This window comes from Nelumbo nucifera, chromosome 1 (assembly GCF_055504915.1).
Source record: "Nelumbo nucifera cultivar China Antique chromosome 1, China Antique-T2T, whole genome shotgun sequence".
NCBI classification, from domain to species: domain Eukaryota; kingdom Viridiplantae; phylum Streptophyta; class Magnoliopsida; order Proteales; family Nelumbonaceae; genus Nelumbo; species Nelumbo nucifera.
The window spans coordinates 116,119,558-116,191,646 of NC_142649.1; the positions used below are offsets into that span (position 1 = coordinate 116,119,558).

Below are 72,089 nucleotides of genomic sequence, written 5' to 3' on the forward strand. Positions count from 1 at the left end.
TAGGTGTGGTGTGGATTGGTCCATATCCATGCTATTTTGTGGACGGTCCATTTTGTGGATGGGGACTGTCCACACATAGCAGAACGCCATATCTTACCAAGGACAACCAAAACAGCCCCGTCCATGATATATACACACTACTGAACACCACTTAATTCTCTTCCAATTTCTGTTTTATCTACTAAACTGCTTCCTAAATCATTTTGTGACTAGCTTACTAGGAAATTTTGGTGGGGCTATAAGGATGATAAACACCATTTGTATGTTAAAAGATGGACCTCCTTTTGTGAGCCTAAATTGCACGGTGGCCTAGGTTTCAAAGATTTCAGGATGTTTGATGTGGCTCTTCTTATGAAGTTATGTTGGTGTTTCTTAACTGATACCCATCAATTGCGGGTTAAAGTTTTGTGCTCAAAATATTTACATTGTAATCAGAACTTCTAGACGGTTCCAATCAGATATGGCTCTTCTCATACGTGGAATAGTATGCTTAAATGCCAACAAGCATTAAGACAGGGTTGCAAATGGCAGGTAGGCAATGGATGGGCTATTGATTGTGCTAATGATCCTTGGTTACCTATGGGTGAATTCCCAAAATTTCATAATTTAGCTCCAAGTTCTACTAATTCTTGTCTCCGAGTGGCTAACTTCATTCATTCAATTTCTCACTCTTGGCTACTAAGACTATGTTTGGTTCAACTCTCATTTTTGCCCAAAATGAAATTTTAAATTGGACAAAAAAGGGTAAAATGGGTAAAATGAGAAAATATTGCTATGAACCAAGTGCTTTTTTCTTGAAAAATGAATTTTTTTCAAACTAACAAGTGCCTTACAGTGCTCCTTTTCATTCTTAAAAAAAATTGTGTTAGCAATCATAAACCACCGGCCTAGGTCTCCAAAATCATTAGCATAGATGTTTACCGGTAGGGCTGTCAATTGGTTTAGATTTGGTCCAATCCAATATTGGTCCATTTACAAATAAACTGAACCAAATCCATAGAAATCAAGTCCAATCTAGTCCAAATAAAATGCAAAGTGGACCAAATTTGGTCCAATCTAATCCAAATTGAATCAAACACCAAAATAAAATGAAAATTCCAAAAAAATATATAAAAAAAACTACAAACACCTACTACAATCCAATCCAGTCTAATTAAAATGCAAATGGACCAAATTGGGTCCAATTCAGTGCAAAGTGAATGAATAAAAGCACTTTTGTAAAAGTACTTCGGTAAAAATGGTTTTATAAAAGTAGTTTTGTAAAAATGCTTTCATAAAAGAACTTTTGTAAAAGTGCTTTCATAAAAGTACTGACAAAATACTTTCACAAAAGTGCTTTCGTAAAAGTGCTTTTTTAAAAGTACTTTTGTAAAAATACTTTTGTATAAGTTCTTTCGAGAAAATGTTTTCATAAAAAATGTTTTTATGTTGGTGGTTTCTAACCACTGGCACAGAGTTTCTTTAAAGAATGAAAATGGGCAAGATGGGGCATGATTACTTTTCATGCTATAGGCTACCCCAATTTTTGTGCTATGGGCTAATTTTCATTTTGAAAAGAATGAGGTCATTCTGAAAAGAATGAGACCAATGGCAAGAATTTTGTAAACAAACACTCTAATGTTATTCATTCTTGCTCACCAAAATGAGCAAGAATTAAAAAAATAAGGCCCTGAGTAGCGAGCCAAACATGGCCTAAACTGCTTGCATGACTTCTTTACTGAACCAGTGGTTAATTTAATTCTTTCAATCCAATTCCCTATGAGCTCCGGGAAGCTTATGACCAATTCAAAGAATTGGAGTCGCCACCCATTTTTTAGAAGAAATGGGCCCTCATTTTTATATTTAAAAAACTCGATTTAGGTCTTTAATAGTGACTCCATCCTCCATGGGAAAGGCACACAACCAAGAGATTTCGGGTTCTAAGGATTGGGAAATGGAAGGTATTAGGCACCCCTATCTCCAAGCTACTTTAGCAGCCCAAACGGGAGTTGTTCAGGCTTAGTTTCTTTTGGTGAAAAACAGAAATGGTTGCAAGAAATTCTCAAATCCTGAGGAACATGCTTTCAACTCCTCTTAAGACCGATTTTGAGGTGATGTTATCGGGTCTTAGGTACAGATTTCCCTAAGACCCTTGCCTCTCTGCCTCTACCCTCAGTCAAGAAGAAATTGAAAATGATAGTTCTCCAACATTTCAGAACCTCAAGCAACCCAGAAAAATTAAAGAATACTTACCTTTCATATGTTCCTTGACGAGAGTTTTCCAACAACTAGGGATGCGACAGAACGAAGTTTAGATGGATTCTTGAGCTAGGGAGTGTTTCTGGTTGCAGCAACCTCTACTTGAAGGTGGAGGAGATGAGTTTCGAATCCGATTTTCAAAGCACCTCCGGATTTTGGGTGAACAAGAGGCAACATATGGTCTGAGAGAAAGCTCTCTTTTCTCTCTCTTTCTCTTTAGGAGCCCCTCTTGGTTTTCCTTCCTCTTTTTTTCTCCTTTTTTTTCCCTAGTCCCTTTGAGCTTTCCTCCCCTCTTTGAGCTCGAATTAGGTCAATATTTATAGAGAATTGAGGGAGATGGGTCTAAAACTTGTCCAACTACAGTGTCTGGGACTCAGCAGAGTTCTTTCATTGAAATAGGCAAAGATTCTTCAAAGAAATAGGTGCCCAGTCAAGCTTTCCTATTTGGTGAAGCTCTTTTTTCAATTTGGGGGTGGCTTTCACGGGTTTTGTGTGTCCAATGGGAGCTTGGGGCGTGCAAAACATTGCAGCCCCGTATTTTGGGCTGACAATGGCAAAAAATATAAATTTGATGAACTTTTTAAAGCTATTTTGTCTTTTCTTGGTCTTAAGTAGGGGTTTGTTTGGTATTTTGAGCTTTTTAAGCCTATTAGGGATTGTTTCATTGGTTCAGGTGTTTTAATGAGTCAAGAATGGGTCTAACATCAGCAATCACCCTTTTAAAGCTTCAGGTTAGGACAGATGATGTGGCAATTTAATCTAGTGTGTCGAAATAGTATCTTTTTAGTTTAACGGTCAAACGGATGAATTAGGATGTGAAATGTGGTGTGCTATGTTTTTTGGGTCATTGAACAAAGTGTTGATGCCTGATTGGTCAAATAGGGTCGGGATGATTGAGATCTATGGCTGACAAGTTCGAATCAATGAAATTTGCTAAAATAGAATATTTGTTTGATGAAGGGACAAATGGAGAAATTTTGGGATGAAATTTGGTGAGTTGGCATTCTAATCATCTTGAATCTAATGGAAGTTATGGATCTTTTATGAGGTGTACATTGATTGATTTAGTTCAGATCATGGTCTTAGCTTATAGTTTTCTAATCAATGAGAGGGTTCAAAATGGAATCTTACTTTTTCAATAGTCGAACGGAGGTGTTTGGTCGTGAGATTTGACATGCTAGGGTTTTTTGGGTCTCCGAACACAGTGGTAAGGTCTGATTTGTCATGTGAAGTTGAGATGATGGATGGTAGCCTCTAATTAATGAGATTTATTGGAATAGGATCTAGGCTTGATGGGGGGTTAAACGATGGCGTGTTGAGCTACAATTTGGTAGGTAGGCATGGATTAGGGTGAGGAGTCAAGTTGATGGTTCTGATCTGAGAAATATATGATCGATCTTGGTAATCATTCAAGGCCATCCGAATGGAATCTTAATGTTTTTGCAGTTGGTTGTTGAAGATTCATGGTGGAAGTTGCTAGTTGATTAATTCCTAGTAATCTTGGGGTGATGGATATGTTGGATTTGATTTTGGAGGAGTTGGAATTTGGATATCGCGTAGATTGGGGCTGTTAGAAAGGATGTTGGCGTGATAAACAATGGATCTTTAGAGTTTAGTAATAAAAATTGATGTATGACTAAGTTATAGTTTTTAAAGTCTGGGGATGATGTCTGATCAAGGTTCTTGTTTGTCCTATGGATTGTGTCAAATAAAGGTTTTTTCGAGTTTGGAAAGTCTCAAATTGATATAGTTGTGTTTCAAGTTTTTGGAGTGCAAAGGGGGAATGCAAAGGGGGAAGGTGAAAGGGCTGAGCAAAAATTGGGTGTTAACACTCCCATCGCTTGATCATAACTTGGAGGATACATTGGTTTGGATGTGTACACCCCATGGCCGTTTAACATTATCTTCTGCATATAGGTTGCTTTTGGCAGATAATGCTCACTCATCATCTTCCATTTATGCTTTTGGTGAAGTTACATGGAAACCTTTTTGGTTTATCCAAAAATCTACCTCCTAAAGTTCTTATTTTCATTTGGTGTTGCCTTGTTGGCACCTTACCGGTTGCATCCTCTCTTGCCAGACATTCTCATAAGATAAACCCACTACAAGAAAATCGGTCTAGGCCTTAAGACCGATGGCTTTGATCTAAGGCGGTGGTCTTCAATCCGCCCCCTAAACCTTTGTCGACTTAGGTCAAGACCACCGACTTAGGTGGTCAGTTCAAATTGCTTTGAAGCAGCGGTCACACCGAGCCGTCGGCTTAACATTAATCAGGCACCGGTTTAGACCACCGGCTTAAATACCAAAAGACTGCCGCCTTAGGTTTCTGTCAAACTCCCTCGTGTTTTTAGGTGGTGGCCCGAACCGCCGGCTTATATGCTAAATGACCGCAGCCTTATTTGTGGCTAAACTGGCGGTTTATTGACCGCCAGCTTAGTTTTTTTTTTCAGCATTTTTGTGGTACCTGAATTTTTTATTGATTTATAATTTTCATACTTGTTTAATACAGCAAAACCATTTGATAAAAATCAATTTAAAATGATATCAATTAATTCAAAGATTATATATTAAAATATCCAAAAGACATTGTTCAAATACAATATCCATTTGACATATAAATAGCACAAGAACTTAAAAAAAAATAATCAAAGTCTCTAATAATGTATCACATCTTCTTTGAACCTGCAAATCAAAACATATAATTCAAGTATTTTAACTATAAAGATAGGAATAGTAACTAAAATCTACATGGGCTGAATTCTAAGCAATTAATTGGAATATCAATAGTAGTTCAAAATATTCTATAGCATCCATATGGGCATACTAGCATTGCATCACTTATAATTGGAATTCGAGCAGGAACCGTAACACATGGTTTTAAATTTGAGTAGTTCAAAACATGGTTTGGTATAGGAATTGTAAAAGATTTTTTTAAAGAAAAAGAAAAAGACAGAATTCTAGTAAAACAGCATGAGAAGGTTATGATTTTACTTATTTTTGATATGCACACTTCTAGAACCCTTGAAGCTAATAAAGACATCAAATCATTCAATTGAATTGAAGGGCCTTCTTACAAAGCAACCTTGTTTACTTTGATTTACATCCACCCAACAATGACAAGAAATTGAATTGAAGGGCCTTCTTACAAAGCAACCTTCCTTCCTCTACAACTTGTAAAGAAAAGTAACACAAAAAAAGAAAAGAAAAATAAACTAAATTAATAAGTGCAATCTTTTAAACCTGATATTTTCTTGGCTATCTAACTAATGACATGAAGCTACACATGTCAAGTAAAACTTCACCATGAATGAGATTATTGTTCCAGTAGTAGTAGACACTCCCAGCAAGAAAGGGAATGAGGAGAGAAAGTTAGATAGGATGTATACAGCATTGCCATAGTGACCATTTAGCCTCTCACGATAAAAGACCTGTTTGAGTGAAAGTTAGATAGGATGTATACAGCATTGCCATAGTGACCATTTAGCCTCTCACGATAAAAGACATGTTTGAGTAAGAAAATGAGACATTGAACAAGCTTAATAGAACCAGCTTCATGTTTTTTTTTTCTCTTTTTCAACAATTTGATCTTGATGGAACTGAGATTCATAATTACTTGCCCTTATTTCTTCAAGGAAGGATGGGAAGCCTCCTATGGACATGAATGTCATGAAGCCTGTTAATAGTTTGACTTCCAATTCTATTAGCATTACAGGCTTAAACCGGCTTAGAAAGACATTCCTGTAGTTTTTCTCAAGTTGCTTTTAATTTCAAGATGGTTTGACTTTTGTCTCATTTTTATAAGGGTAATTTTCTGAAACCTCTCCTGAAGTTTATGTATTTGCAATCACCTCCTTTGAACTTTCTGAAGCAATTGCAACTTGCAAGTAGAACCCCTTTGTTAGAATTCTTTAACAAGAAGTACAAAAATGTCCAAAATCCATGCAATTACTATTGAGCTGGTTTCTATGGAAAAACAATACAAACTTTATGAACAACAACACACACATAGAGGAGAGGGGGAGAGAGAGAGAGAGAGTTTACAGTTGTAGCTTTACCTTTGAGTGACTGATATGAAGGACAAATTTGAAAAATAAATCAATTTCAGAAAAGAGATTGGAAGGGTTTGGCGTAACAATTGTCAATTGATATGAAGATACAATTTAGAAAATAAACATTTTGGTCAAAAGTAACTGCATGGGTATTTTGGACATTTTCATGCCTCTTGTTAGAAGATTTTAATAGAGGGTCTACTTGCAATTATATTAGGAAATTCAGGAGAGTGATTGCAATTACCAAACTTCTAAGGAGGTTTCAGCAATGGTCAGAAACTTCAGAGGCGGTTTCAGCAATTTACCCTTATAAAAATGAGACAAAAAAAACCTGTGTGTTTTTCAGCAATTTACCCTTGATAATAATACTTCTATATGTGTATGCTGATAGGGGGATCAAAAAAACCACAAGTTACCGATACCATGATCTTAGGCAAAAGCTAAGGTAAAAGAATATATACTGTAGAGCCTGTTTACATTGAATCTAAAATTTTAATAACCCTTGTTATACGCTTTGTGTGTGTGACATATCTTGCTAAGCCATCGGAGCAACCTCACGACTCTTTTAGACTTGAGTTCACTTTGGCTCATATACCTTTTTCCTCATACTGACTAATGAGATTATCCCAAATACCTCAAAGGGTGATCCATATTAGATTAAGAAGAAAACATAACCAAAACAAAGTCTCGTCAAAATCGGACTCCAATCTAATAACCAAGATATTGTCTCTAGATTGATGGAAATAGCCAACATAAGAAAAAAATCTAACATTAAGGGTGAAAGATGTATCTAACTTGATAGAAATAACCAACAAGGGTTGTCAATGTTGGTGGGCAAGCTTGTAGAAATACTGATATAAACATATGAACCAAGGTGAACTCCTGTGAAGTTTAGAGTTTGGTACTGAAGTCTCGTTCCAACAAAACTAGAAAGAAAATTAGAAGTTGGGTAGTAGAGAGTGAACTTACCTGCCAATGAGTCAAGCAGCGTTGATTTTCCTGATCCTGAAGGACCCATAATAGCCATGATTCGACCAGGTTCAGCAAAGCCACTGAGCCCTTTGAGCAACCTCCTTGTTGAGCCCTTCCCAAAGTTAGATAGCACCACAGATAGATCCTCCCATACCAAGCATGTCCCATTTCTGTTTTTTTTTTTTTTTTATCAATAACACTTTCATTAATTCATCAGTAGAAAATTTACAGGTGGAAGACAAACACACTTATCTTCCAAGAGTCACAAAGAACTTCAAGAAATGAAAAAAGAAAAAACAAAGATACAAATACACTAACGTTATAGCTTAGCCCAAAACAAAGAATCCCTTTCTGCCCCTTGTTTTGCTAAACCGTCAGCTAGGGAATTAGCTGATCTTCTAATCCAACATGTCTTAACTTCCATCTCCCACACCAGCCATTTGAATTTCCTCTTCTCATTATTATACTTCCATAAATCATTTTGATCTTTAGTCAGCCACCCTATCACCACCTCTGAATCCCCTTCAATTATAAGTTTCTTGATGTTCAATTCCTTGGCTTTTCAAGCTCCTTCCATAACTGCACAAATCTCAGCTCTAAGGGAGTCACCCACTCCAATTGGGCCTGAGAACATAGCAGAGATGACCCCGTTTTCATCTCTAAAAACACCCCCGATCCCCGATTGTCCTGGGTTTCCCCTACTGCATCCATCAAAGTTTAATTTCAAGAATCCACTAGGTGGGGGGGTCCAAGCCACACTCGTTACTGACTTGGTCTGCGTGCAATTTGCAATTTCACCCCACTTCCTCAACATGTCATCCACAGTGTAATCTGTGAATATTTCCAAAGATTTCAGCCACTGTACCGCCCTAAAATGTATGATAGCCCTCAGATCTGCTGTTGCTCTTTGAGTTTCTGAGAATATCCTGGAGTTTCTTTCTTCCCACAGTGTCCAACATACTGCAGCCCTTAGTCCTCTCCACATTGTCCTTCCCCTTTTTAACCGCCACCTGAAAAAGGAGGGTGAGAAAAGGCCCTGCATGTCTGATGGGGGATTCCAGCTACACCCAAATAAGGAGAAAGCCCAATCCCACAATGACCTCGCGAAGTGGCAAGACACCATTAGGTGAAAACCAGTCTCCCCATCTGCTTTACACAGAACACACCACTGAGGTGACAAGCAAGTATTGGGTCTCTTCTTTTGGAGTAGATCACCAGTGTTGATTCTTTCCAGATAGGCTTCCCAATAAAAACTACCAACCCTAGGAGGTATAGCTCTGCACCAAACCTCACCAACAGGGAAAGGGGACAAGGTAGGACTGGTGGACTGACTTAAGACTTTGAAGAACGAAGCACAAGAGAAAATGCCATTGGGGGTAGGTGTCCAAATTCTAGAATCCGCCCTAGTGGGGTCTAAGACAACGTTATCAAGAAGTGCAAGAAGGCTCGAAATACAGTCGAAGTCTGAGTCCCTCAAATCCCTTCTTAGACCCAAGTTCCACCCAATCCCAGAAGTGGAAGAGGACGGGGTGGTGAAAGACGAGATCGACTCATTTTTCAAATCAAAAAGAGCATACAAAGACGGAAATTGATCCTTTAGAGGGACGCTCCCCACCCAGGTTTGTTCCCAAAATTTTATGGAGTTACCGGAATTCAAGTCATACCTGATATTAGGAATGAAAACAGGTAGCAGGTCATGAATGGCTTTCCAAGGAGAATTGCTTGTGATCCTAGCTCTGATTCCAGCGTCCCATCCATTGTGCTCCAGCCCATGAATACTTGCCACTATTCTCGCCCATAGCTTCCCCTTCTCCATAGGAAACCTCCACAACCACTTCCCCAGCAGAGTCATATTCCTTCTCCTAATACTCCCAAGCCCCAAACCACCACACGACTTACTCCTACACACTATCTCTCAGCTAACTCTATGATCCCTCTTCTCTTCTCCCGGCTCCCACAGGAAATATCTCATTAACTTCTCTAATTGTTAGCAATATTCACTGGGATTTTAAACACCGACATGAAAAAGATGGGTAAGTTAGCAAGCGTGGCCTTAATTAATGTAATTCTCCCACTAAGAGAGAGGTAGTTCTTTTTCCAGGATACCAATCTTTTTTCAAACTTTTCCATCATCGGGTTCCAAAAACTCTCTCTCTTGGGATTATCACCTAATGGTAATCCTAAGTAGTTCAGAGGCCACCCCGAAACTTCACACCCCAGCACTTCAGCACTCTCCCTGATCTCTCCCTCCTCCAAATTCACCCCCACTACACAGCTTTTCCCAAGGTTAACCTTCAAATTGGACATTTGCTCAAACAGTTGTATCACCGACTTTAAGTTCCTGATAAACCTCACATTACCACCTTCACAAAGCATAATCGTGTCATCAGCAAACTGTAAGTGAGTGAGGGGGGTTTCCATCCTCCCAACCCTCCAACCTCTAATGAGCCTCCTAGAATCTGCTCTGTGAATCAGTTTCCCCAAAACCTCCGCAATTAAAATGAACAAGAAAGGAGAAAGGGGGTCTCCTTGTCTTATACCCCTACTGGCTGGAAAGAAATCTACCACTGTCCCATTCACTAGCACTGAATAATGACAATTCCAGACACAGCCCATGATCCACTTACACCATCTAGTTAAAACTTTCCTCAAGAACTCCCAAGTCCACCAAGTCATAAGCCTTTTCCAAGTCCAGCTTACAGACCACTCCCTTCTTCTTATCCCTCTTAAGGTTCTCCACACTCTCATTAGCAATTAAAATCTAGTCTGTAATTTGTCTTCCACTCACAAAAGCTCCTTGATAGTGTGCAATGATATCTGGCAGTACCCTCTTCAGCCTCAAAGACAACACTTTTGCAATGATCTTATACAAGCTATTAACCAAACTTATTGGTCTAAAATCCTTCGGGTGGGATGCATCTTTCTTTTTTGGAATTAAGGCTATAAATGTAGAGTTTACACCCGGATTGACAATTCCTCTCCTGAAAAACTCCTCAAACACCCGCAAGGGATCATCTTTCAAGATATCCCAACAATCCTGATAAAAAGCCATTGTAAACCCATCCGGCCCTGGAGCTTTTGTTCTATCCATAGAAAACACAACCTCCTTGATCTCTTCTATATTAAAGCTTCTTTACATCCTTCTCCTGTTCTCCACCCCTACATCTGGCCAATCCAAACCTTCTACCCACACCCTTCTACTCACAGGCCTTCTTAGAATAGATTTGAAGTGCTCCACACAGGCCCTGGCAATCTCCTCTTGCTGTACTAACTCAACTCCATCTACTACCAATTTGGAGATAAAGTTCTTCCTTCTCCTGCCATCTGCTAGAGAGTGGAAATACCTAGTGTTTCTATCTCCCTCTTGCAACCATTTACACCGAGATTTTTGCCTCCAGCTAATTTCCTCCTTGTGCAGGCAGTCCTCTAACTGTCTTCTTAGTTCTCTCCTGAGGTTATTGTCATCCTCTCCAAATTCTCCCCTTTCCTCTTTAAAGTCAAGGCTTTCAATCTTCTTCATCAAGTCTCCCTTTCTTTCTTCTGTCCTCCCAAATTCCATCAAATTCCACTCCTTGATTTTTGCTTTCAAGAATTGTAGTTTCTTATGGAATCTCATCCCCTCCCACTCCACCAACGGGTTACACTCATGCCACCACTCCTTCACTTTGTTAGTCCCATTTCTGTTTTTTCTACTGTGATGATCAGCCTCTAATGGATTATTTGCTTTATTCGTGGCATCTATCTCCATGTTTGATATTTCCCAACCACTGAGGATATATCAAGCTTGAGAACATGTACACATATATAGTATGAGCAGTTGATGGGTCCACGGATGACAGTCATTCTTACAATGCTTGAATTTCTAATATTTTAGTCAGAACATGTCATGTGGAGTGGCCAATGTTAATTATGATGAACAGAGGAGGAAGAGAACGAGTTGTACATGTTCGCTTCACCTTGAAACCAATAAATATATATAGAGATTAGGCCTGAGCCCACTCACCTACAAGTACACAATTAAGCTTCCCATCCCGGAGAAGAATGTTAAGGATCTAACATACAAACAGATTTCTGTGATATGACAAGACATGTTGTTTGTTCAATTTCAAAATAAGAGAAAACCAAATGGTACCCAATCCCCTCCTGGACTTATTTCTGTAAAGTTTCAAACACATATAAAAAGGAGGAAAACCACACCATCATAGTATCATCAATCAATCAACATTACTTGAATTTGTGAATAACCTTATCCTACAAAATGAAAACTTTTCAAAAACAAATAAATAAGCTGTAAACCATACCATAATGTACATCCTAAGCAAAAATGAACTTGCACTCTAATTTAAGAAAAACATAATCACAATACTGACATCAAGTTACTTGAGACAAAATAATTGAATGATTTGGAAACTTGTAGCAGAGCATATACCTCATTTGCGACCTTCTCAAGACGGAGAGGACTATTTAATCCCTCTTCTGGTATATCATCATAAGCAATAGTGATTGAAGAATCTTGTTTAATGTGGCAACAAGCTAACATCCAAGTGAGGAACAGGTACAGAGATAAATGGGAATAATTAAATTGTTCCAAGTAATGCAATTATTTATCAATTAATTTAAAAGTGGGAATACCTTTAGTTGATAGACCACACCCTGTCCAAGGGAAGGAGATCCTAAATCAGCTTTGTTTGGCTTTAAAATAACCACATCATGAGTCCCGAACTGAACCATAAAAATGTTAGACAGTTTTGTATGCCCTTAGCTTCAATCAGAAATATGTACTTTATGAATTTATTGTAAATGAATAAAAGTGCATATTTGATTCATGTTCCCTTGGTATGTTTCTGTGTAATACCCTTAAACTGGACACTTAATGAGACTCGTGTTAGTTTAGAATGTTCACAGCCAGTGGGTCGGTCTGGGGAGACCTATCCTGACAAGGCTGACACTGTGGTGCCACCAAGTCGGTTGGGGTGGCCTGTCTCAGCTGCCAGGGTGAGACCCTAGGCACATACAGTGTAGGATTAATTGAATCTATGAACTGTACCAGATTTCCAGTATTGCCCTGGACCTTGGAGATTGATGGGCAAAACTGGAAAGTTACACCCGACCCCTAGACTCGATTATGATACTGCACTAGGTGTTGGATTGGGTTGTCTTTGATGTACCAATCAGTGAGATCCTTAGCGGGGGTCAAAACTTGGGTATGTTGGGACTGTCCGAGAATTCATCTGAGTGGGTGATCATAGTGACAGGATCAGCCCCTTTGTTGGACAAAGGTAATTATCGGGTATGCACTCTCACTGATGGAAACCAAGACTGTCGGCAGCCGATTTCAACCGTTGAGATTTGTTTTGCAAAGTATATTTTATATGAGATATAAGAGTATATATATTATGGTTTCTCAAATGTTTGCAAAAAGGTTTTAATTCCCGGGATCCATATAAGTAGAGAGTGCAACACTGTTCCTTGCAACCGAGGGAAAGGTCCTCTCTTGTCGGGCAGTGTATGATCATTATGGGCTGAGAGGTTAAGTGTAAGACCATTGAGGATAATACCTGATGGGCTAATCTTGCATCTGCCCACAATCCCTGGGTGTTACAAGGTGGCTTGGCCCAGGGACCACTTAGGGTAAGTGTTGGGCCCATAGAGCCCATTCGATGGGTTTCAGGGGGTGCACTGTCTTTAACAGTGTATTCGGCTAGGCCTTGTAACAAAGGCTGAGCCGAACCCATGTGGCTGATGTGTAGATCAATGCTTGGGTCCCACGCCATACAAGGAATCCCAACTGGGCAGCAGTTAGGAAGGTTAAGTGAGTACATAAGCTTATTGGGCCTAAAGCCCATTTCGAACTGAGCTATTTATTTAGTTAATAATGGGGCGAATTCTGAGATGGATTAGCAGATTGGATAGGGTCAAGACCCTATCCACTCAGAGAGTCCAAATCTGAATCACATTCAGATCTAGAAACCTCCTAATGAGATTAGGAGAAAGCTAATCTAATCTGCAGATAAGATAAGGGTTTATCCCTATCACCTAGAGAGAAGTCTTATCCAAATATGATTTGGATAAGCTGCTCCTAATTGGATTAGGAGCTGATCTTTTAGGTTAACAAAAAAAGAAAGGGGCGGTAGCCTAAAAAATGACACACATCAGATTTCCTTTGGTGCTGAAATCAAGAAGAAAAAATTCTGCACCCTGCGAATACTCTCTTGCCGCCTCCCTGTTCTTGCCGCCCTGTTTGCCAGTTCGATCTCCAGTTGTGGGAGAAGTCAAGATTGGATCTTGATATCAGTTCTTTGAGAAAGGATTGAAAGGAAGCTATGCTCACGTACCATCCTGCTGATTCTTGCGAAGGACAGAGTTCTTGGAAAAGAACACTGTTGATTCTGCTCCATCCTGCACTGCGCCATCTTCAGTGGGAGCAGCCTTTGGATCCTTCCTTGGGCGTGAACACCTTCGTTGGGAGATACTATTTCTCCAGATCAAGTATAATCCTCTCCTACTCCTTTTGGTTCAGATCTGGTTCAGTTTATGGTTCAAGAATGATCCTTGAAAATATGATTTTCTAAAATAGGGAATGCGATTCCCAGTTGAAGGGAGAACAAAATTTTTGAAATTCGCCCCCTTATTCCGCAATCTTTGGGCGTCCATGGGATGGATCTCTCATCCCTTCAAAAAAGAGAAACCCTAATATTCAAAACATGTCTATAAGAAAAACATGAGAAAATGTGCTAATCAATTAATAAATTTGGAATGGGAACATCAACGGAATGTGGAACCACGCTAACTTTTTCATCTAAAGCTTTATTGAATATTAATTTCTCTAACATTATCTAGCTTCGTCAATGGAAACATTGGGAGGATTCAATTGAAAATGATAAATATCTAAATTCTTTCTTTACTTACTACATACAGCCTAGTGGGGGCACTACCCATTAGACCACTAAAAACCCACCAAATTCTGATATCCCTCCTCTTGAACACACCACCAATCCTTGCTGAACCGGGGTTACCCATGGCACTACCATCAAAATTTTCTTTGAACTCCAACGCTTCTGGAATAGGACAACTTCTGCTAATAAATAATTAGGGTTAAATTTCCCTCAACTCCATTTCTTGGGGATAGCATGAAAACAAAATTTCTTTTAGATAAGGAACTCAAGGGTATTTTCAGATAAGGAGAGAAGCAAAGAACCTATCATTGAGGTTGGCTTTTAACAGAGCAGTGCACTAGTTGAAGTCAATGGAACTTTTTAAAGATGTTCCAATGGAAGCTTTTTCAAGTTACTAGAAGTAAATTGCTTCCTCAGCTCCAATTAAGGAGGCCTTAACTCAAGCTACCAGTTCTTAGTTGAAATGGATAAAGAGTTAGTGATTAATAGATGCTAGTAGAAGAAAATGAAACTCAGATCTTAGTACAAATTGTATTGATTATGTACCATATACATTAAAGCTGTGAAACTTCCTAGGAACTTTCCCTCAACTTATTTGCTATCAAAGTATCAAACCAAACACAGCCTTAGTTAAAACTTGCTTTAGCTTTTTTTTTTAGCCAAAACAAATGGCAAACCATTAAATTCGCTCAGAGAACATATCAATAATGAATAACATATTCAAGGAATACAGGGCATGAGGATGGATGCCATCTACGCAGAATTTGGTCTGAAGCAAATTCAGGAATAAAAGCCTAGGGTTGATATGGAATGACTAGGGGAAATTTCACACCTATCAAGAGGTAAGTGCACCATTCTACTATTTGGGATAGACGACACAGTGGTACTTGAAAGAAATTTAAAAATCTTAGAATGATTACAAAAGACTTGCAAGCAACCTGCTGTGAAGTTCAAGTATAAGAGTTTTAATAAGGTGAAACTTGCAAATAAAATATTTATTAGATTGGATTGGACCTGGTCCATCCGAATATCAATAAAATCTATATATAATTATAAATATATATATATACACACACACACACATACATACATATTCTTATGATGAGATTCATACCTGAAACAAATATTAACCCAACTGAGTGTCTCTTTGGGAGGACTTTCAGGCAGCCCCTTGAAATAGGTCCACATAAAAATAAAATAAAAAAAAAAACATAAGTTATGTATGGAGATCACATCCCCCACATGCACATCTCACCGTGCATTAGGAACATCTTCCATATTATCATTGAAAGATGTTCCCACTACACAGTTGTGATGTGTAGCGTCGGCCGATGTGAACCTCTTATGTTTGGTGAAAATTTGGAAATCCCACATCAATGTTGTGAACACCCATTGAAAAAAATCCCACGAATCCTGCAAGCAAGCATAGATTAAAACATCCCCATGAAAAACAAAAACAAAATACAAATTTCTCAAACAAATAGCTGAAAACAAAGGCTCTTAAATGTTGGAGGATCATACCTGCAAATTCCACAGCCATCGGAATGATACTGTTCCTTTGATGTCTGCAATTGGCAACATAGATAAGATTATCACACATCCTGGTACCAGAGGAATAAGGAACTTTTAAGGTTTAACAACTTACATCATCATCATACAATTTAAAAGTCTCACAGAAATACTTCCCCATGCACACACCACAGTTTATACAAACTTGCCGAACCTGTCAATCAAAGTAAAAAAGTCCACAGAAATGTAAGATACTGACACATATATAAACTCCATTTCCTAAGATCCTGAACACAGATACAACTATAGGTACCCCATTTGTGTGCCAATATCATGCTTCTATATCTAATTTTAGAAGTGAAGTTTTATTTTTAGTTATTTTATCAATATCGAAGTTTTATTTCTCAATATGTATTTGTCACTGAAGTTAATTAGACTTCTAACATATATAAATTTTCTATGGTATAATTTGTTTAAACAAAGCATTTTACATGCTTTAGTGTTAATTCTATAAAGCATACTCAAAAGTGCCATGCACTATCTACTGTGTGTCACATTAGGTATGTCTCGTGTCTGATACCACTAGCTAGGCAATGCAAGGTTTCAGGGTAATAGTGGGTATATAACACTATAGAGAAGCTGCACAACAAAGCTAGGGAAAAAGGAGCCTTGGGCTGTGTTTGCATTGCATGGTACTAGTGGAAAAGCAGCATGGATTCCAAGCTACAATTGATAAAACAACAAACCCCCTGGGTCATTGATTCAATGAAAAATACAGATAAAAATCACCCCCTGCTCCCTCTTTCCTTTGACTCATTTTTTCAGAACTAAACGGTTGGAGCAGATATCATGAATTCTTTTCCACTACTCATTTCCACTTCCACCCTAATCTAAACACATCCTTAACAAAATATTGTTACACAAAGAAAGTAAATAAGGAAAAAAATCATAGATGTTTAGTTACTTAAATACCATAACACTTACCTCTTGCTCTGTGCCACATAGTGAGCATATCACCTGAAAAAGAGAGGTAAGTAATTAAATTCAGGAATTTCACAAAGGTTGAAAACTCAGACTGCTAGCAGGAGGGAAAGGGAACGTGATGTTACAGAATATACCTGTCGCACTTCATGGTGTGGAAGGTCATGCCTCAGCTTCCTAATTTCAACATCAATATTGTTCTGTGCAAAATACACATTGGCAACAGAACATCTGGTAGAAAATGTTAGTGGCTCTGGTGACACAGCAGAATAGTTGTTTTCAGCGTTTAGTCGACAAATTAAAGGGTTCCCAATAATTCTAAAGAAGGATATAAATAGATAACGCTAAAAATCAAACATAACTCCAAAAATGGAAAAATCAAGAGAATGAGAAAAAGAAAATCATACTTGAAAGTTCTAGCGGATATTTTTGGCGAGGAACCACTTAGATTGTTATAGGAAAGGTCCCTACAGTCAGAGTTCACTTAAACCAATGAATTTACAGGTTTATGAATAAATATAAAAACAATTAATTGTTACTTAGAGAAAACAAGAACAAGTGAGACGAAACCCTACAAAAAACAGCATGTTGTCCCGCTAGATGCTGAAGCTTGTTCTGCACGAATCCAATAAACCCTAATAGGGTGAGCCAGAGGAAACCTAAACTTCAAATATAGAAGCCACACGGAAGCTCTAAACCCTAAAATAAAAGGGAAGGGTATTCAGATTCAGGGTGAAGAGAGTGTGAGGAGAGGAAGAAGTGAGAGAGAGAGAGAGAGAGAGCGGTTTCACACTCAAAAATACAGTTATGCCTAAACAACGCTTGAATGGAGCTCTAAACCAATGACGAAAATACAGTTATGCCACTTGATGAAGGGTGATTTGACCCGACCTAGGTAAAAAGGGGACGCGTGGATACAACCTGATTAAACACGCTTAATTCGCAACAGTTCAGCTCGGATATTCAACCACCTCGGCACAAGGTCACCCTGGCCTCAAGGCACTTTGGCATTCAATCTAGTTCGGAAATTAAAAAGTATCAACTCGGGGATAGCGACCCGGACCACTACGTGACGATCCCGGAAATCTCTCCAACATACCCCAAACGTAGGATCACGCCGCATAACGATAAGCCTTATCTCCTTCCTGCCTGGTTCGGGCGGAATTGATAAGCTTTATTAGTTGATAGCATTATCCCCCAATTAAAGCGGAAACAGATCCCATCGTGACGAAAATCACAGAACCGATCTACAAGACCTGCGAAAACTCAACTATATAAAGGCTCCAACCCCGAGGGCACAAGGTACGCGTGATTTTTCTGCTCTCTAGCTCTCTAGCTCTCTAAGCTCTCAAAGATATTCAGCTCGCATCAGATTACTAACTTAAGCATCGGAGTGACCTCGCCAGGTTAGCCACCCCGGGTTCTCTGATCTTGTCTTGCAGATTCACCTAGCTCGTCGTCCGACTGGAAGCCAGATCATCCTCCAGCAGAGAGTAGTCAAATCGCGTTACATCAATTGGCGCCGCCTATGGGAAATTCGACCAAAAAGCCTTCTTCACGATCAACAGCTTCCCACTGAAATCAATGGTCTCTTCCAGTCACGTCGGACAGAGCAGTGAGGTGATTGTCTCTAGGGGGCAACCTCAGCTTCCTTCGGTGTGGGGTCCCAACCTCACCTTCACGATCAACAGCTTACTGTGGCTGGGGTCCCAACACTGACTATGCCACAAAATACTACACAGGTGAACGCCCCACTCCCTCCAATGGTAGGCATAACCTTCACTGAGCCGTCTGTGATTTCCCCCGGAGTCGGACAATCCCAGTTCGACGACCTGGTGCACTGTGTGCGGGCCATCCAGGTCCAAATGCAGTAGATCCAGCAGTTCCAGCAGTACCAGCAGTATATGTTCTACCAGCACTACCAGCAACAATTCCCTCCACTGTCACAAAGCCAACAACTAGTTCCACCTGGCACCCAACAACTCATCAGAACCGACCTCGCGTGCAGGCATCACTCGATCTCCCCACCGAAGTGAGGAGACTTCCCAAGTCCCAGTTCCTCTCAGGAGCCAAGTCTCACCTCGCGAGAGGAAAGATGGACAGATCACTCCGCCTGCTTCACAAGGCAACCTCGGAAACAGGTCCGATGACACTCAGCCTAATAGAGTCGTTCTTCCTTGGTGTTCGCATCAAGAAGGTGGATCGCTCGTAGGTAACCGGTTCAAGGTTCTGGCCGTGAACTCAAGGTAAGGTCCTTCCATCCACGACAGCCAGCCCCAAAATCCCACAAGGAACCAGGAGAACTACCTTGCGGCAGAACAGTACCAGAGCATACCGAGGTTAGCAGCACCAATGCAGAGCCCATAAAGAAGCAACAGCGAAGGCATCGCAAGGCACACCGAACTTTAGTTCAGAACAGCCAACTCGCGAGACCGAACCAACAGGAACAGGTGAAAGGTAAAGAGGAGGCGGGTTCGGTAGGTACAAAGACCGCTCCTCTGCTCTCCGGGTCATCCCCTCTGTCTCCCGAGCTCTTGGCGACCCCGATGCCCAAGGACTTCAAGATGCCTCCCCTAGATAAGTATAACGGATCTTTTGATCCTAACGATCACATGGACTCCTTCCAGTCCCAGATGCACCTAGTTGGGGCTGACGAGTCCTGCATGTGCATAGCTTTCTCCACCACATTCAAAGGAGTAGCTCGCACATGGTATCAGAACCTCACGCCAGGATCAATCAAGAGTTGGGCGCAGTTCGTGGAGTTATTCACCTCGCACTTTATCACCACCAAGAAGTGCCCGAGGTCGCAAGAGAGCCTGCTTAATGTAGTACAAAGAGAAGGGGAGTCCATCAGAAGCTACATCAAGCGCTTCAACGACACCTGCCTGCAGATCCCCAACTTAGACCCAGTGGTGAGACTCATGGCAGCGAAAAAGGGCATAACTCACCGAGAATTTAAATGGCATGTAGTGGCCAATAAACCGAAAGACAACACAAAATTCCTCAAACTCGCTGACCAGTTTATCGGAACTGAGGAAGAGATGAATCAGAAGACCGACAATCCAGTAGAGAAAAGAAAAAGAGATGGTGACAACATAGGTAATGACGGGAATAAAAGAAGAAATAGTAAGTCCCCAACCAGGGGAGAAAACAAGTCTGGGAGCTGATCTCCTTCGCGATCTCGCAAGTCAGGTCAGCGTTCCAAGACCCCACCTGTTGAAAGGATGAACTACACACCCCTCAACGCTAAGCGAGGAGAAATCCTGATGGCTATCAAAGACTCCTCCTTTGTCAAGTGGCCTCCTAGGTTGAGGGGAGATTCCGCCACCAGAAACAGGAATGTCTACTGTCACTTCTACAGAGACCACGAGCATAGTACGGAGAACTGTAGGAACCTCCGCAACAAGATCGAGGAGCTCATCCGTCGCGGGTATCTGAAAAATTTCATACCGAGAGAAGAAAGAAGCCAAGTAAATCGGCAAACAGACCGGCAGGAGACCCAAAGAAGGAATGCTCCTAAGTCCAATAGCAGGCAGAAAGAGAAGCCACCACGGCGGCTGCCCGAGGAGAGACCGATTCGTGGGGTAATCAATATGATTACTGGTGGATCCATCATCACGGGATGTACTTCGGTAGCGGGACGAACTTCAGTCCGCGAACTAGAAAGAGAGGAGCAGAACCCGCCGAAAAGACCTCGACTTGAAGACCCTATTTACTTCACGGAGGATGATGCGTGCGAGATCCAATATCCTCACGATGACGCCCTGGTGATAAATCTGAGGTTAAACTACTTCGAAGTCAAACGCATCCTGGTGGACTCGGGCAGCTCAGCGGACATACTATTCAAAGACATGTTCGAAAAGTTGTAGCTTCAAGAAGGCAACCTAAATCCGATAGATACCCCCTGGTAGGCTTCAGCGACAAGGAGGTCAGACCTCTAGGGCGAGTCTCAGTACCCGTAGAGGTCGGCACGTGGCTGAATATTGTAAGGTTCGAGCACGTGTTCCTGGTGGTCGCAACTCCCTCTCCTTACAATGCCATAGTAGGTCGGCCTATTACGCATGCCCTACGTGTAGTAGTATCCACCTATTACCTGGCAATGAAGTTCCCTACGGACTACGGAGTAGGGGTTGTGCGAGGCGACCAACTCAAATCTCGTAAGTGCTACGTCGCCGCCCTCAAGGGAAAAGCCAAACTAGCGGCTGACATTGAGCTCGAGCGATCTACGGAGTATGCCGAAGAGCAAGCTACACCAACAGAGGAGACGGTTCACATTGCTTGGTTCGCGGCAGAAATGCTCGGAATAGACTCTAAAATTTTGACTCACAAGTTAAATACCGATCCCTTAGTCATGCCGGTTAGACAGAAAAAGCGCAACCTCGCCCCGGAACGCTGGAGGACAGTCGACGAAGAGGTCGGGAAGCTCTTAGCGGCAGACTTCATCAGGGAGGTTCATTACCCGAGCTGGGTAGCTAACCCGGTTCTGGTAAAAAAGGCCAACGGTAAATGACACATGTGCGTCGATTATACCGACTTGAATAGGGCCTGCCCAAAAGACTGTTTCCCGCTACCCAAGATCGACCGCCTAGTGGACGCGACCTCAGGGCATGAGTTGCTGAGCTTTCTGGATGCATACTCTAGTTACAACCAGATCAGGATGGACCCCCGCTGATGAAGAAAAGACGGCCTTTATAACTGAGCTCGGGTTGTATTGCTACAAGGTCATGCCCTTCGGATTAAAAAATGCCGGGGCAACCTTTCAAAGACTTGTAAACAAGATTTTTGAGCCGTTAATCGGCAATAAAGTTGAGTGCTATGTAGATGACATGGTCATTAAGACCCAATTTTCAAAATTTTTATTAAACGATTTGCAAAGTGATTTTGAAATTTTATGAAAGTATAATATGAAATTAAATCCCAACAAGTGTGTCTTCGGGGTCACCTCGGGTAAATTCTTGGGCTACATAGTCAACCGACGTGGCATCGAAGCCAACTCGGAAAAAATAAAGGCCATCTTAGATATGAGACCACCCCGCAAACTAAAAGAAGTTCAGAGGCTGAATGGCTGGATAGCCGCTCAGAGCCGTTTTATGTCTAAGTCGGCAGATCGCTGCCTACCTTTCTTTAAGGCTATAAAAAAAGAGTAAAGACTTCGAGTGGACTATGAAGTGTTAGTTTGCCTTCGACGAGCTAAAAAGATACTTAGCTTGTACCCCAATTCTGACCCGATCCAAGGAAGGGGATATTTTAAAACTATACCTCTTCGCAAGTGAAGAGGTGGTCAGCTCGGTACTGATCAAAGAGGTAGATCGGGTCCAACGACCCATCTACTATGTTAGCAAAGTTTTGCAGGATGCTGAAACAAGGTATCCGGAGATCGAGAAACTGGCGTACGCGCTAGTCAAAGCAGCTCGCAAGCTTCGTCCGTACTTCCAAGCCCACACCATCGTCGTCCTCACCAATAAGCCTCTGAGACAGATCTTGCTCAAGCCCGAGGTGTCTAGCAGATTGATGAAGTGGGCTACCGAACTCAGCGAGTACGACATCCAGTACAAACCTCGGACGGCAATTAAAGCCCAAGCCTTGGCCATTTTTGTGGTAGATTGTACGTTCAGTACCGCAACTTCTGATCTGGTCGAGCCCAAGCACACGGTGGAAGCTTCAACCAGTGCGACACCAATCCCAGTTAGAGCAGGTCCGACCTGGGACGAGGAGCCCTGGATCCTCCACGTTGACGGCTCGTCCAACCAACAAGGAAGTGGTGCGGGAATAATTCTGTATGGTTCAAGCAGGGTGAAGCTGGAATACGCACTCTGGTTCGGGTTCCTAGCATCGAAAAACGAAGCAGAGTACGAAGCATTGGTTTCCGGGCTCACTCTAGCAAAGGAAGTGAAGGCTAAGCACCTTGTCATATGCAACGACTTCCAGCTCGTGGTCAACCAAGTTAACGGCAAATATGAAGCCCGCAACCCCATCATGGCAGCTTATTTGGCCCAAGTCAGGGAGATACTGCGCGACTTCATCTCCACTTCATCAGGCAGATCCCGAGATCCGAGAACGCTGAGGTCGACGCCTTGTCCTGGTTAGCTAGCATAAGCAGAAACACCATGCAGACCGTGTATATAGAAGACTTACCTCGGCCTAGTATTCTCGGGGGGGCAGGAGAGGTCGCTCCCGTAGCACAAGCAGAGCCGAGCTGGATTGACCCGCTCGTGAGTTATCTGCTTCACAAGACCCTTCCTGCAGAACGCAGTGCGGCCCGATGGGTAGAACGCTAGTCGGCTAAGTACGTCATTATAGACGGACAGTTGTATAGGAGATCTTTCACGCTCCCCTACTTGCGCTGCTTGCGACCCTCAAAGGCCGAACCCGTCCTCCGTGACGCCCATGAAGGCTTGTGCGACGGACACTTGGAGGGCAGGGCTCTCGCCCAGAAGGCATTACGACAAGGTTACTACTGGCCCATGATGAAGGCAGACGCACTCGAGCTTGTCAAGAAGTGCGACAAGTGTCAGAGGCACGCCAACATCCACCACCGACCTGTTGCCGACCTCAAATACCTCACCAGCCCATGGCCCTTCGCACAGTGGGGAATCGACATACTTGGCCCACTCCCGCCAGCGACAGGACCGAGGAGGTTCCTGGTCGTAGTAGTAGACTATTTTACGAAGTGGGTGGAAGCAGAACCTCTAACAACAATCACAACCCACAACATACAAAACTTTTTCTGGAGGAACATAGTGTGTCGCTTCGGGCTACCTTGGGTACTCATCTCTAACAACGGGAAGCAATTTGAGGATATCAAGTTTCAGAATTGGTGTGCTGAGATGGGAATTCAGCAAAATTTCACATCGGTGGCACACCCCCAAGCGAACGAGCAAGTGGAAGTCACCAACAGAGCCATACTCCGTGGATTGAAAGCTCGGTTAGCTCGAGCCAAAGGATTGTGGGTAGACGAACTGCCAGTGTACTCTGGGCCTACCAGACCACCGTCAAGACTGCCACGGGTGAGACTCCTTTTAACCTCACTTACGGCATGAAAGCGGTAATCCCAGCAGAAATCGAGGTGCCTACACTACGCTTGGAGGCCTACGACGTGGAGACAAATGATGACGAGCTCCATGCCAACCTAGACCTGGTGGAAGAAGTACGAGACTTGGCATACATCCGGACTGCAGCCTACCAACAAAGAGTAGCTCGATACTATAATGCCCGGGTCAAAAAGCGACACTTCCGTGTCGGTGACCTGGTTCTTCAGAAGGTTATGGTACCTGAGCCCGGTGTTGGTAAGCTTGAACCGAATTGGGAAGGTCCGTACCGAGTAAGATGGGTATTCGGGGAAGGTACGTACGAGCTCAAGACCTTGGAAGGGAAACAAGTACCTCGAGCGTGGAACGTCGGCAACCTGAGAAGATACTACTTGTGATCGTCGAACTAGAGAGAGGACTGCGAGTCACTCCCAAAAGCCTAAGGGCCATGATGCCAAGCACATATAAGACCTCGGTACTACGATAAGTCCTAGTCACCTCTTCAGCATGGGCGGATAAGTCTCAGTCGCCTCTTCAGCATGGGCGGAAAAATCCCAATTGCCTCTTCGGCATGGGTGGATAAGTCCTAGTCGCCTCTTCGGCATTGGTAGACAAGTTGTAGTCGTCTCTCCGGCATAGGCAAATAAGCTCTCACACCTAAGGCATAGACAGTTCGGGTATAAACCCTACGACGTCTAACCCACCTCGGTGTACAATAATGATAAGTTACCCCTACTCGGAGTCCAACTCGTTAGCTCGACAGTTCGAGGTAACCTACACTTGGAAAAATTTTATTTCAGTTATCCCTACTCGTAGTCTAGCTCGTTAACTTGACAGTTGGGGTAACCTACACATTTTTACTCCTACTTGGTTTAGTTCGCCAGTTTGGGAGTTATTAACACTTTGAAATTTTTTGCACGAAGATAGTCAAAATGTTTGCATTTCATTGATATAAAATTTTGAGTACAAAAGGAAGAAAAAGGAGAAACTTTCACTATAAACCGAGTTCGGAGGCCCGGGGTGTACATCATAAGGGTCCAAGGAAAGAGGCAAGAATCATGCATTCGGACTACTAGGCAGATCGGTCTCCATATGATCCTCCTCCGCGTCCTCTCGGCCTGACGGGCCCGCCTCGGGAATCTCATTGTCGCTTTCATCTTCGGAGGAACCAAATTCTTCGTTGGCCGCCTTCGCCGTCTCGGGAGTGAGGTCGAACATAGAAACAACTCCGATGTCCAGATCGGGAAACTTCAACCGCATCAGATATTTACATAGCTTGAAGCCAGACCGGTAAGAGCTCGATCCGTACTCGACTTGGAGATTGTGGAACTCCAGAGACTCCTTGAAGCTTTCGATGGCACGCTCCCTCTCTTCAGCTTGCGCCTCTTGAATGGTGGTCTCGAAGATCTCAGTGCGCTCTTTGATCATTGCTTCAAGGTTCTCATTCTCGCACTGAAGCTTCTCCTTCTCCTTAGTCAGTGCCAAGATCAGCTCCTATTGACTCCGAGCTCCCTTCTTAGCCTGAAGAATCTCACCTCGAGCTAAGTCCAGTTCGCGGTAAAGCTTCCGTGCATTCTCCTCGGCCTCTCGAACTTGCTTCAGGCGGACCTCGGACTGGTAGACCAACGAGTGAATGGTGGAGTTCACCTATCAAACGAAGCAGAGGTAAGTACACTTAAAAAAGCAGACAAGGAAATGAAGCGTAAAGTTAGAATACTGACCACCATGCAATAGCTGGCAGCCCCGCCTTTGAGCTGGCTTGTAGGCATGTTGGCCCACTCCACGACCTCGATAGGAAAAACAACGTCCTTACTCTTGAGGAGCCCGAGCCAAGGGGTCATTATACTCTCCTTCGAGGGCTGAGGTTTGAGCGCGGAAGTGCTCTCCAGTTTGCGAGGCGGAACGCCTTCGTCCTGGTCTTCGCCCAGATCCACAATGGGAGGCTGGGGACGGACCTCCTCCTCCGGAAGCTCGGCAGAGATCGGCTCCGGCGCAGCGACCTCGGGCGGAACGGGGGCAGAAGGACCGGCCTCCCGACGAGCCTTCTTTGAGGCCTTCCTCTTCTTCCCTCTCTAAAAGCTCTTCAGAAGGTTCTCTGCATCGATCTCCGTCATAGCTACTGCAATAGGAAAAGAAAAAGTTAGTCACGAACTAAAGAAAAAAAATTCAAAGTAAATAAGTACCGAGGTGGAAGCCTACCAGGAGGGCTCAGCCCAACTCGCACAAGCTTCTCCTCAGCCAAGAAATCTCTCATCTCCAGGCCGAGGTCCCTCTAGGAGTTAACGACCGCCCTAGTCTTTGCATCTAACCTTACCCCGGGATCTTTGATAGCCACCCTCCAGTGAGTCGGGAAGGGCCATCCCTCAGGGTTTCGAACAGAAAAGTATCTTCTCTTCCAGGCCGGTACTTTGTTTGGGCTGCTGAACAGGATTGTGAACCCGGGCCGAGGAGAGATGTAGTAACTTTGTCGAACGTCACCGCGTAGACAAGCGGAGTTCTTTTTTATTGAACAGACCGAACTAAAAACGTCTAAGGACAGAGGTCGGTTGTACTCGTGGAACAGGGAGATGGTACCTACTATAGTTTGGATGGATTCGGGTGTAGTTGGCCGATGGTGATGTCAAAAAACTTGATTATTTCTATAATAAATGGGTGGAGCGGGAAGCGCAGCCCGGCTACGAGCTGCTCTTCGAAAACTGCGAGCTCGTGGTGACCATGAACCCAAGGATACTGACTCAAGGGAAGACTAAAAACTAAGTTATCAGGAAGACGATAACGGGCTACCAAGGACAGTAGCCTGTCCGAGGTCATAGTAGAAAGCCCGAACTCATCCGGATCCCAACCCCGAGAAGAAGATGGGAGCCCCTCTCCGGAGCTCGGTCCCTCCTCTCGAGATACGGGCTCCTCAGGCCGTGATGACCCAACTTTAGGTAAAGAGGTTTCCTCTAAGGGGCGAAGGGGGGAACTACCTAGCGAGGAGCTGACTTTGCCAGCGGGAGCCGATGACTGCACCTTGGCACCCTTGAGCCCACTAGAATCACCAAGGAGCCTATCTATGCTAGCACTAGACATGTTGAAACAGGAACAAGAAAGGAGAACAAACTAAGAAAAGATGAACTCACCAAAAAAAAAAACGACATTGGAATACAAAGGAGGAAGTAGCGAGTTGAAGGACTTTGACGCGACCTCGGGAGAGCTCAATCACAGGATTTTTGGCGAAGAAGAGGGGTCCCTCGGCCCCCTATTTATAGTTCACCGCGAGGTGATCAACGACTGAGACCTGCTTGATCCAACGACTCTCATGAAAACCGATTGCACGACACCCGAGGACGAAATCGGTTGAGCCCGCTTTTGACGTCTGCAGAGTCCATAAACAACGTGACGTCCGCGCGTACACCTGACGCGACCTGGGTTATTACTGGTTGAGCTGAAAGTTTGAACAGGTCCGACCAAATGATTCGCCCGGCAAACTGCCTAGACCTCGTGCCAAATCCACCTCGTCGTGAACTCCCCGCACCGGGTCGAGATCCCTGGCCCAAGGAGTAGGGGGCAATTGATGAATGGTGATTTGGCCCGACCTAGTAAAAAGGAGACGCATGAACACGACTGACTAAGAGATGACAGCTCAGCCTGACACGCCTAGTTCGCAATCGTTGAGCTCGGATATTCAACCACCTCGGCACAGGGTCACCCCGGCCCCAAGGCACTTTGGCATTCAATCCAGTTCGGAAACTAAAAAGTATCAACTCGGGGATACCGACCCGGACCACTACGTGACGATCCCAGAAATCTCTCCAACAGACCCCGAACCTTGCGGGATCACGCCGCGTAACGACAAGCCTTATCTCCTTCCCGTCTGGTTCAGGCGAAATTGATAAGCTTTATTAGTTGGTTGCGTTATCCCCCAATTAAAGTTGAAACAGATCCCATCATGACAAAGATCACGGAACCGATCCGCAAGACCCGCGAGGACTCAACTATATAAAGGCTCCAACCCCGAGGGCACAAGGTACGCGTGATTTTTTTGCTCTCTAGCTCTCTAGCTCTCTAGCTCTCTAAGCTCTCAAAGATATTCAGCTCGTATCAGATTACTAACTTAAGCATCGGAGCGACCTCGCCGGGTTAGCCACCCCAGGTTCTCTGATCTTGTTTTGCATATTCACCTAGCTCGCTGTCCGACTGGAAACCAAACCAAATCATCCTCTAGCCAGATCGCATTACATCAGAGTTCACTTAAACCAATGAATTTACAGGTTTGTGAATAAATATAAAAACAATTAATTGTTAACAGCATGCTGTCCCGCCAGATGCTGAAGCTTGTTCTGCACGAATCCAATAAACCCTAATAGGGTGAGACAGAGGAAACCCTAAACTTCAAATATAGAAGCCACACGGAAGCTCTAAACCCTAAAATAAAAGGGAAGGGTATTCAGATTCAGGGTGAAGAAAGTGTGAGGAGAGGAAGAAGTGTGAGAGAGAGAGAGAGAGCGGTTTCACACTAAAAAATACAGTTATTCCTGAACAACGCTTGAATGGAGCTCTAAACCAATGACGAAGATCAAGCGACACGAACTTCTTCTTCTTATAGGCTTCTCTCAGAGCCGCTTTTTGTTTATGAGAAATCACCGTCAAAAATAAAAAAATGTATGTTTAACTTTCCAAAAAACTAAATTTTGAGAAAAAAACTAAAAAAAAGTGTTTCGACTGTGTTCTAAATATCGATATAATACAGCCAATATACGTATCGTATCAATACTTTGAACCTTTGCTCTTAACAAAATAAATACACAAGTGGTTTCATATTACTACCAAGAAAAAAGGTTTAAGATTACATATTCTTAAACTAGTAAAAATCATGCAGCTGAAGCAAAGAGCAAGGGTAACTTACAATCAAGTACGTAGGGAGGGCAATCAAGCGACGAATTTGCTAGCTAACAAAGGTCATGAAGGAGAACTGTAGGGATAGTTGGTGGATTATCCGAACCTATATGGCAATACCAAATATCAACTCGGATCTGGAGGATGGATATGACAACACCCAAATTTGACCCAATTAGTGAAATCAGATTTCAATCTGAATCGGATCGGGTATAGGGAAATTGGATTGGATAGAATTGTGCTGAAACTAGTCCGACTTGTAAAATGGATTACCCCAATTCAAGACAATTGGATCGGATTCTGAACTCTCGGAGTCCATAGACAGCTTTGGTCATGAATGGCAAGAAACCTTACGTTTCCTTATCTCCAAACTGGAACGCACCAAACAATCAAACATGTGGTAAAGGTAGTCCTTCGATCTGAACGTTTTTTTTTTTTGTAATTTTTTCAAACACAAATCGGATAAACCGAACTCCTGCAGCTTCAATCTTCAGAGGTAAAATGATTTTCTGTTCAATTCAACCTCTTCGCTCTTGATTGAGTCTGCGTATTTTACCTTTGTTCCACTTGCATGGCTAGTCACCTGGAAATATCATAGTTGAACTTGAACCGGTTTTATTTACAGAGTTTAAACAGTTATTCCTCGTTGTGACATGTTCCGGTCGGATGCTGACATGCTGTCCACTTGCTGCGATCCGGAAACCAAGTTATCCCACATGGCTTATTGGGTGAACCGTCAGATGATCATCCTGTTTCCATCTAACGTACCCTTTTAGAGGAGACCGACCGGTAGACAGTGCCCGTGAAGTTAGGATTACTTTTTGTCCTTCAGCGACTCAGCGTGCTTTAAGAACCGGGAAGAAAGAAATCGAATATTCTATTCCTATTCGGTATTCATCTCCTCCATCGATCTGAAGAAATATTCTTTGCTTCTCTGTAAGTATCTGAGGCTTTCTCTGTAAGTTCACTTTGCCTGCTTGATAACTTCAAGAACATTTTAATGGCCATCGTCGATTTTCTTTTTTGAGGAGCATTTTCTATCAATACTTATTTACTCCAATAATACGTTTAAAACTGCAAACTCGACGAATATAAAGTACAGTTTTGCTGTTACTTGGGATCCTTAGTCAGTGTTTAGTCTACTTTAGATCTCATAGTTTTACTGGATTCCTTAGCTTATTGGTCCCATTTTGTCTTTGTTTTTTATGCATGGTACTTGATGATTGCCTTTTGCTCTTCTCTTGTAGGTGAAACTGCAGTTGTTTATGTTCTGCAACTGCTGCTCTTGTTTTTATCAGCTTTAAGCTTATCCTATATTGCCTTTTTATTGTTGTTATTGTTATGTTATTATTGGTTATTCTATTTTTCTGTTTAACAGGCGGGTCATTGTAGTGTTTTGGCCAACTGATTGAGAAAATTTTCCCTATTTCCGTTGCGTGTTACTATCAGATGTGGTTCATTTTTTTTTATCTTTTTTATGTTTTTACATGCTGTTTATTTGTTATTTCTTTTTAGATGGAAATTTCTCCGTTTGTTCTTTGGTGGTTTCGGTGTTAGCTGAGTTTGGCAGGAGATTTATTATTTGCTTAAGACTTATATTTATGTCTTACTGTTATTTCAAAGCTAAAGATGGCTAACAACGATAGAGAAGGGAGTGGGAAATTTGCATATTCTTCTCCTGTTGTTCTCAACGAGAGAATCCTTTCTTCCATGTCTCGAAGATCTTTTGCTGCTCATCCATGGCATGACTTAGAGATTGGTACTCTGCTAGTCCAACATTGCAGTTATTTTGTTCCTTTAAATAGATTATTATGAATTGATAGACTTCCTTCAAAGTATACATGAGATTTCCTGTGCTTGAGGGTTGCAGGAATCTTAGCTCCACATCTGGGAGGTGGGATGCAGTGTCCACAGTCCTGGTGCATCAGATGTGCAGCTTAGATTTGATTCTCTTGTGCAGACTATGAGCATAGGTGTCCTTATAATTTTCCTTTTATAAAAACATGCATCAGATCTCTTAATTCTTCAATTTATTTTGGTTACTTTCTATTCCCATACGTCTTATGTTCTTGATTAGCAATTTTAGACCTCTCTCACCATTCACAAGAAAAGAAACATTTTTAGACCTATCTAACTAGGAATCTTTTCAGCTTTAAGGTTCTTTTATTTTATTTTTTTTGAACCCTATTTCTTTGGGTATTCATGTTTGTTTTTTAATTTATGCAGGACCAGGAGCACCAGCAGTTTTCAACTGTGTAAGTTAACTCTTCTTCTTCTGCTTTTAATGTGTAGTTAAGAGGTTAATAGAGCAGGCTGCCCTATTACCTGACCTAAGCCTTTTAAAAGCATGCCTGGAAAGCGAAACACCGCTTACTGTTGACATATGCTTCCAAGAGGTACCCACCATGATGAATCCAGGTTCATCACACTCCCATGCACATGCGCCTATGCTAATGTTTGTAGTATTATGACCTCTACATGAAAAAACGATTTCTTCATTGGCAAAAGCTTTGGTTATGTGTGTTTTAGCATGGAGGTCATGTGTGGGTGAATGCCTGAGGCAGCAAGGTTATTATTGAACCAGGCCTGAAGCATTTTGGCTGATGTTAAGTTGCAACTTGTTACTGGTAGTTATTTATGTCTCATGAATTCTGCTTCCAATCAAATCTTATTCTGAAGTTCCTCTACAGGTGGTTGAAATTAGCAAGGGTAGCAAGGTTAAGTATGAGCTTGACAAGACAAGTGGCCTTATAAAAGTATGAATTCCTTCTTAAAGTCTTCCCTTGTTGCTCTTAGTGTTCTGTTTTTAGGTCATGCTCAACATTTGGAATGCCTTTTGATTATCTCTAACATAACGGATGATGCGGCGAACATCAGTCATATGAGGTTGTCGAGGGACATAAACAGATTGACTAACGACCTGAACAACATGTGAAATATCAGGCCGAATCATAGTGAGATAGATTAGAGAGCTAACAAGTTGAAGGTACAAAGTAGCATCAGGAAGAATTAGCCTTCAGATTTAGACAACTTGACATTCTACTCCAAAGGGGTATCAACATGTTTCTCATCAGTAATTCCAGCTAGTTTGACGAGATTAGAGGCATATTTTTGCTGACAAATGAAGTACCCTCGACTGCTATGATGGACTTCCAAACCCAAAAAATAGTAAGGGGGCCCAAGTCCTTCATGTGAAAGGAGTTATGAAGTAAGGACTTCAACTCACAAATGCCATCATGATCATCCCCAGTTAAAAGCATGTCATCAACATACAACAGTAGAATAGTGATACCCTAGGGCCTTCTCTTAACAAAGAGAGAGTAATCAGAGGAACTCTGATTATACCCAGTTGCAACATCTCGAAAGTGCTCAAACCAAACCCTGGGTGCCTGCTTTAGACCATATAAGGATTTCTTTAGGCGACAGACACATGAAGAATCACTGCAATATCCAGTTGGAGGCTTCATGTAGACTGTCTCCTTCAATTGACCATGAAGAAAATCATTCTTAACGTCTAGTTGGTAGATAGTCCAAGAATGAATAGAAAATATGGCTAGAAGAGATTGATAAAAAAAATATATGGCTAGAAGAGTCCGAATTGTGGTGATCTTAGCAATCGAGGCAAAGTTTCTTCATAATCAATTCCATATTCCTGACTGTATCCTTGGGCAACTAACCAAGCCTTATATCGATCAAGGGAACCATCTGACTTCAGTTTGATCGTATAGACCCAACACCTTCCAACAATATAAGCATTTGGAGGAGCAGGCAGAAGATCTCAAGTATCATTCTCATGGAGGGCTTGAATTTTGGCATCCATGGCTTCTTTCCACTGAGGACTTCTAATGGCTTGCTGATAAGATCTAGGAATATCTGTGGACTAAAGTATAACAGAAAAGAAACTATGGTTTGAAGGAAAACCATAGCGGCCAGGAGGTCGAGAAATACGAGTAGAATGACGAAGTGGAATAGTAGAACTACCATCTGACATAGGAGGATCTTGGGGCGAAGTGTTACTTACAGGAAGTGCAAAAGGAGGATGCTCTGGACCAGGTGGAAGGGGGGTTATAGGTGTTAGACAGTTGTATGCCCTTGGCTTCAATCAGAATTATGTACATTATGAATTTATTGTAAATGAATAAAGTACACATTTGATTCATGTTCCTGTGGTGTGTTTCTGTGTAATACCCTTAAACTAGACACTTAATGAGACTTGTGTTAGTTTAGAATGTTCACAGCCATTGGATAAGTCTGGGGAGATTTATCCTGCCAAGGCTGACACTGGTGTGCGGCCAACTGTTGGGGTGACTTGTCTCAGTTACTAGAGTGAGACCCGAAGCACATGCAGTGTAGGATTAATAGAACCTTTGAACCGGACCAGATTTCCAGTATTGCCTTGGACCTTGGAGATAGATGGGCAAAACTGGAAAGTTACACCTAACCCCTAGACTCGATTATGATACTACACTAGATGTCGGATTGGGCTGTCTTTGATGTACCAATCAGTGAGATCCTTAGTGGGGGTCAAAGCCTGGGTATGTTGGGACTGTCCGAGAATTCATCTGAGTGGGTGATCATAGTGACAGGATCAGCCCCTTTGTCGGACAAAGGTAATGATCGGGGATGCACTCTCTCTGATGGAAACCAAGACTGCCGGCAGCCGATTTTAATTGTTAAGATTTTGTTTTGCAAAATATATTTATATAAAGATATATATATATATATGTTATGGTTTTGAAATGATTTGCAAAAGGTTTTAATTCCCGGGATCCATGTAAGCAGAGAGTGCAACGCTGTTCCTTGCAGTCGAGGGAGAGGTCTTCCCTTGTCGGGCAGTGTTTGATCATTATGGGCTGAGAGGTTAAGTGTAAGACCATTGAGGATAATACCTGATGGGCTAATCTTGCATCTGCCCACAGTCCTTGGGTGTTACAAGGTGGTTTGGCCCAATGACCACTTAGGGTAAGTGTTGGGCCCATAGAGCCCATAAGATGGGTTTCAGGGGGTGCACTGTTCATAACAGTGTATTCGGCCAGGCTTTGTAACAAAGGTTGGGCTGAACCTATGTGGCTGATGTGTAGATCAATGTTTAGGTCCCACGCCATACAAGGAAGCCCAACTGGGCAGCAGTTTGGAAGGCTAAGTGAGTACATAACCTTAGATGGGCCTTAAGCCCATTTCGAACTGGACTGATTTGATCAGTCAATTAAAAGGGGCAAATTCTGATATGGATCAGCTGATAGGATTGGGCCTGGACCCTATCCACTTAGAGAGTCCAAGATCTAAATGAGATTTAGATCTGGAAGCCTCCTAATTAGATTAGGAGATGGCTGATCTGATCTGCAGATAAGATAAGGGTTATCCCTTATCACTTAAAGGGACTTCTAATCCAAATATGATTTGGATTAGCAACTTCTAATGGGATTAGGAATTGATCCCTTTAAGATTATGAAAGGAGAATGGGGCGGCAACTGTTAGTGATTGATGTTCAATTCTCTTCAGAGCTGAAAATCACAAGGAGAGAGATTTCTGCACCTTGCGAATTCTCTTTTGCCGCCTCCTTCCTGCCGCCGCCATTACCTTCAGTTCGATCTCTAGTTCTTGGGAGAAATCAAGATCTGATCTTGATTCCAATCTTTTAGGAAAAGATTGGTTGGAGCTGTACTTACAAGCCATCCAGTTGATTCTTGCGAAGGGTCAAGTTCTTTTGGAAGAACATTGCTGATTCTGCTCCATCCTGCACTGCGCCATCTTCAGTGGGAGCAGATTTTGGATCCTTCCTTGGGCGTGAACACCTTCATTGGGAGATACTGTTTCTCCGTATCAGGTACATCCTCCCTTCTACTCCTTTTGATTCAGATCTGATTTGGTTCATGGTTCAAGATTGATCCTTGAAAATATGTTTTATAAAATAGGGAATTCAATTCCCTGCAAAGATGGGAGAATTTTTTTTTGAAATTCGCCCAGTCCATTCCACAAGACTTTGACGTCCATGTGATGGATATCCCATCCCTTCAATAGGCTCAAGAACTGGGACACGTGGCCGCTTGCGGGTGAAGGCGAGAAGATCTCTCTCAGTCGAGGAAGTAGGAGTGTTATTTGAATCAAAGTCTTGCAAAACAGAGATAGAAGGAGAAGAAAATCTAGCAATTCCAACAAAGAAGGAAATATGTTCAAGAAACACAACATTCCGTGAAATCCGAATACGACGAATAGCAGGTTCATAACACAAGAATCCTTTGTGGTCAGGACTATATCCCACAAAGGCACACATAGCAGATTGAGCAGTTAATTTAGAACGTTCACGAACAAGAAGATGTACAAAACAAAGGCAACCAAAAACATGAAGATTGGAGAAACTTGGGGGATAACCAAAAAGTTTTTGGAAGGGAGAAGTGTTGCCGAGAACAGAGGAAGGAAGATAGTTGTTCAAATACACGGTTGTACTGGTTGCTTCTACCCAAAACGAAGTTGGAGTGTGGGATTCTTATAGTAATGTTCACACAACACTGAGGATATGTCCATTCTTCCGTTCAACTACACCATTCTGTTGTGGAGTGTCTGGGCAGCTGCGCTGAGATTGAATTCCATAACTCCTCAAGTAGGCCTGAAAGTCTCCGTCACTATATTCTCCCCCTGAATCTGAACGGAGTATACTCAAATTACACTTGAAGCGAGTTTGCACCATAGTATAGAATAATTTAAATGTGGCAAAGACTTTTGATTTGTGCCATAAAAAATAAATCCAAGTGTATTTGGTACAATCATCTATAAACAATACAGAGTACTTGTATCCCAACCGTGAAATAATAGAAGCAGACCAAACATCACTATGTATTATCTGAAAATGTTTAGTGGCATGTTCAAAGGTGTGAAGAAAAGGTAAAACATGACTTTTACTCAAACAACAAGCAGTGCAAGAAACATCAAAAGTATGAACAAGAGGAATTTTATTCTTAATTAAACCAGAGTCAAACAAAAATTTCAATTTTTGAGAATATGGATGACCCAATCGTTTATGCCATAAATCCCAAACATTATTTCTATTACTCAATAGAGAATCAGACATAGAAGAACTAAGAAAAGCCGAGGATGCTCCTGATTGAGACTTCTCAAACTCCAGCGCAAATAGACGGCCTAGCCTACGCCCCTTCCCTTTCACCTTCCTAGTGTATAGGTCTTGTATCAAGCAACCATCATGAGAAAAAGGTGAGAACATTTCCTTCATCAACAAGTTGACCAACAGAAATCAGATTAGTAGTAAGGTTGGGTACTAAGAAGGTTTTGGAGAGAGGGAAGGATCTAGTGGGTGACAATTTAAGGGATAAGTCATTACTACCAATAATGTCTAATTTTTCACCATTGGCAATAATAATGTGTTTGTGGTGAGTCTCAGTAGATGGATTTGGGTGATTGAGGTAGGCTCCTGTCATATGATTGGTGGCACCTGAATCTATAATCCAAGCATGTGAAGGGGAAGAACAATATGCAGAGGACTTACCAGACAACTCAATAGCAGAGAAAGCAGAGGATACCAATTGCCGAACCTTTTCTTCATCCATAGCACGAGTTGAATCACTTTTAATCGAATAATTACCCTTGGTGGACACAGTGTTAGTTGCCTATTCATCTGTTACCTGATAGGCCCGCGGTTGAGTCTTTTTTTGAGAACCCTTAGCTGGTTGGATTGGACAATCTGGAATGATGTGACCATATTGCTTGCAATAGGTGCACACATTCTTCTTTTTACAGTGAGAGACAATGTGTCCAAAACCCTTACACTCATAACACTGGGTTTTGGAGAAGTCCTTGGAGGTTGACTTCTTACCTCCATGAGCAACAAAAGCTGTTTCAGCCCCTACTTCAGTCATCTTTCCATCAAATCCGACTGTAGTGAGAAGTCTAGTCTCTTCCCTCAGTAGCTCCCCTAAAACAGAGTTCATATCTGGAAGTGTTCCCCTACTCAAAATATTGGACCTGATTATCTCATATTTAGGTCTAACCTCATAAAAAACTGAGTTACCTTCCTCTTCTCAAAGTGTTTCTAGAGATATTTCACACATTCCGCTGAGTCCGAGGGATCAATATGGACGATTTCGTAGTCACCCCACAGATCAAGAAAACTTGAATAATATTCTTGTATCCTTCTATCTCCTTGATTGTAGGCAAATATCTCTGATTCTTTTTGATACTGTTTAGATACATTGGGCTGTTGATAAACTTTCTCTAGATACGAATACATTTCATAGCTTGTTTTCATTCTTCTCATAGGTACAGAAATATGATAAGCAATAAAACTAAGAATCCAAGAAACAAGCTTGTCGTTATCCAGTTTCCATTGTTGTAAGGCTTTGACCTCAGTCTCAATTGGTTTAGTGACAGTCCCATTCAGGTATCCTTCCAAACCTTTCCCTTCAACATAAAAATCAAAATGGACTTCCACATCCCATAATTCTGTCCATTCATCTTCACAAGAATAATATCCCCTCTATCTGAAGTCATTACAGCATAAAACAACAAAAATAGGGTTCGGCAATAGTCCTAAAGAACTAGACTGAAGTAAAAACTGATCAAAGCAAGCAAGATAAGCAGTAATTGAATCCAAAAGAGTCAAAAATTGAGAAAAGAAGCCCCTTATTGTCACCAGAGATTGTCCAAGATCCAACAATAGAAGAAAACTGGATACACAGTCCAAAAAAGGAAAGTCTGGACACAGCTTCCCAGAAGAGATGTACAGATCTCTCTCAAAACTTCACGGATCTCAATGAAAACTTCAGAATATGTTGAGGGCTAGGCGACAATTCCTTTCAAATCTTACTACAAACTGATGTCAAACGAGAGAGATCCAATGAAATCTCTCTTGCTAGGTGCACAAAGTATAGAAAAATGGTTCCTAGAAAGATCAAGACAGTCCAGGACCAATCGGCAGTGATAAAAGTTCTCAACTGATTAAAAAAAAGGCGAAATGGATCAAAGAGCAACCTGCTCTGATACCATGTGAACCGAACTGAGAACAAGAGAGAACAGATTTAGGGGTGTCAAGAATAGTCGACCCCCACACCAAAGAGTCCCTTTTATATTAAAAGATATGAAAGATATGTACAGTTACAAGAATGCCCTTATAGGGTTGAAAGATAAAAGAAACAAATAAAATAATGAGAATACTGTTACTGTACAACAAGGGCTATACTAATAATGTACATCAAGATATATCTTCACATTTTATTCCTTTCCTGATCTTCAAGGGAAACCTAAAGTAATAGTCTGAAAATTTGATATTTTTCTTGCTTTTTGGATTGACAAAATTTGAAAAATATCCTAAGGTTGTTTCAACTTTTTTTTTTTTGATAAGTAGGAGTAATTTTATTAAATCAAATAACAAAAATACATGTTACCCCCCTAGGACTGAACCATATACACCAAAACTGCCCAAGCCTGAGACACAATTACAAAGTAACCCAAAATAGATCTCCCCTTGACACCATCTGCTTGGCCAGAGAATCAGCCATTGCATTTGCTGATCTTCTAACCCACTGAAACATGACAGTCATATTCCTTGTCATCCATTTAACTTTCTTTAACAGATTCCTGTAGCCCCAACAAGCTGTTTCTGGTACAAAGTAACCCAAAATAGATCTCCCCTTGACACCATCTGCTTGGCCAGAGAATCAGCCATTGCATTTGCTGATCTTCTAACCCACTGAAACCTGACAGTCATATTCCTTGTCATCCATTTAACTTTCTTTAACAGATTCCTGTAGCCCCAACAAGCTGTTTCTGGTCTAATTAGCCAGCCTACTACCACCTTGGAATCCCCTTCTACTAGTAGATTTGTCACACCACTTTGACTAGCCATCTGTATACCTTGTACCGCTGCTAGTAGCTCTGCCCTTATTGAATCACCTTCACCCACTGGTCCTGAAAATAGAGACAACATATTGCTGTCTTTGTCTCTCAGAATCCCACCAATTCCCGATGTTTCAACTTTAAATATGAAACATTATATGTATTAGGGAATGTAGGAGCCAAGCCACCATTCAACAAGTTCCTCTCAAGTAAATCAACACAGCATTTATTCCAGGAGCTCTTAGATTCACATCTATCATTGCAACCACTTATGCAAGAAAGATCTAAAATAATAGGACAAAGTAGGGGCAGGATTAAGGAGATTTATCTCTATTCAAGAGCTTCTGTTCCTTATCTTTTTTTCAAAAGTCAGTGACTTGACCCTTTTTAAAAGCAACTGGGAATATTTTTTGTAGCTTTGGACTTGCAACCGACCATCATGTTAATGCCTATAAATAGTTCAGAGCCAACAAAATGACATACACTTCAAGGTTTGAAGTTTCAATCGTCCCTCTCCTCATGGACAAAAAAAAAAAAACCATTACTGCAAAAATTGCAAGAGAAAACAATGGCAAGGTACTTAAAAAGCATCCATGTTGTTAAGATCATATCAGCTTCAGCAAAAACACAAAAAAAAAAAATTATAATAAAAGCTGACAGCCAACTTTATTTTGACTTGATGAAAAGAAATAGAACCAGTTATTGCAGCTTCTCTTCCCTTTCCTTCTTTCCTTCCTTCCTTCTGTATGAGGCGTTGATGCCTTAGAGATGCCTCAGGGCATTTTGAGTGCATCTTGTAGGTGTACACCTCACACGGCTTTAAAAACATTGGCTTTCTATTTGGAACTAATGTTGCGCAATCCGGCTGCTCCCTGTAGGAGATGATTTGGCTACCAGCAACAATGGGCTCGATGAACCAGAGAACCTGGGGTTGTTTACCCGGCGGGGTTTCTCTGACGCTTAAGTTAGCACTTAGTTGTGAGTTGAAAACGATATTGGATTGTGAGAGAGCTAGAGAGCAGAGATTACGCCTCGCCTCTCTTCGCCCCTAGGGGGTGAGGCCTTTATATACTGGAGTCCTCGCGGGTTCGGTGGAGTAGTTCCTGGATCCCCGTTGTGATGGGATCTGTTTCCGTGTTAGTTGGCATAATGCCACCAACTGGTAAGGTTGCCCATTTCCGCCTGAATCGGGGAGTGGGTGAAATAATACTAGCTGTTACAAGGCATGATCTCGTAAGACGCGGGGTACGGTGGTGAGATCCTTGGAATTATCATGTGGTGGTGAGCTGCCTAGTGGCGAGTTACCTGTGAGGTGCTGGGCTGCTTGGTGGCGAGCTGCCTTGTGGCGAGTTACCTGTGAGGTGCCGGGCTGCTTGGTGGCGAGCTGCCTAGTGGCGAGGTGCCTGTGAAGTGTCGGGCTGCTTGGTGGCGAGCTGCCTAGTTGTCATGAGGTGCCATGTGTCATAATGTCATTGGAGGGCCAAATCCGCCCTCATCATTTGCCCCCCACTCCCGAGCTGAAAGTAACTCGGCGAAGGGAGTAGGTTTCTCCTTTTGGCCCGAAATTCGATGAGCTCGTAAGCGCTGAATCAATTCCTTAGGCTCTGGGAGCGACTCGCGGTCCACTCCTGAATTTTGTCAATGCCGAAGAGGCGACTGGGTCTTATTGAAGGGATGGGATATCCATCACATGGACGCCCAAGTCTTGCGGAATGGATAGGGTGAATTTCAAAAATTTCTACCATCTTTGCAGGGAATCGAATTCCTTGTATTTAGAAAAACATGTTTTTCAAGGATCAATCTTGAATCAAGAACCAAACCAGATCTGAACCAAAAGGAGTAGGAGGGAGAATGTACTTGATACGGAGAAACAATATCTCCCAATGGAGGTGTTCACGCCCAAGGAAGGATCCAAAATCTGCTCCCACTGAAGATGGCGCAGTGCAGGATGGAGCAGAATCAACAATTTATTCCAAAAGAACTTGACCCTTCGCAAGAATCAACTGGATGGCTTGTGAGTATAGCTCCAACCAATCTTTTCCCAAAAGATTGGAATCAAGATCAGATCTTGATTTCTCCCAAAAATTGGAGATCGAACTGAAGGTGATGGCGGCGGCAGGAAAGAGGCGGCAAGAGAGAATTCGCAGGGTGCAAAAATCTCTCTTCTTGTGATTTTCAGCTCTGAAGAGAATTGAACATCAAAAAATAACTGTTGCCGCCCCTTTCTCCTTTCATAATCTTAAAGGGATCAGCTCCTAATCCCATTGGGAGTTGCTAATCCAAATCATATTTGGATTAGAAGTCCCTTTAAGTGATAAGGGATAACATTTATCTTATCTGCAGATCAGATCAGCCATCTTCTAATCTAATTAGGAGGCTTCCAGATCTGGGACTCTCTAAGTGGATAGGGTCTAGGCCCAATCCTATCAGCTGATCCATCTCAGAATTCACCCTCTTTAATTGACTGATCAAATCAGCCCAGTTCGAAATGGGCTTAAGGCCCATTTAAGGTTATGTACTCACTTAGCCTTCCAAATTGCTGCCCAGTTGGGCTTCCTTGTATGGCGTGGGACCCAAACATTGATCTACACATCAACCACATGGGTTCAGCCCAGCCTTTGTCACAAGGCCTGGCCGAATACACTGTTATGGACAGTGCACCCCCTGAAACCCATCTTATGGGCTCTATGGGCCCAACACTTACCCTAAGTGGTCCCTGGGCCAAGCCACCTTGCAACACTCAAGGACTGTGGGCAGATGCAAGATTAGCCCATCAGGTATTATCCTCAATGGTCTTACACTTAACCTCTCAGCCCATAATGATCAAACACTGCCCGACAAGGGAGGACCTCTCCCTTGACTGCAAGGAACAGCGTTGCACTCTCTGCTTACATGGATCCCGGGAATTAAAACCTTTTGCAAATCATTTTGAAACCATAACATATATATATATCTTTATATAAATATATTTTGCAAAACAAAATCTCAACAATTAAAATCGGTTGCCGGCAGTCTTGGTTTCCATCAGAGAGAGTGCATCCTCGATAATTACCTTTGTTCGACAAAGGGGCTGATCCTGTCACTATGATCACCTACTCAGATGAATTCTCGGACTGTCGTAACATACCCAGGTTTTGACCCCCACTAAGGATCTCACTGATTGGTACATCAAAGACAGCCCAATCCAACACCTAGGGGTCAGGTGTAACTTTCTAGTTTTGCCCATCTATCTCCAAGGTCCAGGGCAATATTGGAAATTTGGTCCGGTTCAGAGGTTCTATTAATCCTACACTGCTTATGCTTCAGGTCTCACCCTGGTAGCTGAGACAAGCCACCCCAACAGTTGGCCGCACACCAGTGTCAGCCTTGGCAGGATAAATCTCCCCAGACTTACCCAATGGCTATGAACATTCTAAATTAACACAAGTCTCATTAAGTGTCTAGTTTAAGGGTATTACACAGAAACACACCACAAGAACATGAATCAAATGAGTATTTTATTCATTTACAATAAATTCATAATGTACATAATTCTGATTGAAGCTAAGGGCATACAACTGTCTAACACTTATGTGGTGCCGAGGTCTTCGCCAGTTCGGTACTTTAGCCCTTCGGCGCTGGGAGCGACTTGTAGTCCACTCTCCTTGATCTTGCCCATGCTTAAGAAGCGGTTGGGTCTTATGTGGTATTTTAGCCCTTAGGCTTTGGGAGCGACTCGTAGTCCACTCTCCTTGATTTTGCCCATGCCGAAGAAGTGACTGAGTCTTATTTGGTGCCGAGGTCTTCACCAGTTCGGTACTTTAGCCCTTCGGTGCTGGGAGCGACTTGTAGTCCACTCTCCTTGATCTTGCCCATGCCTAAGAAGCGGCTGGGTCTTATGTGGTATTTTAGCCCTTAGGCTCTGGGAGCGACTCATAGTCCACTCTCCTTGATTTTGCCCTGCCGAAGAGGTGACTGGGTCTTATGTGGTGCTGAGGTCTTCGCCAATTCGTCAGTTTGTGCCTGGGCCAGGACGCCAGGTCGGCGCATGTGCCAGGCCGCCAGGCTGCTGGGTGGGCGCCTTAGAGCTATGATTGCGCTGCATCAGCCTCGTGATGCCGGTCACCCACTCCTACAAGAAGCTACTAGGAACTCTACCTTCGGGGGCAGTACCTCTAACTTTAGGTCACCAGCTCGCACAGGAGCCTTGGAAGGCTCGACTAGCAAGGGCGCCCATGTAGTTTGTTGGCCGCCAACTCCCGCGGAAGCCACGAAGAGCTCATCTTTGTAGAGGGGACCTCGCGAAGAGGACTGGTGAGGTTTTATCTGAATTGAAAGTAAAGTTGGTAGAACTGCTTAGTCTGTTAGCTTTCTGCATAGTTTTTGAGTTCATAAAAAATGGAAACTATAAAGCGAGAGCTTTAGTTTCTAAAAAGTGAGGACTTAGCTTTCTGGGAGAAGAGGACTTAGCTTTTTGTAGGATGAGAGCTTAGCTTTTTGTAGCGTTTCCCACAGAACCATAGAGGGTTCAGTGAATGTCGCGCCGACTACAGGAGGGAGTGGTGCGTTCACTTGTGTAGTCGCTTGGGGCATCGTCAGCGCTAGGACCTCAGCCGTAAGCGGTATGGTGAACTGACCTATGCAGACAGACGGGAACTAAGGTTGCCCCCCAGAGACGTGCACTTTGTTGTTTTGTCCGGCGTTGCTGGAGGAAGCCATGGATTTGATTCTGAGCTTGAGATTTTTGAATGGAGACAAAGGCTTTTAGTAGCAGTTCCCACAGACAGCGCCAAATGATGTGGCACAATCCGGCTGCTCCCTGTAGGAGATGATTTGGCTACCAGCAACGACGGGCTCGATGGACCTGCAAGAATAGAATCAGAGAACCCGGGGTTGTTTACCCAACGGGGTTTCTCCGATGCTTAAGTTAGCACTTAGTTGTGAGCTGAAAACGATATTGGATTGTGAGAGAGCTAGAGAGCAGAGATTATGCCTCGCCTTTCTTCGCCCCTGGGGGGTGAGGCCTTTATATACTGGAGTCCTCGCGGGTTTGGTGGAGTAGTTCCTGGATCCCCATTGTGATGGGATTTGTTTCCGTGTTAGTTGGGCATAATGCCACCAACTGGTAAGGTTGCCCATTTCCACCTGAATCGGGGAGTGGGTGAGATAATACTAGTTGTTACAAGGCATGATCCCGTAAGACACAGAGTACGGTGGTGAGATCCTTGGAATTACCATGTGGTGGCGAGCTGCTTGTGAGGTGCCGGGCTGCTTGGTGGCGAGCTGCCTTGTGGCGAGCTACTTGTGAGGTGCCGGGCTGCTCGGTGGTGAGTTGCCTAGTGGCGAGCTACCTGTGAGGTGCTGGGCTGCTTGGTGGCAAGTTGCCTTGTGGCGAGCTACCTGTGAGGTGCCAGGCTGCTTGGTGGCGAGCTGCCTGTGAAGTGTCGGGCTGCTTGGTGGCGAGCTGCCTAGTTGTCATGAGGTGCCATGTGTCATAATGTCATTGGAGGGCCAAATCCGCCCTCATTAGGAACCAATACTATTTTTTAGGGATTTTTTTACAAGACAAGGTATTGGTTCTATAAATATGTGTTATTGGTTATATTACATATACATATTATATATATACATATATTATATATATATATATATATATATATATATATATATATATATATAAACTTTGGTTTATTCATTTTTAGAGAGCAAACTTTTTTGAGAGGAAAGATAACAGATTCCATTAAACAAAAAAGAGTACATGAGAATATGTACAAAAAGAAGCACACACACAGATTACAAAGGCATAACTCTCTCTCGCTATGTAAAAAATCCTTGTGAGCTCCCGATTTAGCCAAACAATCTACTACAAAGTTTAACTCTATGGGAATCCAGAACATATTTACATTCAAAAAGTTCAGAGGATCCCAAGCCTCATCCAGATAATGAGATAGCCTCAATGGCCCTCCATTCTTCTCCCCAAGCCATTTAATGGTATTGCTCGAATTGCCTTTCATGACTAGGGAAGACAAGCCAAGATCTCTTGCAATCCGGTTTCTAGTTAGCATGGCTAAAACTTCAGCCTTTGTAGAGTCTTCTATCCCGATTGGACCACCATAAGTCCACAATAAATTTCCATCCTCTCCCTTAAACACACCATCAATCGATTCAATCCCTGCTAGACCAGGGCTCCCAAGGGCATTTCCATCAAAGTTCAGGGTCACCTCTTTTATTCTTGAGTGAAGGATGTTTGTTGCTTTTAGAGAGGATGGAGAAGAAAATAGGATCTCCATAGTACTTTTTTGGAGATCATTCAAAGAAACACCTTTAAACTCCTCTGAGTTTAGCACCTATATGTTGCACAAGTAGAACATGTAGGACAACAATTTGCCCATAGATATAGCTTTATTATTGAAGATTCGGTTTCTCTCCTCCCACACCCCCCACAAAACTGCTTGAACCATAGTGCACCAATAAACTTTTCCTCTTTTTCCAAGGCCTCATCCTTGTAGGGCTGTCAACGGGTCAGGTTTGGGTCGGAACCAGTTGGAGCCGAAACCGACCCAACATGAAATGTTGAGGACTCGGACAAGGACCCAATAGGCTCTGTAATTTTTGGACCCAGAATCGAACATATCGGTTCTCGAGACAATCGGGTCTGACCCGACAAACCTGATTATAAAAAAATAAATATTTATGTTTAATATATATTAAATATTCTATATATATTATGTATTATATGTATAGTATATATAATTTATTTAATATATTACATACTCACATATATATCGGGTCTGGTCTCAATCGGTTCAGGACTAGGTGGAACCGGTTCTGAACTGATAGTAATCGGGACCCTATATCAGGACCCGTAACCGACCCGTTGGTTCCAATTCCTGGAACTAGAACCGGCCCAATCGGTTCGGGCCCGTCAGGTCAGACCCGACCCATTGATGGCCCTACTTCTTTGTCATTGCCAAAGGAAGTACTCAATGTGTTCAACAAAGTTTCAGTGTATAGCAACATTTTTAGGGATGCTACTCAACATCAGTCAACTTGAAACCTAGGGGTGTACAATTGGTCGGTTCGGTTCGGTTCAAATCAAGGACCTAACCGACTATTTGGTTTTACTATTTCCTCTAATCGAACCGAACTGAACTATATTTTAGAACCGGACCGACCTTAACCGAATTCGGTTCGATTGGGCCCTGGTTCCACATAAATGATAAGAGTAGAAGTTCAAGACTGCTTTCAGCCTTGAACCCTAATAGATTTCAGGTTCGAAAATAGAAGGAAAATGTAGAGAAGAGAAGAGAAAGAGAAGAGAGAACTGTAGAACACAAAGTTCTGCTGCCGCCACTTCTATTTAGTATTTATAGGTTATGCTCATTACATGGAAAGGACAGATCTGCCCTTAGTATTTACATAACAAATAGAACAAAATAAAACTGAAATAACCGACTGACCACCAGCTAACCCTAGGATGATTAGAACACATTCTACCCTACGAACATAGTGGGACCATAGCTGTGGGGCCCACATCAGTGTTCTCTACACTCCCCTTCAAGTTGGGAATAAATGTTTATCATTCCCAACTTGGATAGATCTGCCTCTAGCTTCTTCCTCGGTACAACTTTGGTGAGGCTATCTGCTAGTTGCATGTTGGATGTGATGTACGGGAGACACACTTTTTGTGACGAGACCCTCTCTTGTACAAAATGTCGATCAACTTCAATATGTTTAGTTCTGTCATGCTGCACCGGATTATGTGCTATATTAATAGTCGCTTGATTATCACAATACAGCATCAGGGGCTTCTCATACTCAATACCCAACTCCTCAAGTAGTGATCTCAGCCATAGAATTTCAGCAACTCCGTTAGCCATTGACCTGTATTCAGCTTCAGCACTAGATCGGGAGACAACACTCTGTTTTTTACTCCTCCAAGAACAAGGTTACCTCCCACAAGGGCACAATATCCAGAGGTAGACCTTCTGTCATCAACACTCCCAGCCCAATCAGCATCCGTATAGACCTCCACCTTCATGTGGTCATTGTTCTTGAACAGTATACCTCTACCCGGGCATCTCTTTAAGTATGCTAATATTCTTTTTGCTGCAAGAAGATGCACGGTTCTAGGAGAATGCATGTACTGGCTGACAACACTAACTGCATAACTGATATCTGGTCGAGTGAGGCAGAGATATAGGAGCTTTCCCACTAATCGCTGGAACATAACTTTGTCTTCAAGAGGCTCCCCACTCTCTGCACTAATCCTGTGGTTCTGTTCAATGGGTGTATCCGCAGGCTTGACACTTAACTTTCCAGTTTCCGCCAACAGATCTAGAACATATTTCCTCTGGGAGACAAAGATCCCCTGTTTAGATCTAGCAACCTCAATACCCAAAAAATACCGTAGTGCACCAAGATCTTTCACCTCAAACTCTTGATGAAGGAGCTGTTTGAGGGATTCAATCTCATGGCTATCATTTCCTGTCACCACAATATCATCAACATATACTACAAGTAGTGTCAGCGAGGACTCCACCCTCTTGATGAACAATGTATGATCTGACTGGGCCTGTACATAACCGAACTTCCTAAGGGCTAGTTTGAATCTATCAAACCAAGCTCTAGGTGACTGCTTCAAACCATACAATGCCTTATTGAGCCGGCAGACCTTCTTACCTGTCTCTGTATCATAGAATCCAGGAGGCAACTGCATGTAAACCTCTTCCTGTAGGTCTCCATTCAGAAAAGCATTTTTAACGTCCATTTGGTACAAAGGCCAAGTGTGGCTTGCTGCAAGAGATAATAGAACTCGAATGGTGGTCATCTTGGCTACCGGGGCAAAGGTCTCCAAGTAATCTATACCATAAGTCTGGGTGAACCCTTTTGCAACTAGCTAAGCTTTGTACCTCTCAATGGAGCCATCTTCATTGTGCTTCACAGTAAATACCCATCTGCACCCAACTGGTTTCTTTCCTTTGGGCAGATCAACTAGCTCCCAACAGGGCATCCATTTCAACTTGCTTTGCACCTTTCCACTTCGGGACTGATAGGGCTTCTTGCACTATTCTTGGAATAGGGACATTGGCAACGGAAGTAAGATAGGACCTGTAGGAGGGAGATAGGCAATCATAGGATAAAAACTGGGAAATGCAGTGGGCTGTAGATGTGGTGCAATGCCGTTTCCCTTTACGGACGACAATGGGAAGGTCAAGGTCGTTTGTAGGAGGCGAAGTGGCAACAGTGGAAGGAGTCTATATGGGCCCTGGGACTGTAATACCTGGACTTGGAGCGGCAGAAGAGGTTGGAGCTGGCCTGGACTGCTGATGACCGGGATCAACCTGCTTGCATCGCCTATGATAAACTCTCAACTCCTGATCCCTCTGACCACCCTCACTATTGCAGCCCTCATCACCCAATGGAATAGGTAAGGGAACAGCCCCAAAAGTATTAACCCTACCCTCACTGCGCTCCCCCTAAAGAAAAGAATCCAAATCCCCACTCTCACTGCTCTCCCCCTGAGGAGAAACCCGAGAATAATAGGGTGTCTCCTCAAAGAAAGTGACATCCATGGAGACAAACTTCTTCCCTGAGACAAGATCATAGTAGCAATAACCCTTTTGAGTTTGTGCATAACCAAGAAAGATGCATTTTGAGGCCCTTGGTTCGAACTTGGAGTGATGAGGTCCGAGAAGCTGAACAAAACAGGTACAACCAAATGTTTTAAGGGGAACAATAAACAACTCCTCGTTTGGGTATAGAAGGGAAAAAGGAGATTTCATATCAAGAACCCGGGAAGGAACCCTATTAATAAGATATACCGTCGTGAGGATAGCATCACCCCAGAAGTGAATAGGGACATTGGAGGTAAACATAATACTTCTAGCCACCTCCAAGATGTGCCTATTCTTCCTTTCTGCAATCCCATTCTGCTGAGGTGTATGAAGGCAAGTGTTCTGGTGGATAACCCCATGATTAAGAAGGTAAGATGCCAATGGCTTAGCAAAGTATTCCTTTGCATTATCAGATCTAAGAACTTTGATCTTGGCATCAAACTGGGTTAGGATCATTTGGTGGAAGTTTTGGGTCAGGGCGGGAACCTCATCTTGTGAACGCATAAGATAAACCCAAGAAAACTGAGTATGGTCGTCAACAAATAACAAAAAATATCTGTACCCACCCATAGAAGGGATGTGATATGGCCCCCAAACATCAGCATGCACAATATCAAAAGAACTATTACTCCTTTTATTACTCAATGAATAAGATTTTCTACAATGCTTAGCAAACTCACAACTTTCACATTTCAACTGGGACAACTCAACAGACTCAAACAAAGTAGGAAACAGACTCTTTAAGGACTGAAAAGACAAATGACCTAATCGGTTATGCCAAAGCATAACCAGACTCACAATTTGAGAAACAAGTGACTTCTTATCCACTGACTCTTCCCGACGAGAACTCTCTCTGAGCAGATAGATCCCATTCGTCTCACGGCCAGTCCCAATCACCTTCTTCGTCTCCAAGTCCTGAAAAACACATCGGTCAGGGAAGAAAGTTACTGAACAGTTCATATGTTTGGTAATACTACTGACTGAAAGAAGGTTAGTATCAAGCTTAGGAACATGCAAGACAAAGGACAAGGAGATAGTATCCGATAGCTTGATGTCACCCTTGCCAGAAATGGGGACAAGAGAACCATCAACCATAGATACTTTATCCTTATCAGAAGACAAATGATAAGTGGTAAACAATGAAGGCAAGCTAGTCATATGGTCGGATGCACCTGAATCTATTACCCAACAGGGTTCAGTAGTATCTGGAGCTGAGGCGTGGTAGGTTGAGGCTCGAGTACCTGAATGTGCGAAAGCAGATGTGGCAGGGGCTGATGGTGATTGCGGTGGCTGAGCTGAGTTCCCAACTTCCTTTTCCAACTGTATTAAAGCAGCCCGAACTGCAACGAAGGTCTCTAAAGGTGTGCCTCTTGTGCCAGATGAGGATGCTGAATCAGTGTTCATGGCCACATGAGCATTACCCTTCTTGCTTCTCACCTTTGTCGGGACCAAATGAGGATGCAGTTTCCAACATGTTTCTTTTGTGTGTTTGGGTTTCTTACAATGCTCACATACCACATCTCTTTTATCTTCCTTCTTCCTGTCCCTTTCTGAATCACCTCTTGATTTGGGTTTAACAGCTACACGGGCTGGTGTAAGAGGCTGAGGTTGCATCATGACTTTCCTCCTGGTCTCTTCACTATGCACTAAGGAGTATGCCTGGGAGAGAGTCACACTATCTTTGGTCAATATCTGTTGCCGCACAATATCATACTCTGAATTCAGACTTGCCAGAAACTCAAACACCCTGTTTGTCTCGACTTGCTTTCTATGGGTCTGTGCATCTTTGGCACTCTCCCACTCAAGGGTCTCCAAGTGATCAATCTCATGCCACAGGGACTTCAAGGTAGAGAAGTAGACCGAAATCGGTTTCTCTCATTGTTTAAGAGTGTTCACTTCACATTTCAATTCATAAGCTCTGGCAACATTAAGGGGTTGGGAATAAATTTCTTTCATAACATCCCATATCTCCTTGGCTGTCTTTGCCCACAGGTAATTTCGGCTGATATGAGACTGCATAGAATTACACAGCCATGTCATAACCAAGTAGTTTTCTTGGACTCACTTGGTATATATGGGGTTTCCCTTGGAAGGTTCTTTCACATCTCCCAAGAGATACCCTAATTTACCCCTTCCCCCAATAGCCATCATGGCTGATTGGGCCCATTCCAAATAGTTTGATCCATCAAATCTTACGGATGTAATTTGAAAACCTGTCTCAGAAACACTACCAGAACTGCTGTTCCCAAAACTGCCTTCTGCCTGATTTTTAAACTCCATTTCGTTCAAGAACCAATAGTCTAAAAAATTAGGGTTACTACAGTCGAAGAACATCACTTGGACTATCAATCACAATCAAATATCAGTATAGAACTAATCTGTATTCACGGTATATGTGCATGAAACCAGTATAAGTCTGATCTGAAACCAATTAGCAAACACAACAGCAACAGTCTGTACAGTTTTCACCCCTTAAAAGCTCTGATATCCTGAACCAGAATTAGGGTTTTAATCAGTCCTTAAAAAAATTCTCAGCCGCACATTCCAAGCAGTACCGTACAGATAAGACTTGTAGTAGGGTTAATATGAAACCCTAAAACTGATCAATGCTGAGAAAAAAAAACTTAAGAAGAGCTTCACAGGTAGATCACAAGGCTTGGCCCAACAGTAGGGTTTGCATCAAGATTAGTAGGGTTTGCTGCAAGATCAATATCAAGCCCTAGAGAATAGAAAGAAGAAAACCCTAGAATGGTTCGGCCGCCCTTTCTAGATAGGTCCAACCTATCTTCTCTGATAGTACTTCTCTTAGAAAATAAAATAACTTACAAGGTTACCCGAACCCTAGCCTTCTCTGATTCTTCCTGATCACCAACACTTTGCAACCGTGGCAAGTCTTCAATAGCTACTAAACCCTCTGGCGATCTCCAAGAATCAGTCAACGAACTCTACTTTCTCTGCTTCCAGTCCTAGATGGTTCTCATGTGGTCGGTTGGACTAGACTCACATGAGAAACCCTAACCTTGCTCTGATACCAAGTAGAAGTTCAAGACTGCTATCAGCCTTGAACCCTAATAGATTTCAGGATCGAAAATAGAAGGAAAATGTAGAGAAGAGAAGAGAGAGGAGAGAACTGTAGAACACAAAGGGTTGAAAGGAGGGACAGAATCTGAATGTTCTGCTGCCGCCACTTCTATTTAGTATTTATAGGTTATGCTCATTACATGGAAAGGACAGATCTGCCCTTAGTATTTACATAACAAATAGAACAAAATAAAACTGAAATAAATAACAACTGAAATAACCGACTGACCACCAGCTAACCCTAGGATGATTAGAACACATTCTACCCTACGAACACAGTGAGACCATAGCTGTGGGGCCCACATCAGTGTTCTCTACAATAAGCATTTAATAAGTGTTATTAATTAAAAAGTTAAAATGGCCCCAAAACCCAATGATTGTAATTAATTAACTATTATTAATTAAAAGTTAGAACGACCCCAAAGCCCAATGGTTTTAATTAATTAGCTATTATTAATTAAAAGCTAGAATAGGCTCAAAGCCCTATGCCAATGGGGAATTGGCAAATTGGCCATTTTCAAAAATAATTAATGATTAATAAACAAATAATGACTAATGAACAATTGATAATGAGTCTAGTTTTAATTAACTATTATTAATTAAAAGTTAGAATGGTCCTAAAGCCCAATGGGGAATTGACAAATTGTTCATTGGGAATATAATAATTAATTAGCATAAAGTGTTAAATAAACCATTAATATTTAATATACTTGATTAAATAACAACATTAATTCGGTTTTTGGTTTGGTTCGGTTGAAAATATCAATCAAACTGAACCAAAACTGAAAACCGATTTAAAAAAAATAAAAACTGAGTCGAACCAATATCGGAATTAACCGAACCGAATTAGCTTATTCGGTTTGGTTCGGTTCAGTTTTCAGTTTATCAACCAAATTTGAACACCCCTACTGAAACCTGACTGACCCAGCCTGATTTTGACTTTTGAGCTTGGCTGGATTGGGTATTTAGAAATCAGGTTGGAAAAAATTGAATTCAATCCAATTTTGAATAGGTTGGGATCATCTGGTTGAGGATCATCTTAGAGGATTGAGGTACCCTTGCGTTGGGTTGACATCAGCCTGACCCAATCCAGCCCAAGTTGCACCTGCAAAACATTTTGTACAAGTAGGGGCTGCAACTAGATGGTTTGAACACATGGGATCTCCAAACATGAATCTCTGTCTGTGTGTTTAGATGTCATTAACCATCTTATCTATTAATTGCTGTCCTAAGAAGTTTATGTAGCAATTACTTAATTGGAAAGGAAAAACCAATATAAGCAAATGATTACTGCTTAAAGTCATTGACTAAAAAGAGCATTTTTTAACTTAGCCATTTATTGGACACAGAAAAATGGTTTCTGCATGAATTATGATCACCTCTTACGAGCACAACCAAGTACTAAAATTCTTATTGCAAATTGAGTCTGTACTTGTGATTGTCCTCTGCATGGTTATTAATTTCTTAATTTATGTTACATCCTTTTCTTAGTTAGATTATCGTATTCTTTCTTCATTTTGCACAATAACCATTTGTGAAGAAAACTAATGAAATGCAATGCTGACATTAGATTGATCGTGTTCTTTACTCATCAGTTGTGTACCCACACAACTATGGCTTCATCCCACGAACCATTTGTGAAGATAGTGATCCCATGGATGTCCTGGTGTTGATGCAGGTAACTTCTTCATAGTTCGATGATCTTGGTGACTGTATAATTAATAATTCTTTTCCCTGGGACAGTTATATGAACTTGCATATTTAAGTTAAGCTTCTAAATCTATTTTGTGACCTTTTTCCTCTTTGATAGGAGCCTGTTCTCCCTGGCTGCTACCTTCGAGCACGGGCTATTGGGTTGATGCCAATGATTGATCAGGTATATGCATCTTTCCCCTTCTACTGGTCTTTCAAAATTTGGTATATCCTCTTAGATAGATCTTGACTAAATTCTGAGATTTGTTGGTCATGGTGTATTATCCTTATTTTGTTCCTGCTTATGGGCCATGGGTTATCACCATTTGGAAGGGCATGTTGACAATTAATCACATGATGTACACCACAGGGTGAGAAGGATGATAAGATAATTGCTGTATGTGCTGATGACCCTGAGTATCGTCATTATAAAGATATCAAGGAGCTGCCTCCACACCGCCTTGCTGAGATCCGGCGCTTCTTTGAGGACTGTATCCTCTCTGAAAATAAGAGTTGTTACTTTCTTGTGACTGGTTTGTCATGAATAGGTGGGTTTTGTACTTTTGTCAGCATTGTTGGAGATATTGCAGCTCTACTACTAAGCTGACCGGATAATCTCAACCATGTGAAAACTGCCTTCTTTTGAGTAGCAATCTTTAGAAGATTATAATAATTATCAGATGGTTTTGATTGTCAGTTCAAGTAGGGGTGATCATGGGCTGGGCCGGCTTTAGCACCAATGATAAGGGTTTTAACCTAGGCCCAGGGTGCCCAGCCCGCACCCTAGGCATAGATTGCAAGCCCAAGCCCAAGCCCGGCCCTATATGGGCCCAGGCTGGGCTTACAAGCCTTTTGGGCCTAATGAGAAATGAGTTTGGGCCTATGTCATTCAGTAATAAAAAAATTAATTATTTAATTTTTTTAATTAAATAACATGTAATACATGCAAAAAAATATGGCAGAAGCCCAATTTTAATAGGGCTTGGCCAAGCTTTGAGCCTATGCACAAGAAGAAGGCATTGGCCTCATTTAATTCTAGAGTTGGTTTAGCTTGGCTTACCTATCCTTTTGTAGATGAAGTCAAGTCCTTCATTCCCATTCTTGAGCAATGTGGGACTTGGAGTGGCACTAAATTGTGAATGCTACCATTGAATGTTTTTGTAAGTCCCACATTGCTTAAGCAATGAGGATGAAGGCCTTGCCTAGGAGGGCAATTCACATACTTGAGTTGGTTCAAGTGTTAACACATGTATCGACATGTGTCAAATTTATTAGTATTAATATTTATTTATGATTTATTATTTATATTTATATTTATATGTTAAAATTTAAAACTTTTATATTTTATATAAAATAATAAACATTTAATATAAAATAATATATATTATATATTGTATATAATATGTATATATTATAATGTATATCTAAAATATATATGTTATATTGCGGGCTAGGCCGGGCTTGAAGTGCTGGGCCCAATCCTGGCCTGGAATTTTCCGGGCTTGATGCAAGCCCGGGTTGGGCTGGGCTTGCATTGAATGTTTTTCTAAGTCCCACATTGCTTAAGCAATGAGAATGAAGGCCTTGCCTAGGAGGGCAATTCACATACTTGAGTTGGTTCAAGTGTTATTAACACATGTATTGTGTTAGGAACTGCCTAACTCAGGGACTCTTTTGAGGGAGCCTGCCTCCTGAATGAGAGAGAGAGAGAGAGAGAAGAGAGAGAGAGATTGTATTCCCAAATCGATAATCCCCTCCTAGCTTCCTTTCCTTATTTATATACTGCTGTTACGATTCTGTTATACCCGCCTCTCCACTTGTCCAGTTTGTTAGTTAGTTTGTTCTAGTGGTTGGCTGTTAGTTACATTCTTTAAAGGTTGGCGTGGCCTTTTCTTGTACACTTGTATTCCCTTTATTTGTGTCTCAACAGTCCCTCCTCCTTCAAAGCGACCTTGCCTTCAAGGTCAAGATGTGGAAATCTATTCTGTAAATCAAAGTAAGGTTCCCAAGTTGCATCCTCAATTGGGAGACCTGACCATACCACTAATGCCTCTGGTTCGATGTGATTCCCTTTGCGTATCCACCTAAAATCTGTTCCTTAGGTTCTTGGAAGATCACTAAGAACTTCTGAAGTAGCTGCTGTAGTTGTGTGCAGCCTTCTTTGGATCTGCTTCCTTGGGCTAGAATGGAGCCGTTCCCGTGGGAGTCTATCTGCATTAATATGATGTGGGCTGGGTCTGCTGCCTGTTTCCTTAGGGAGGCGAGACTAATGGGTCTTGGATCCTTGGACAGCTGCCCTTGAATATGCACTTGTGAGCTGCCCACTTGAAAATCCATGGTGAGGCGGGCCCAATCACATATCACCGGCCCTAGTTGCCTTAACCATTGGACTCCGAGAACTACATCTGCTCCACTGATTTCCAGGGGGTGCAGATCTACCTCGAACTCATGTCCTTGTATCTTCATCTTTAATTCTGTGCACGTATTGTCGCACACCAGGTTGCTCCCATTAGCTATGTGCACACGGAAGGCTGTACATGGTTGGACCGGAATCCCTAGTTGTCTGACCAATGTTTGGGTAATGAAATTGAGAGTTCTGCCACTGTCTATCAGAATTGACACATGGCGCCCTTGTACCAGTCCGGTTACTCTCATAGTTTGAGAAGAAGCAAGACCGGTCAAGGCTTGCAGGGATACTTCCGGGTATTCCTTTGTCCATTGCCCCCATTCTTGGTTGTCCATTGGCTCTTCAGTGTCTGTTGATTGCTCGACATATTCGGTTTCAGGTTGAAGGAAGAAAACTTGAGGGATCTTACAGCGATGGCCTGGCCCGAATTTGTCTCCACATGCATAACAAAGGCCCTTTTCCCGTCGGGCTTGCATCTTAGCCCAGGTTAACCTCTTGGTTGAGTCGGGGCCTAAACCAGAGTTGGCGTCCTTGCCTGTGATTCCTACTTCTGATCTGGGCTCCGGTTTACCCAAGATACCTGGTTCTGGGTTTGGTATACCTGGTATGATCGCAGCTCCCAGAGGTTGATTAATCCTTCTTGCCCGATTCAGTTCGTCTTCATGTAGTCGAGCTAATGCTGCTGCTTCAAGAATGGTGGTGGGCTGCATGGCTTTTACCTCCAGCTGCAATTCTTCCCCGAGTCCACCAACAAAACTGTCGACAAGCGTGTTTTCTGGCCAGCCTTGCACGCGCACAGCTAATCTTTCGAACGCCATCTGATAATCTTGGACGGAGCCGGTCTGTCGTAGCTTAGCGAGGCTTTCATCAAAGTTCTCAAAGGCTGAGATTCTAAATCGCATGGTTAAGGCATCGGTGAAGTCTGCCCATGTGGCTCTTGGGTGTTGTCGCTGGTACCACTGGTACCAGACGATTGCCTCTCCTTCCAGGTGTGCAGAAGCTAATGGGACACGATCAGGTCCCTGTGTGTCGTGGTAATCGAAGTATCTTTCTGTTCGCAAAAGCCAGGATGTTGGATCTCCCCCTGCGAAAATGGGAAACTCGATTCTTGTTGTTCTTGATCCGCTTCAATGACTGGTGTCATTGCGCTCTTCCTGATTCGGCGCAGGTGGTGCCTGTGCCAGTCGTTCAAGCAAGGATGCAAAGCTTTCTTTGATTTCTTTGACGTCAGCCGATATTCTTTGCATTTCTCCTTCCATGTTGTTGACTCTGTTCTCCATTGCGGATGACTTTGTGCTTGGCATCTTGGCTCTGATACCAACTTGTTAGGAACTGCCTAACTTAGGGACTCTTTCGAGGGAGCCTGCCTCCTGAATGAATGAGTGAGAGAGAGAGAGAGAGAGAGAGAGATTGTATTCCCAAATCGATAATCCCCTCCTAGCTTCCTTTCCTTATTTATATACTGCTGTTACAATTCTGTTATACCCGCCTCTCCACTTGTCCAGTTAGTTAGTTTGTTCTAGTGGTTGGCTGTTAGTTGCATTCTTTAAAGGCTGGCGTGGCCTTTTCTTGTACACTTGTATTCCCTTTATTTGTGTCTCAACATATTGACATGTGTCAATTTATAAATATTAATATTTATTTATTGTTTATATTTATATGTTAAAACCTAAAACTTTTATATTTTATATTGCGGGCTGGGCCAGGCTTGAAGTGCTGGGCCCAATCCTGGCCTGGAATTTTCCTGGCTTGATGCAGGCCCGGGCTGGGCTGGGCTTGCACACAAAAACCTGGGCCCAAGCCTGGAAATTTGTGGGCTGGGCCGGGCCAAGAATGATCACCCCTAGGTTCAAGTTATCTGCTTGATTGTTCTTTCCTTCACTCATCTGTATGACAGACAAAAAGAATGAGAACAAAGAAGTTGCAGTGAATGAATTTTTGCCTGCTGAAGAAGCCATCAAGGCAATCAAGTACTCCATGTGAGTTTTCTAAACATTTTACAATTATGCAAAAAATGCATTGCCGGTTAGAAAGATTTTGAACATGGATGGCATACCATTATCTTTTGCTTGACTTTTTCCTTTTTCTCCCCTGCACATCTGTTGCAGATGTAACACCAATGAGAAGGGTGTTAGATCTATTAGCCAACTTATAGATGATTGTCTAATACTTGATATTTCTCTTATGGATATTTCCTTGGTGCAGGGATCTTTATGCTTCCTACATTGTGGAAAGTTTGAGGCAGTGATAATATATTTCTCTTGAAGACTTGTCACGTTGTCAAAGGCAGGTGGATTTTCTATCAACATGCCTCTACGAGTCTATGTACAAATTCCAGTGCGTAAGAATCTGGTTATCTCTATTTAATAATGCTTATATTGTTCTTCGGAAAAAAGAAACTCCTTTTTACTAGTCCCAGAGTGAACTGGAAATGGTGAAAGTATGCAAAAAACAAATCAACCTAGTCATATAATTACAAGTCTGTAGTTTTTGAATATAATTTAGAAGTTTCATCTGGACGGTCAAAAAAGTACACGGTGGATGGTTCAGATGATGCAACTATAAGTGGATGGATATTGTCTAATTATCATCTGGTAATGGCTTAGTAGTACTTTTCAGTCCCATTTTGTGTATGTATCCGTGGTTAAAGGCATACAGCACGGCAACAATGATGCCATTCTGTTGATGATTGTGATTTATTATATGTAGAGCGGTAACTAGATGCACTAGAACAAATTTTTACACTAAATTGTACCAGAAACCAAGAAAATAAGAATGAAAACGCAGAACTGAAAATACACAATAAGTAACTTGGTTTGATAATTTATAGGAGAATGCAGGGAAGGTTTCTGTGGAAATAATTATTGGTAACTGATCGTTCTTAAATTATGAACTCGTACAAACCATTGATTATTTATCAAAAAAAAAAAAATTGTACAAACCATTGAATTGCTAACATGAGTATGTTTTCATCACGAACATTTGTCAAGCCATTAAGGTCTGATTTCTATTTATTTTACTTCAAATCAAGGTCCGAATCTCGGTCTCTCATCTTCTGTTCTGAAGTCTCAAAACAGACCCAAAGCATTCTCTTTATTTAATCGGCATATATGCTATATTGGTGTTGGGGTGGGAGGTGGGAGAGACCAATTGGGGCGTTAGTGATCACATTCCTTAGAAGCAGATAAATCTGAGAATGGGATTTTGTGGTAGCTTCAAAAACATAGAGTTTCGACCCCGAGCATGCCAGATCTAGTGCATAATAGCAACACCCCGTAATAAACAACCATCTGCAGAATTCTTGTCTTGTCTCCACCAAAATAATATATAATCTCACATCAAAATTTGGCAGAGCATCCGGATGAAAATGCAATTCAGAACCAAACCATATAAGCTCAGTTTGGAAAGAGTATAAATACAAATATGTACAGTACGGGCATTGAAAAAGATGGAGTAATGTTTCTTCATGAACACCACAGAGAGGACATGAGGTATCCAATGGCATATAATGTTTCAGCCGTGCTCTAGTAGGAAGAATATTTAATACACTCTTCCAAATGAACAATTTTAGTGAGGGAGGCAAGAATTTCATGCACCACAAGTGTTTCCATTGCATATCCTCGTGCAAAAAGGAACTAGTAGATCCACTAGGCAAGTCAGCCATGAGGAATGGACGGGCTGAAGAGGTATTGAACTGACCATGTGGGGTGTAGCACCAAACCAAGCGATCATCCAATTGGGTTTGAGGATGTGGCAAAGTTACTTTATTAATCAATTGCAATTGTTCTATAGTCACGAGGTTTTGTAAATGGTTGAGTGGTCAAGAAAATGTGCAACTTTCCCATATTGTAAATGAGCATTAGTAGAAGAATGTAGAAACATACCCCGTCCGCACCAAGGATCATGTCGGAAGTCCACGTTCCAACCATACAATCCCTTTTTTAAGAACGCCCCTACATTTCACTAGTATATTGCCATACAGATGCACCTTTCAAGTGAAGTCATCTTCTAGCCATGTAACTTATTCTTCACTCTCTCCACTAATTCAGCCCAAGTTGCACATTTGGGCCGACCCATAAAAAGAGGCCCACCTAGATATTTTTCATCCAACCGCATAACCCGTACTTCAAGACTATTTGACATCATATTTTTAACCCTACGGTGGGTATTGTTACTAAAGAAAATGGAAGATTTTTGGTAATTTACAACTTGTCCAGACCAAGCACTAAACTAAGCAACAATGTCCTTAATGCACCCAACTTCACGAGAAGTACATTTGCCAAATATGAGCATATCATCAGCAAAAAACATAACGAACACCACCCAGAGAGCCATTCTCCAAATGCATAGTGAGCATTCTAGATAACACTTGTATGCACATTATATAAAGATATGGGGTTAAGGGACAACCTTGACGTAAATCCCTGGATAGATGGACGAAAGACTTCACCAGGCGCACCATTAAGTAACACAGCCATACTAGCAGTGGACATACAATGATAGATAAAGAGAGCAAAAATGCTCATTAAAGCCAGCAATGAACGTAGGACCGTCATGAGGAAAGGCCATTCAACCCGATCATAAGCCTTGGAGAAATCCAATTTCAAAAAAAAGTAAGAAGTCTTACCTCGTTGTTTCTTCAACATATGAACCACCTCTTGTGCTATCACTATATTGTCCTTGATACATTTTGGTAAGGACCAATTATCTCTTGCAAGTAAGGTTTCAAGCGGTTCACAATAATCTGGTAAAGAACATTGCAAAGTCCAATTGGTCGTAAATCTGTAGTCTCTTGCACCATCAAACATAAGTGAGTTTGATTAAAATCAACAATATGTTCTGAAGAAGGAACACACATTCTTTTCTGGGCATTAGAAATTCCAGTAATACAACCCGAGGATGTGTGTGAAGTGCTGCTAGTCATATATAGCATGCTGCACCTCAGTTTCAGCTGAAAATTGAGCTTCAGGCAAATAGATAAGAGAAGTGATGAAGGGTGATTTGGCCCGACCTATCGAAAAGGAGACACGTGGACACGACCTGACCAAGAGATGACAACTCAACCTGGCAAAAGAAGTTCACAACAATTGAGCTCGGGTATTCAGTCACCTCGGCACAAGGGCCACCTTGGCACAAGGCTCACCTCGGCACAAGGTCACCTTGGTGCAAGATTACCTTGGCACTCAATCCAGTTCAAAGCTAAAAGGCTGAAGTATCAGCTCAAGGCTACCGATCTGGACCATCACGTAACGATCCCGGAAGTCTCTCCAACAAACTCCGAACCTCATGGGATCACGCCGCGTAATGGCAAGCCTTATCTTCTCCCTGCCTGGTTCGGCTGGGATTGATAATCTTTATTAGTTGATAACACTGCTCCCCAACTAAAGCGGAAACGGATCCCATCAGGACGAAAATCCTGGAACCGATCCGCAAAAACCACGAGGGCTCAACTATATAAAGGCATCAACCGCAATGACACAAGGTATGCGTGATTTTTCTACTCTCTAGTTCTCTAAGCCCTCAAAGCTTTTCAGCTCGCATCAGTTTACTAACTTAAGCATCGGAGCAACCTCGCTAGGTTAGCCACCCTGGGTTCTCTGATCCTTTCTTGCAGATTCACCTAGCTCGCTGCCCGACTGGAAGTCAGATCATCCTCCAACAGGGAGTAGTCATATCGTGCTACATTAATTGGTGTCGTCTGTGGGAATCGATCAAAAAGTCATCCCTCTTACAAGCTATCAACCTTTTGAATCAATGACATCTTTCAGTCATGTCGGACATAGCAGCGAGATGAACGTCTCCGGGGGCAACCTCAACTTCCTTCAGTGTGCATTGACTAGTTCACCATCCTGCTTACTGTGGCTGGGGTTCCAACACTGACCATGCCACCAAACACCACACAGGTGAACGCCCCACTTCCCCTAGTGGTAGGCGCAACCTTTTCTGAGCCGTCTGTGGTTCCCCCCGGAGTTGGACAGTCACAGTTTGACGACTTGGTGTAGTGTGTGCTGGCCATCCAGGTCCAAATGTAGCTGGTTCAACAATTCTAGGAGTACATGTTCTACCAGCAGTACCAGCAGCAGTTCCCCCCACTGCCGCAGAGCCAGCAGCCAGTTCCACCTCGGCACCCAAGGGCCTAGTAGAATCAGAACAGACCACCTCGCGTGAACCAGAACATTCGATCTCCCCACCGAGGCGAAGAGACCTCCCAAGTCCTAGTTCCTCCCAGGAGTCAGGTCTCACTCCGTGGGAGGGGAGACGGTCAAGTCACTTCACCTACTTCGCAAGGGAACCTCGGAAACAGATCCGGGGATACTCGCCCAACAGGGCCAATCTTCCTAGGCGTTGGCAGCAAGAAGGTGGGTCCCTCGTAGGTAACCGGTTCGGGGTTCTGGGTGCGAACTCAAGGCAAGGCCTCTCCGTTCATGACAGCCAGCCCCAGAATCACACGAGGAACCAGGAGTTACCTCGTAGTAGAACAATACCGGAGCATACCGAGATCAACAACACCAATGCCGAGCCGATAAAGAAGCAGCAACGGAGGTGTCGCAAGGCACGCCATACTTCAGCTCAGAACAGTTAGCCAGTGAGACTGAACCAACAACAAGAACAGGCTAAAGGTAAGGAGGAGGCGAGCTCGGTAGCTACAAAGGCCGCTCCTCCCCTACTTTCCGGGTCATCTCCCCTGTCCCCCGAACTCTTGGTGACCCCGATGCCCAAAGATTTCAAAATGCCTCCCTTGGACAAATATGATGAGTCTTTTGATCCTAATGATCATGTGGACTCCTTCCAGTTCTAGATGCACCTAGCTGGGGCTGACGAGTCTTGCATGTGCATGGCTTTCTCCACCACTTTCAAGGGGGTAGTTCGGACGTGGTACCGGAATCTCGCGTTGGGATCGATCAAGAGTTGGGCGCAGTTCTCAAAGTTATTTACCTCGCATTTCATCACTAGCAAGAAGTGCCCGAGGTTGTAGGAGAGTCTCCTCAACGTAGTTTAGAGAGAAGAGGAGTCGATTAGAAGCTACATCAAATGCTTCAACGATACCTGTTTGCAGATCCCCAACTTAGACACGGTGGTAAGACTCACAGCGCCCAAGAAAGGCATAACTCACAGAGAGTTTAAATGGCATGTGGTGGCCAATAAACATAAAGACATCACAGAATTCCTCAAGCTAGTTGACTAGTTCATCGGAACCGAATAAGAGATGAACCAGAAGACTGACAACCCGACAGAAAAAAGAAAAAAGAGATAGTGACAACGCAAGTAACGACGGGCACAAAAGAAGAAAGAGTAAGTCCCCGACCAGGGGAGGAAACAAGTATGGGAGCTAATCTCCTTCGCGATCTCGCAAGTCAGGTCGGCGCTCTAGGACCCCACCTGTTGAAAGGGCGAACTACACACCTCTCAACTCTAAGCGAGGAGAAATCCTAATGGCCATCAAGGACTCCTTCTTTGTCAAGTGGCCTCCTAGGTTGAGGGGAGATCCATCGACAAGAAACCGGAACGTCTACTATCACTTCCACAGAGACCACGAGCACAGTACGGAGAACTGCAGAAACCTCCGCGACGAGATAGAGGAGCTCATCTGCCGTGGGTACCTAAAAAACTTTGTACAACGAGAAGAAAGAAGCCAGGAAGATCGACAGGGGGACCAGAGAAGGAATGCCCCCGAGTCCAACAACAGGCAGAACGAGCAGTCACCACGGCGGCTGCCCGAGGAGAGATTGATCCGCGGGGTAATCAATATGATTACTGGCGGATCCATCATCGCGGGATGTACTTCGGCAGTTGGACGAACTTCAGTCCATGAACTAGAAAGAGAGGAACATAACCCGTTGAAATGACATCGACTTGAAGACCCTATTTACTTCACAAAGGATGATGCGCGCGGGATCCAGTATCCTCACGATGATGCCCTGGTGATAAAGTTGAGGCTAAACGACTTCGAAGTCAAACGCATCCTGGTGGACTCGGGCAGCTCGGCGGGCATACTATTCAAAGACATGTTCGACAAGTTGTAGCTCTAGGAAGGTGACCTAAAGCTGACAGATACCCCCTGGTAGGCTTCAGTGGCGAGGTCAGACCTCTAGGGCGAGTCTCAGTACCCGTAGAGGTCGGCACGTGGCTGAATATTGTAAGGTTCAAGCACGCGTTCCTGGTGGTCGCAACTTCCTCCCCTTACAATGCCATAGTAGGTCGGCCTATTGCGCACACCCTACGTGCAGTAGTATCCACCTACTATCTGGCAATGAAGTTCCCTACGGACTACGGAGTAGGGGTTGTGCGAGGTGACCAACTCGAATCTCGCAAATGGTACATCGCCGCCTTCAAGGGGAAAGCGAAACTAGCGGCTGACATCGAGCTCGAGCGACCTACGGAGTATGCCGAAGAGCGAGCTACACCAACAAAGGAGACGGTTCACATCCCGGTCTCGATCGATGACCCAGCTAAGACCCTCCAGATCGGCACTTTGATCGAGGAGCCACTTCGCTCTCAGTTGGTAAGCTTTTTACTTCAAAATTTAGATATATTTGCTTGGTCTACGGCAAAAATGCCGGGAATAGACTCTAAAATTTTGACTCACAAGTTAAATATCGATCCCTTAGTCAAGCCAGTTAGACAGAAAAAGCACAACCTCGCCCCAGAACGCTGAAGGATAGTCGATGAAGAGGTCGGGAAGTTCTTAGCGGTAGACTTCATTAGGGAAGTCCATTACCCGAGCTGGGTAGCTAACCCTGTTCTGGTAAAAAAGGCTAACGACAAGTAGCGCATATGCGTCGATTACACCGACCTGAATAGAGCCTGCCCGAAAGACTGCTTTCCGCTGCCTAAGATCGACCACCTAGTGGACGTGATCTCAGGGCATGAGTTGCTGAGCTTCCTCGACGCCTATTCTGGTTACAACTAGATTAAGATGGACCCCACCGATGAAGAAAATACTGCCTTTGTAACTGAGCTCGAGCTGTATTGCTACAAGGTCATGCCCTTCGGATTAAAAAATGCCGGGGCAACCTTTCAAAGACTTGTAAACAAAATTTTTGAGTCGTTAATCGACAATAATGTCGAATGCTATGTTGATGACATGGTCGTGAAGACCCAATATTCAAATTTTTTATCAGATGATTTGCAAAGCGTTTTCCAAATTTTACGAAAATATAATATGAAACTAAATCCCAACAAGTGTGTCTTCAGGGTAACGTCGAGTAATTTTTGGGTTATATAGTCAACCGACGTGGCATCAAAGCCAACCTAGAAAAAATAAAGGCCATCTTAGATATGAGACCACCCCGCAAAGTAAAAGAGGTTCAGAGGCTGAATGGTCGGATAGCCGCCCTAAGTCGTTTTATGTCCAAGTCGGCAGATCGCTGCCTACCCTTTTTTAAAGCCATAAAAAAGAGTAAAGACTTCGAGTGGACTGCAGAGTGTCAACTTGCCTTCGACAAGCTAAAAAGATACTTAGATAGCACCCCGGTTCTAACCTGACCCGAGGAAGGGGATGTATTAAAGCTGTACCTCTCCGTGAGTGATGGTTAGCTCGGTACTGATTAAAGAGGTAGATTGGGTCTAACGACCCATCTACTATGTTAGCAAAGTTTTGCAGGATGCTGAAACGAGGTACCCGGAGATTGAAAAATTGGCGTACACGCTAGTCATAGCAGCTTCCAAGCTTCGTCCGTACTTCCAATCCCACACCATCGTCATCCTCACCAACAAGCCTCTGAGACAGATCTTGCTCAAGCCCGAGGTGTCTGGTAGTCTAACAAAGTGTGCTATCGAACTAAGTGAGTACGACATCCGGTATGAACCTCGGACGGCTATCAAAGCCCAAGCCTTGGTCGACTTTGTGGTAGAATGTACATTCAGTACCACAACTCCCGAGCTGACCGAGCTCAAACAGACAATGGAAGCATCAACCAGTGCGGTGCCAGTCCTGGTCAGAGCAGGTCCAACCTGGGACGAGGAGCCCTAGATTCTCCACGTCGACGGCTCATCCAACCAACAAGGAAGCGGCGCAGGAATAATTCTGTACAGCCCAAGCGAGGTGAAGCTGGAATACACACTCCGGTTTGGGTTCGCGGCATCGAACAACGAAGGAGAGTACAAAACATTGATTGCCGGACTCTCCCTAGCAAGAGAAATGAAGGCAAAGCACCTTGTCATATGCAGCGACTCTCAGCTCGTAGTCAACTAAGTCAGCGGCGAGTATGAAGCCCGCGACCCCACCATGGCTGCTTACTTGGCCAAAGTTAGGGAGATCCTATGCGGCTTCATTTCTTACTTCATCAGAAAGATTCCGAGGCTGCTTATTTGTCCCGATTAGCCAGCACAAGTTGCAACACCATGCAGACCGTGTATATAGAGGACTTACCACGGCCTAGCATTCTCGGGGGGGGGGGGGGGGGGGGGGCGGGAGAGGTCGCTCCTATAGAACAAGCATAACCGAGTTGGATCGACCCACTCGTGAGTTACCTGCTTCACGGGACAGCTGTACAGAAGGTCCTTCACACTTCCCTTCTTGTGCTACTTGCGACCCTCAGAGGACGAGTACGTACTCCACGACACCCATGAAGGCTTTTGCAACAGACACTTGGGGGGCAGGGCTTTCGCACAGAAGGCGTTACGGTAGGGCTACTACTAGCCCACGATGAAGGCATACGCACTCGAGTTCGTCAAGAAATGTGATAAGTGTCAGAGGCACGCTAACATCTACCACCGACCTGCTGCCGATCTGAAATACCTCACTATCCCGTGGCCCTTCGCACAATGGGGAATCGACATACTTGGCCCATTCCTGCCAGCGACAGGACAAAGGAAGTTTCTGGTCGTAGCAGTAGACTATTTTACGAAGTGGGTGGAAGTTGAACCTTTAGCAACAATCATAGCCCGCAACATACAAAACTTCTTTTGGAAGAACATAGTGTGCCGCTTCGGGTTACCTCGGGTACTCATCTCTGACAACGGAAAGCAATTCGAGGATTTCAAGTTTCAGAATTGGTGTGCCGAAATGGGAATTTAGCAAAATTTCACCTCGATGGCACACCCCTAGGCGAACGGGCAAGCGAAAGTCACCAATAGAGCTATACTTTGCGGACTGAAAGCTCGCTTAGCTCGAGCCAAAGGATTGTGGGTAGACGAACTGCCCAGTGTACTCTGAGCCTACCGGACTACCATCAAGACTATTATAGGTGAGACTCCTTTTAACTTCACTTACGGCACAAAAGCAGTGATCACAGTAGAGATCGAGGTGCCTACACTACGTTTGGAGGTCTACAACAAAGAGACAAACGATAACGAGCTCTGTACCAACCTAGACCTAGTGGAAGAAGTACGAGACCTGGCATACATCCGGACTGCGACTTACCAACAAAGAGTAGCTCGGTACTATATAACGCCTTGGTCAAGAAGCGACACTTCCGCGTCGGCGACCTGGTTCTTCGAAAGGTTATGGTACCTGAACCCGGTGTCGGTAAGCTCGGACCAAATTGGGAAGGTTCGTACCGAGTAAGACGGGTATATGGAGAAGGTACGTACAAGCTCGAGACTCTGGAATGGAAGCAAGTACCTCGAGCGTGGAACATCGGCAACCTAAGAAGATATTACTTGCGATCACCGAACTGGAGAGAGGACTATGAGTCACTCCCAGAAGCCCAAGGGCCATGATGCCGAGCTGACATAAGACCTCGACACTACGATAAGTCCTAGTCGCCTCTTCGGCATGGGCAGACAAGTTCTAGTCGCCTCTTTGGCATAGACAGACAAGTCCTAGTTGCCTCTTCGGCATAGACAGACAAGTCCTAGTCACCTCTTCGGCATAGGCAAATTAGTTCTCATGCCTAAGGCATAGACAGTTCGAGTACAAACCCTACTATGTCTAGCCCACCTCGACATATAACGACAGGTTAAATCCCATTTGAAGTCAGGCCCGACGGCTCGACACTGAGGGATAATCGCACCTAAGCAAGTAGCCCGTGCGCAGACAGGTTGGGCATATACCCTACAATGTCCACCCACCTCAGCGTACAGTAATGCGAAGTTACCCCTACTCGAAGTCCAGCTCGTTAGCTCGACAATTCGGGGTAACCAACACTTAGAAAAAATTCTCCTATTTGGTCTAGTTCGCCGGAGTTATTTACACTTAGAAAGTTTTTTGCACAGAGATGGCCAAAATACTTGTATTTCATTGATGTAAAGTTGTGTAAAAAAAGAAGAAAAAAAAACTTCCACTATGAGCCGAGCTCGGAGGCTCGGGGTATACATCATAAAGGATCAAGAAGAGGCTTCTAGTCAACTTGGTGCTCATCACCCTTGTCAGAGGCTTCGGCAGGAGGATCCGTCTCCATGCGGATCTCGCCAGCATCGGTCTCCCCATCATCATCGAACAGGTCGTTGTCGCTTCCTGCTTCGGAGTCCGGATCTTCAGCAGCTTCGGCGGCCATTTCCTTTGTGATCCTCAAGGTAGTTATGGCACAAAGATCGAGCTAGGGGAACTCATATCGGGTCAGCCATCTACTAAGCTTGAAGCCTTTGTGGTAGCTTGTCGTCCCCACCTCGACCATCTCCCTCTGGTACTCCGTCGAAGTCTTGTACTCCTCGACGGCCTTAACCTTGGCCTCCTCCATTGCTTGAGAAGTATCTCAGTCTGCTCCTTCACATGAGCCTCGAGGTTCTCCACCTCCCTCTTCAGCGCTACCTCCCGCTCCGCAAGCTTCTTCTTCTCGGACATTAACAGTGTGATCAACTCTTTCTTAGCCCGCACGTCCTTTTTCAGTTGGTTATTATCGTTGCGGGCTAAGTTCAGCTCGGTGTGGGCCTTGCAGGAAGACTCCTCGGCTACGAGGACCCACTTCAAGTTCACCTCGGACTGATAAGTCAAGGCATGGATGGCGGAATTCACCTGCCAAGAGAAGAAAACAAGCGTCAGCATATAAAAAGCGAAGAACAAGACAGATCGAAGAAGACTAGCTACGAGCTGTTCCTCGAAGATCATGATCTCGTTGTGATCGTGCTCCCAAGGGAAATTACCTAAGGGGATATTGTACACGAGGTCGTTGGGAAGTCTGTACCGGGCTACTAGGGATAGGAGCCTGTCCGTCGTCATTGTTGACGGGCCAAAGTTATTTGGCTGCCGACCTCGATGCGAGGTAGAAGCTAGGTCAACAGAGGCCTCTCGCTCTCCCTGGGGTGAGTCCACCTCGGGAGGACCGCGGACTGCATCCTGACCCGAAGTATCCTCCTTAGTAGGACGGAGATCTACGGCCTGAGCCGAGGTACCCACCTCGGCTCCAAAGGATTCACCGCTCCCATCTAAAAGGCTATCGAAACTAAAGCTAGACATAATGGAAAAACGTGGAATTGAAAAGGAGAGCTAGGGAAGACTCACCAAAAGAAAGATCGGAGAAAGGAAGACGACCTTGAAACAACACCGAACTGAAGGATTCGAGCGCGACCTCAGATTGAAGATTAGCGGACTTGTAACGAAGAAAATGAATCCCTTACCCCCCATTTATAGCCGATGTGTCCGGGAATCAACGGTCGAGATCGTCATGATCCAACAGCTCCTAGGAAAACCGGTTGCACGACCCCCGAGGTTGAAATCGGTTTAGCGCGTGTTTTGACGTCCGCGGAGTTTATAAAATGGCTTGACGTCCGCGCGTACACCTGACGCGACCAGGGTTATTTCTTGGTTGATCCGAGCAACTGATCTGGTCCGACCAATGATTCGCCCATCAAACCGCCAAGACCTCATGCCAAATCCACCTGGACTTGTCATGAATTCCCCGCATTGGGTTGAGACCCTTGGCTCGGGGAGTGGGGGGCAATTGATGAAGGGTGATTTGGCCTGACCTAGCGAAAAGGGGACACGTGGACACGACCTGACCAAGAGATGACAGCTCAGCCAGGCAAGATTAGTTCGCAACAATTGAGCTCGGGTATTCAGTCACCTCGGCACAAGGGCCATCTTGGCACAAGGCTCACCTCGGCACAGGTCACCTCGGTGCAGGATCACCTCGGCACTCAATCCAGTTCGAAACTAAAAGACTAAAGTATTAGCTCGAGGCTACCGATCTGGACCATCACGTAACGATCCCGGAAGTCTCTCCAACAAACTCTGAACCTCACGGGATCACGCCGCATAACGGCAGGCCTTATCTTCACCCCGCCTAGTTTGGCTGGGATTGATAATCTTTATTAGTTGATAACGTTTCTCCTCAAATAAAGCGGAAACGGATCCTATCAGGACGAAGATCCCAGAACCGATCCGCAAAACCCGTGAGGGCTCAACTATATAAAGGCACCAACCCCAATGACACTAGGTATGCGTGATTTTTCTACTCTCTAGTTCTCTAGCTCTCTAAGCCCTCAAAGCTTTTTAGCTCGCATTAGTTTACTGACTTAAGCATCGGAGTGACCTCGCCGGGTTAGCCAAGGTTCTCTGATCCATTCTCACAGATTCACCTAGTTTGTTGCCCGACTGAAAGTCAGATCATCCTCCAACAGGGAGTAGTCAGATCGCATTACATCAAGAAGTAATTAAAAATGCTATCAATTGTGGTGGATGACAGTAGAAATCGGAAAGTTCTTGCCTTATTTCTTTCAATAGTTGGAAAGCATTGTTGTAAATTCCCATTTGGGTCCACAGACATCGGTCACAGGCGCATGCCCATCCTCCACTTGTATGCTATTCGAGTGAGTATGAGAATTGCAAGCCACACGAGTATTAGCGAGCGGATTGGGGCAGCTACAACAAGATCCATATCCGACCCGATCTCGCACGGCACATGCATAGTGCATTGGCTGATGAGAACGGTTAGAGCCATTTGAATTTTGAAGTGGAGGTAGATGGGCCGTTATTAAACTGAAAGGGAGGAGACATTGTACCTGATTTGACGGGAGTACGCCCGAAAATATCGGAGGTAATCCCGTCGTCCGCTGAACTACGCCGGAAAGAGTTAGACGGTCTCGGAGATGACTCCGGTAATCGAACAAGAGCACAATCACTATCATCTTCATCAGCAGTGTTTATATCCTGAGGTGACGAACTGGTATTTCCTCGAGAATTACGGGGATGTGGATGAACACGGATATCTATCGTAATTTTATTAAAAAGAAGAGATTGTAGCTTCTCACGCCCCTCTGAAGTTTTGCAATTCTGGATGGCCTGTTGAAGAAGATCATGTTTCTTCTTGCAAGAGACATCCTCATGGCCTTGCAGTGCTATATTAAATGGTAGAACCATTGAGAAGAGTGAATGGAATGCCTTGTTTTAAAGGTAGTAACATCAATAGCAACTCGTAGGCGTGCATACCGATTTCTGAAGCAACCTCCATCACAGAAGAACTAGTTAAATAGTTCAAGGGAAAACCAATGAAATGAACCCAAAATACTGCTTCAGTAAGAGTATAATCATCCGGCCTTAAATCAGGTTCCCCTTTTTTTTAATAATGGGAAGGTCATTGTCAGAAAGCCAAGGACCTTTATCAATTACTTGATCTCTACCAAGGAAACTTAACCAGGAAAGAACAATGCGTAAATTCTGAAATTGCGTGCAAATCAACGCGCGTGCCAGGATTTACAAAGCATTTCTTTCAGCCCAGGAATCTTAATAATCCTATCAGATAGAAGTCGAAACACAAGATGGCATTGCCATCCATCAGGGGACTATTCATCTGTCTGAGATGCCTGCACCGGTTGAACAATGGAAGGAAGTAGCAAATTAGAGAAATTACGAATCAAACTCATCATCATCCATTGTTAGAGAAAGTGAATGATAGATGAGGTTGATACGAACAGTAGGGGTGGCCACAAGTCTAGTCTTTCACGATTGGCTTGTGGAAATTCGAGCTCGACATATAGGCTCGTTTGCTAATTGAACCGAATTCAAACCCAGTGAAGTTCGGTTTATGAGGCTCGCAAATCTAGTATTAAATAAATAATTTTTATTATATACATACATACATTTAAATATATATATATATACAATAAATAATATTATTATATATAATAAAATTATTATTTTTCATGTATAATAGTAAATCATTTTTATAATTCTTTTATCTAAAAAATAAAAAATAATAATTTTATACATATAATTTTTATTTAAAAAAAAGGTTTATAGTCGAGCTTGAGCCTGATACTATTCTTGCGAGCTGAGCTCAAATAGCCAAGCATTTGGCTCGGGTTCGCTCGAATCCACCCCTAATGAACAAAAAGAAAAAAACAACAGAGTAAGAGGAGAGAGGCAAAAAAAGGAAGCAAGAGGATGGCTTGCACAAAGGCAAGAGGAATTGTGAATTAATGAAAAGTAAGTTTTTTTTAACATGATTAATTGAGGCAGTATTTGGCGTCGATGTCATTGCCCCAAAAAACGGCCTCATGTTTGGTATTGTTTTTTCCAGAAAAATGTTGCCCCAAACCATGCCTTGAAAATCGGGAAGGCATGGTATGAGGAAATGTCAAATTCAATGATTTTTGAGGTTCCAGCCCATTACTGTCAATGGTACAATGACATGGCACCAATGTGGCATCATCTAAGCATTGAATAATGTAGACCATTGCTGAAAACGGTTATACAACACTTTTACCAAACAAAACTAGTGCTGTTTCGACAGAAAACATCTTATGTGGCAGAATCAATGCCAAATATGAGTCATTTTTTGAGAAAACGGTGCAATAGACCCTCATCCATACAACACCGTTTTCACAGAAAATGGCTCTGAAGCAATGACATCGATGCCAAACATCTACTAAGATTTAGGTTTAATGTGTAGTTAATATTAATGAATGCACAGTGAAGAATATGATGAATCATGAAATTAATGTATATAAAAGTAAAAAGATGTTCCCTAGTCAAGTTAGTTTCAAATAGTTAGATGGTCACAACTATGTACGCTTTGTGGTAGAATCATGGGGAT

General features: G+C 43.1%; 2 protein-coding genes and 1 long non-coding RNA gene across 12 annotated transcripts; 1 reads left to right on the plus strand and 2 right to left on the minus strand.

Annotated features, from left to right (window-relative positions):
• Positions 1 to 5,193: 5,193 nt before the first annotated feature.
• Positions 5,194 to 20,258, minus strand: LOC148803731 (uncharacterized). The gene is made up of 8 exons (XM_088897329.1): positions 20,247 to 20,258; positions 19,883 to 20,079; positions 19,594 to 19,675; positions 16,783 to 16,989; positions 16,649 to 16,681; positions 15,801 to 15,878; positions 15,677 to 15,720; positions 5,194 to 7,429 (listed from the first exon to the last, which is right to left on the minus strand). Exons 1-8 carry the CDS (start codon positions 20,256 to 20,258, stop codon positions 7,078 to 7,080), a joined length of 1,005 nt encoding a protein of 334 aa, XP_088753455.1. The 3' UTR covers positions 5,194 to 7,077.
• Positions 20,259 to 22,828: 2,570 nt separating this feature from the next.
• LOC148803732 (uncharacterized) lies at positions 22,829 to 27,709 on the minus strand. The gene is made up of 3 exons (XR_016079603.1): positions 25,873 to 27,709; positions 25,395 to 25,792; positions 22,829 to 25,320 (listed from the first exon to the last, which is right to left on the minus strand). It is a non-coding gene; the product is annotated as an uncharacterized LOC148803732 (long non-coding RNA).
• Positions 27,710 to 29,329: 1,620 nt separating this feature from the next.
• LOC104601833 (soluble inorganic pyrophosphatase) lies at positions 29,330 to 57,795 on the plus strand. Of its 10 annotated transcripts, none has more exons than XM_010265316.3 (9): positions 29,330 to 29,487; positions 30,175 to 30,310; positions 30,778 to 30,806; positions 31,242 to 31,307; positions 52,645 to 52,752; positions 52,885 to 52,950; positions 53,137 to 53,257; positions 57,071 to 57,152; positions 57,379 to 57,795. In XM_010265316.3, the coding sequence occupies exons 2-9, from the start codon at positions 30,181 to 30,183 to the stop codon at positions 57,419 to 57,421; spliced, it is 645 nt and encodes a 214-aa protein (XP_010263618.1). In that variant the 5' UTR covers positions 29,330 to 29,487; positions 30,175 to 30,180; the 3' UTR covers positions 57,422 to 57,795. The 10 variants fall into 10 exon arrangements, with proteins under 10 accessions (XP_010263618.1, XP_010263621.1, XP_088749628.1 ...); XM_010265317.3 differs by having other exon boundaries at positions 29,355 to 29,509; XM_088893475.1 differs by having other exon boundaries at positions 29,374 to 29,487; positions 30,181 to 30,310.
• The last annotated feature ends 14,294 nt before the right edge of the window (positions 57,796 to 72,089 follow it).

What these genes read in the sequence shown, in the direction of transcription:
- LOC148803731 (XM_088897329.1), bottom strand. An exon ending in ACATGCCATTTAAATTCTCG is followed by an intron (nt 16,990 to 19,593) that starts GTGAGTTATGCC and finishes TTTGATTTTTAG; the next exon opens with CGTTATCTATTTATATCCTT. An exon ending in GATGGCTGTGGAATTTGCAG is followed by an intron (nt 7,430 to 15,676) that starts GTATGATCCTCC and finishes AAAAAAAAACAG; the next exon opens with AAATGGGACATGCTTGGTAT.
- LOC104601833 (XM_010265316.3), top strand. Translation starts at nt 30,181, where the DNA reads ATGGCTAACAACGATAGAGAAGGGAGTGGGAAATTTGCATATTCTTCT. An exon ending in CACCAGCAGTTTTCAACTGT is followed by an intron (nt 30,807 to 31,241) that starts GTAAGTTAACTC and finishes GTTCCTCTACAG; the next exon opens with GTGGTTGAAATTAGCAAGGG. An exon ending in AAGGCAATCAAGTACTCCAT is followed by an intron (nt 57,153 to 57,378) that starts GTGAGTTTTCTA and finishes TCCTTGGTGCAG; the next exon opens with GGATCTTTATGCTTCCTACA.